Source organism: Thamnophis elegans, chromosome 15 (assembly GCF_009769535.1).
Source record: "Thamnophis elegans isolate rThaEle1 chromosome 15, rThaEle1.pri, whole genome shotgun sequence".
NCBI classification, from domain to species: Eukaryota; Metazoa; Chordata; class Lepidosauria; order Squamata; family Colubridae; genus Thamnophis; species Thamnophis elegans.
This window is the reverse complement of record NC_045555.1, coordinates 42,890,955-42,951,902: the sequence shown is the minus strand read 5'-3', so window position 1 is coordinate 42,951,902 and position 60,948 is coordinate 42,890,955. Positions and strand designations below refer to the sequence as shown.

Sequence of the window (60,948 nt, the reverse complement as noted above, 5' to 3'; positions counted from 1 at the left end):
ACAGTATACAAGTGCAATCCGCGTTACTATAAAATCTAACACATACTATATATCCCCCCTCCCCCCTAACACCCCACCTCCCTTCCCCCCCCCCCCGACTTCCAGAGCCCGTTACGGTATAGAATAAAACATCTGAAATACCATATTTTGGCTTGGGCAGACACCATTGAAAACCAGCTATGCTAGGTATGGAACACTCTGCACATTCATAGTATGTTTAAATCGAGTATTTTAAGTCAATTTGTAAAGCTGAGTCTTACTTGTTTTGATGACTATCAAGGGAGTTGCTAATAACAAGTAAAGGCCTGTATGATGCTTCCTCTGAATATTATATTAATGTGTTCCATTTTAAAAAATGCTTTCCCTTTTTGATTTGGTAATTGACAAATATTGGGTGATAACTAATTATCCCTTTCTTTATCTCTACAGGGAGCGGAATCATACCCATCTTGTGTACAAAATCTCTTGTATGTGAAACTCTTCTTATATATGAAAAAGTTCTCAACCATCTTGTGTATGAATTAGCAGCAGGTTGGTAATATATTAAGTATAGTATGTATATCATGTACCCAAAATTAATACTTCAGAACTTCCTAATTTTCAAAGAATGCACATTGACTTTCTTCCTTCCATTATTTGGTATAGGGAAACACGCACAATGGTCCATGCTGAAACGTTTTCCTCGTCCTCTAACTCGAAACGAAGTTGTTGGTCTAATTTTCCGCTTAACAATCTTTGGCGCTGTGACCTATTTACAATTAAATGGATGGTAGATGCAATTGACCCAACAAGGAAGCAAAAAGTAGAAGCCCAAAAAACAGGTAATAAATATTTTAAAGATAAATGTTATATAATAAGGAACAGAAAGCGAACATTATTTTTTTGAGCTGCTGAGTTCAGAGTGGGAAACCAACTGATTTGAGTTTGCCTATTCGTTTATTTACTTGCTAGTTTGCTAAACTTGCTCAGCATCTTCATCTTCTGACTCTGGATGTTGTGCGACTGAATAAAAAACAAATTTCACAAGGTTTAAAAATAACCAAATATAAGTAATCCCCTGGTTACAAGCATTCCCTTAGCAAATGTTCAAAGTTACGCGATAAGCGCCTCCTAGCATTTGCAAACAAGGCTGGAAACTATGAATCGTGCAGCACCATGGCAATTGTTTCGCCCTTACAAACACTGCAGAGGCTCTGAAATATTTGTCCTGCATGTTGCTGGCTGAAGTGGAGCTGCTGAGGGGCGGATCCGGCCCTCCGAGGCTCCGTTTGGCCCTCCACAGGCCTCCCCCAGCCAGCCGGAGGCCAAAATGGAGCTTCTGGGAGTTAGGGTTAGGATTCGCTCTGAGAAGCTCCATTTGGTTAGCGACCTGGTAGGCAAGGCCTGTGGAGGCCCGAACGGAACTCCAGAGGGGCACATGTAACTGAGGTGGAGAGGAGACTGCTTACCAGATCTTCCCAAGGTAAGTAACCCAGTGTAGTGGGTGGGTGGCAAGGGGAATGCAGTTGTGTGGAGCATGAGGTTTTCAATGGGTCGGGAGGCCTTGGGTGGTCTTAGGCAGGTGGCCTGTTCCATCAGCTTCCTCCCCGCATGGCCTTTCCCACCATGAAATACCTCATGGGCACTTAAACGAGCCTCGCATTATATTAATGAATGCGTGGGCGAAAGGAGGGAGTGATCCCGTTCAAGGTACAAGTTTCACTCCCACAAATCCCGCAAAGCCCTTAAAACCTGGCTATTCCGACAGGCCTGGGGCTAAAGAGCTTTTGCCTCCCTTCTCGAATGGTATGGTTGTTGTGTTTTTTAAATTGTGTATTGTTTTGTTTGTCTTTTTATCCCCTGTTTGTACCTCCTTTCCCTGACTGAGTTGTGAGCCGCCCTGAGTCCCCTTCGGGGAAAAGGGCGGCATATAAATGAAATAAATCCTAAATCCTAATCCTAAATCCCAGGTTTACGAATGGAATGGGTAGGCTCCATTCCATTCATAACTCGAGGACTACCTGTAATCATTATGCAGACAATATATATACATACAAAGCATAGAGGAAATTCAGTTTCACACGGTTTTTTAAAAATTGGGGCTATTATAGTCCCTGTGACATATCATCATATTCAGTAGACACTTGCCAATCAACATAGTTCAATTTCTAAGCCGCGATTTTGTGAGTAATGCATAGAAAATTTGGGCACCCAACGAGGCTTAAATCTCAACCTCTGAACCCAGAAAATAGACACAAATCACATGCTTTTTTTCAGAGAGGTCAGTTAAATGACTGGTTGCCACTCTTGCCTACATTAGTCCATCAAGTAACTGCGGTGGAGGAGAATTAATTATTTTGCAGTTCATGAAATAGAGAAACGTTATTGAACTCGGTGGTACCGACTTGTGAGTAGCCTGTGTAAAATTATCCTTTAAAGCTGACACCATCTTTGTTCGTAATTATGGTAATAGTTCTAAAATAATGGAGTCAAGCTATTGTTTTCAGCTGTATGTGTGCTCTCCATTAATAAGAAAATAAGAAAGAGTTCCCTTAGCCCGTGCAGAGAAATACCGTATTTCACCCATATAACCCGCGGGTTATATGCGGTTTTTTACATGCACAGCGCCCCCCCTTGCGGGTTATATGCGTGGGCGGTGGTATGCGGAAAATATTTTACACGATCGGAGGCTTGCACAGGCTTCTTTCCTTCCGTTTCTTCTTCCCCCACCCCCGATCTCAGCTGTTTCCTTCTCCTCCGTTCCTTTCCTCTTCCCCAGCTTGCGCAGGCTTCTTTCTCCGTTTCTTTCCCCCACCCCGATCTCAGCTGTTTCCTGCTCCTCCGTTTCCTTTCCTCTTCCCCAGCTTGCACAGGCTTCTTTCTCCGTTTCTTCTTCCCCACCCCGATCTCAGCTGTTTCCTTCTCCTCCGTTCCTTTCCTCTCCCCAGCTTGCGCAGGCTTCTTTCTTCCGTTCTCCGTTTCTTCCCCCCCCCATCTCAGCTGTTTCCTTCGCCTCTCCGTTCCTTTCCTCTTCCCCAGCTTGCGCAGGCTTCTTTCTCCGTTTCTTTCCCCCCCATCTCAGCTGTTTCCCTTCTCTCTTACTCGCGCGGGTTATATGCGTGGGCGGGGTATACGAAAATATTTTACACGATCCCGAAAACCCGCGGGTTATTTGCGTGGGCGGGTTATATGGGTGAAAATACGGTAATCTGTTATATTGAGACAGGACTCTTGAAAGACTCTTTCCCTGCATTAGCTTTTTTCTGGATATATGAAATTAAGGGAGACTCACTATAGCTATTGTGTTACAAAGCCCTCTATAGAATGTTGCTTGTGTGAAATGTTCTTTGTTTTTCATCCCAGATCTTTATAGCTAGAGAATTATTTTCTCTTCCCCCGGTGGATTGAATATATCATTCTGAAAGTTGTCTACATATTTTGAAAGAGTTTCTAAAATGCTGTTTAAAGGCATACAAGCAATAGCAGCTAGACTTATATACCGCTCATAGGGCTTTCAGTCCTCTCTAAGCGGTTTACAGAGTCAGCATATTGCCCCCCACAGTCTGTCCTCATTTCACCCACCTCTGAAGGATGGAAGGCTGAGTCAACCTTAGCCGTGAGATTTGAACCGCTGAACTGCAGATAACGGTCAGCTGAAGTGGCCTGCAGTACTGCACCCTAACCACTGCGCCACCTTGGCTCCTAATACAAGATGTCACATGGCTGTGTCGCTTAGCAATGACAGTCCCCATTAACATCGTAACGTGAAGAATTTACATTACAATGCTTGGTTTTCCCTATTGGCTTTGGCTGTAGAAAGACATGCAGGGAACATATAAAATCACAGTTATGTGACTGCATCTTGCTTCAATGTGCAGAACTTAAGAGGACCAGTTGTAAGTGCCCTGCATTCAGCACCGTCATACATTGAACAGTCTGAAACGAATGGATGGGTGCAATCTAATGACTACCTGTAATGTGTATGACCACCCGTATGTTATGACTGCAAGAGCCGTGGTGGCGCAGGGGCTAGAATGCAGTATTGCAGGATATTCTGCTAACTGCCCCAACGGTTTGATTCTCACCGACACAGGGTTGACCTCCTTCTGAGGTCAGTAAAATGAGGACCCAGATTGTTGGGGTGCAATATGCTGTTCTGTAAACCGCTTAGAGAGGGCTGTAAAGCACTGTGAAGCGGTATATAAGTTAAGTGCTATTGCTATGCTCAAATGGAACATTTCTCTAGTCAAAAGGTATTATTAAGACAAGATTAAAATACATTTGAATAACCTTTGATTATCCTGGACAGACACGTCAAAATATTATTATTAAACAGCAAGCTGGCTTTGTTTTCAGCAAAGAGATGGTACAGTCACACAAATGAAACGGGGGCATTATTTTTTCAAATTCCTAATTCACGATGAACAGAACCTTCGCATTCCTTAATAGCAACCTTGCTGACATATCTGAAAAGATCTAATGAGGTCATACTGCTGAACGCTGCCTTTTTTATAACAGGCAGAAAAGTTGATGAAGCAAATAGGTGTGAAAATGTGAAGGCTTCTGAATATGAGATGAGCATTGCTGCACATCTGGTGGATCCTCTTAGTATGCACGTAAGTGTTCTTCGTCTTTTTCATATGTAAAAATGTTACGTCTTGGGGCAAAATGTTCACATGGATGCACATGTGCTCATAGTGGAACTGTATTTTAATTGAATTTTTCTTAATTTTGGGAGTAAATGGACATTGTGGGACAGACACGTGTGTCAACTTTTATTACAAGTATTTATACTTATCATATAGGTGCAAAATCCTAGGACCCATTTCTTTTTTCTCATTCTCCCAATATAGACTGTTTTTAATAAGTATGTAATAAGGTTCCACCACAAATGCGCGTACGACAAAAGCGCGTGTGACTAAACCGCGGTGACAAAACCGCGCCGTCAAAACCACGGAGACGAATGAGCGCTGAAGCGCGCCGACAACAGCGCGCCGACAGAAGCGCGCTGTAACATAACCCTAAACCTAACCCTAAACCTTACCTTAACTTAAATCGCGCTTCTGTCGGCACGCTGTTGTCGGCGCGCTTTTGACATCGCGGTTTTAGCGCCGCGGTTTTGTCGGCGCGCTTTTGACGTTCGCGGTTATGTCATGCCACAAGTAATAATACTAGCAATCACACACACTTCAGAAACTAAATATTATTTGATAGAATGAATACATAATGGCTATTTTCAGATATTGGAGCATAAAATGGTATGCATGTGCAGCTAAATCGAAACAGCATTGATTTTTGGGGATAGTGTGGAAGAAGGGAACAAAATTCTGTAATGACAATTTTTACGTTCTTTAAAATCAGAACTGATCATTGGCTAATACACATGTTCTTGGACTTTTTTGTCTATAGGTTATTTTAACATTGTATCAAGAGTTTTACTTTCCTTCAGTGAATGTATGCAGTTTTACATGAAACCCCGTGCTTCAAAATTGTATTTAGTGTTCTCTTTGTACTCTTAAAGACTGAATTACGGTAATTTCATCTTGTTCGTAGGTTAATTCATTGTATGTTGTATCTATATCATGCTCAAATATGAGTATTTCAAGCATTGGGTGTAAGCACCAAGCGTGACCCAACAAATGTGCGAACGTCAAAAGCGCACCGACAAAACCGCGGCGCTAAAACCGCGATGTCAAAAGTGCACCGACAACAGCGCGCCGACAAAAGCGCGCCGACAAAAGCGCACCGACAGAAGCGCGATTTAAGTTAAGGTAAGGTTTAGGGTTAGGTTTAGGGTTAGGGTTAGGGTTACAGCGCGCTTCTGTCGGCGCGCTGTTGTCTGCGCGCTTCAGCGCTCATTCGTCGGCGCAGTTTTGTCACCGCGGTTTAGTCAGGCGCGCTTTTGTCGTTCGCGCATTTGTGGTGGAACCAGCACCAAGTACTCAGGTACCTAAAAATTAGCACACTGACAATATCGGTATGATGTTTTTCTTGGAAAAAATACTTACGTTGTTGCAATTAGTTATCTCAAAGATTGAAATCCTCTAGGCTACATTGGAAAACAGCAGTTTACTTATTAACATCTACTCAGTTTAACCCCAAGAATTCCTGGAGAGAGGAATGGTCCAAGGTGCCTTTTAATGGCCTGTGATTCATTAGTGATTCATCTACCAAACCATCTGATTTCGACCTGCCTCGCTTTGTCTGGTCAAAATTGCGTAGAATTAGTTTGATCCTGGAAGAAGTGCCCTCTGCCCCGTGTCAGTGGAAGTGGAAAGATTCCCCTTGTTGCAGTTGTGGTGCTGATGTGCAGATTATAAAACGTATTGTGCAATTCTGCCCACGATGTGCGTTGTCTGCTTCCCTAAAAGATCTCCACGATGCAAAGCCAGAGACGATCATTGCCTGGATAGCTGAATTGGACATCCAATTATGAAGCCACTGCCATACCCCCCCCCCCAATAGTAGTTTTACTTATAATTACATGGGTTGTATGTGTGTGTTTGTATGTATGTTTTCTTCTGTCATGTTCTCATACGCTAAATAATGTTACATATAAAGAATTTCACATTCTTGGATGTATTGTAGCTATAGTTTAAAATATCTTAAGAGTTTTAACTTCTATGACTATAATACTTGTCAATAGTAAAAGAGCAGGTTGGATATTAAAACTAGGTTGGCGCAGTGGTTAGGGTGCAGTACCGAGGTGGCGCAGTGGGTAGAGTGCAGTACTGCAGGCCACTTCAGCTGACTGTTCTGCAGTTCAACGGTTCTAATCTCACCGGCTCAAGGTTGACTCAGCCTTCCATCCTTCCAAGGTGGGTGAAATGGGGCGATATGCTGACTCTGTAAACCGCTTAGAGAGGGCTGAAAGCCCTATGAAGCGGTATATAACTGTTATATAACTGCTATTGCTAACTGCTATTAGGTTGTTTATTATTAATAATACATTTATACTAGTAAGAAGACTTATTTATTAGTGCTCTCCTGACATACTGCTTAAGGCCAACATCATATTTTTTCAGAATCAGTAAAAAAAGAGCAAAAACAATCACATGATATATTATATAAATGCATTCAAATCCTCGCAACACTAATCTACCTTAGCCAGCATCAAGAGAGTAAAGTCACAACTTCTGCAATATATTTTGTTTTATTTTTCTTGTTTGATGAGATGCATGATTAATATACAAATGGCTTTAAGAGTCAATATAACTTTTATCTTTATCCCTAATTTGAGAATATAGCTGTTTCACTGATGCCAGCTCAGTAAAAAATTTTATCTTATATTTTTGCTTTAGGTAACATGGAACGATATTGCAGGCTTAGATGAGGTTATTACAGATCTGAAGGACACAGTCATTTTGCCAATCAGAAAAAACATCTGTTTCAAAACTCAAGACTTCTACAGCCACCCAAAGGTAAATGTGAAGAAGTCCAAGTTAATGTTTTTAGAAAACCATAATAGAATTTCTCAAGGACAAAAGATCAAGTTGTATTAAAAAAAACAACCCAGTTTTACAAACAAACTTAGAAAGATCACTTGAACTTCTCCCCATTTATAATAAACTATTTTCACGGAAGATTAATTCAGAAGCGGGAAAAGTAGAGATTTTCTTCCAAATCATGTCATTCCGGTTAAATATATAACATTTATGTCATTTTATAATATTGCTTAGTATCTCACTCTTCAATTTAGAACGAAATTGATAGCATGGCTTAAAGGGCAGCAATGTAAAATAAGTAGTAACTGACAGTGCAGAACCTTAAAATAATGTCAGCGTGAATAAAATATTTAATTTGGGTAAATAAGCTCTTTGTGCCGTGACCCGTCAAAAGCGCGGAGGACAAAATCGCGCTCGACGAAAGCGCGCATGTGACGTCATCACAGCGTGACGAAAAAAATTAAAAATTGAAATAAAATTAAAATTAAAGCAAGCCGATTCACATAAAGGTAAGGGTTAGGGTTAGGTTAAGGGTTAGGTTAGGTTTAGAGCGTTAGCGTTAGGTTTAGCGTTAGGTTAAGGGTTAGCGTTAGGTTTAGCGTTACATTAACGGTTAGGTTTAGGGTTAGATTTAGGGTTAGGTTAAGGGTTAGGTTTAGAGTTAGGTTTAGGGTTAGGTTTGGGGGGGTTAGGGGAAGGTTTAGCTTTATTTTTACATTTATCGATCACAGCGCGATGTTTTCGTCGCGCTGTGATGACGTCAAATGCGCGCTTTCGTCGAGCGCGATTTTGTCCTCCGCGATTTTGTGGTGGAACCCCTTTGTGCATCCTGTATGTCTTTTAATAGATAGGAAGAAAGTCTATTAAGGCTCTGCCTAGCTTAAAATTCAGAATCATTATATTTTCACCACCTGAGTATTTTTGTGCCTATACAGCTTGTTTCTGTCCCTCCGAGTTTTGTACCGTTGTAATAATTAATGGGCAGATAATTGTCAGGATTTTATGGCATATGAGAGAAGCTTATACACAATAGTGCTGATGGAGAGACTTTTGCAAGGAGTTTTATTAACCGCGGCGTGCAGATAAGTTTTCCCGTGTAGAATGGCAATACATTTATTAACAGTATGTTTTTGGATTTCAGGAGTGCTGCTGTACGGCCCTCCGGCGGCTGTGGTAAACCTTGATTGCCAAAGCTACAGCAAAGGAAGCCGGTTGTCGGTTTATTAATCTTCAGCCCTCAACGTTGACAGACAATGTTATGGTGAATCCCAGAAGCTGGCAGCGGCGGTGTTCTCCTCTGCTGTAAAGCTCCAACCCTCCATCATCTTTATTGATGAAATAGGTAAAGTGGAATTTTCTACACTTTTGAACATATTACGTTCACATTTTTTAAAAAGCTTCATGGTCTTCCTCCATTAGTTTGGGTTGCATGAGATTAGTAATATTTAGTATTATCAGTAGCAAAACAACAGTTTTTCGTCACTTATAACAGTGTTTCCCAACCTTGGCAACTTGAAGATGTCCGGACTTCAACTCCCAGAATTCCCCAGCCAGCGAATGCTGGCTGGGGAATTCTGGGAGTTGAAGTCCAGACATCTTCAAGTTGCCAAGGTTGAGAAACACTGACTTATAAAGCCCTTCATGGTATTGGACCCTGGTACTTGAGAGACCGCCTGCTGCCAATTACCTCCCAAGGACCCGTTAGATCACACAGGGCTGGCCTCCTCCGGGTTCCGTCTACTAGCCAATGTCATCTGGCTACTACCCGGGGGAGGGCCTTCTCTGTGGCGCTCCGGCCCTTTGGAACGAGCTCCCCGCAGAGGTTTGGACCCTCACCTCTCTCCAGGCCTTCTGAAAAGCCGTTAAAACCTGGCTGTGTCGGCAGGCCTGGGGTCGATGAGTTTCCTTTCCCCTCTCGAATCGTGTGGCTGTTGGTTGTTTTAATTCCCTGTACTTTTTGTTGTAGTTCTTGTGTTTCCCTTCCCCTCCTTTGGGTTTGTGCGCCGCCCTGGAGTCCCGCTTTGAATAGGGCGGCATATAAATAAAATGAACCTTGAATCTTGAACCTTATAGAATCTTTTTGTTTTCTTTTTTAAAGGAAGCTGCTGTTTAATTTGAAACAGCAGTGTTCTACTGCTATAATGTTATAGGTGCATTTAATATTTAAAGAAAAATAAAGGCCTTTCCTTTGTCTATTTGGATTCATGTAATGGATAGAGCAGCATCATTTTTTTCATCCCATCAGCAGAGCATATATCCAGTATGAAATTCAAAATCTTGTCTTAGATACTATATGGATTTTAAAATAAGATAACATTGATTTTTATCCCGTCTTTTATTATTTTATAATACCTCAGGGCAGTGAAACCTACATATATCCCTCCTATTTCCTATCGCAAAAAGCTGTGTGCGGTGGGTTGGGCTGAAAGAATCTGGCCCAGCCACCCTGTCAGTTTTGGTTCCACCACAAAACCGCGTCCGACTAAACCACGTCCGACTAAACTGCGTCGCTGACATCAACAGGGCGACAACAGCGCGGAGACAGAAGCACGCTGTAAACCCTAAACCTAAAATTAACCCTAAACCTAACCCTTAAACCTAACCCTAAACCTAACCCTACTCCTTACCTAACCCTAAACCTAATCTAACCCTAAACCTAACCCTAAAGCAACCCTTACCTTAAGTTGAAATCGGCTTGCTTTCAAAGCGCTATTTAAAGCGCCCTTCTTTCTCCGCGCTGGCTGTTGTCGCCCTGTTGATGATGTCAGCAACACGGTTTAAATCGGGCGCGGCTTAGTCGAGCGCAGTTTTGATGGGTCATGGTCAGTTTTCACACCTACAGATGGGACTAAAATTCACAGTCTCCTGGTTCTAAGCCAGCACCTTAACCACTGCACAACACTGACTCTACATTTACCAAAGACACATTTAGTTCTTAACTCAGATATATGTAAAATTAGACATGACACTTATGCTTAAATCCCGGTAATGTAATACTTAGCTGGAAAGACATATCACTGGAACAAGCCAATCCTATGGCAAAAATAGTTTCTTTCTCACCTCATTACAGTTAGTATAAAACAGCGGCCCCCAACCGTTGCGGCTTGGCAGTCTGACCGGGGGGGGGGAGCAGCTGGGCTGCGTGAGTGGCGGGCTGGTTCACAAGCACGCATCTTGCATGAGCAGCGAGCCAGTACACACACACGGCCCACACACACGGCCCAGGCCACCGCTTGTACAAATTGACTTAAAAGACCGGCAAGGAGCTCAGGCAGGTGGGTGGGCCTTCCGGAGCAGCGTACCAGAACGGTATCCAGTGCTCCGGGCAGGCTCCAGTACTCCCGTACCGGGGCGTACCGCCTGCAACCCACCACTGATGGCCTCGATTAATTCATTACCCAAGACATATAGCTTCATACTCTAGAAATATACTCAAATCCTGGTTTTGTTTTTTTAAATTCAGATTCTTTTCTACGAAGCCGTTCAAGTTCTGATCATGAGGCCACAGCTATGATGAAAGCCCAATTCATGAGTCTCTGGGATGGTCTAGACACTGATTTTAATTGCCAAGTGAGTAGCAATTATTGTTTGTTTTGAAACAGTCATGCAATGCTTATAAAATGTACTTTCATTGCTTAGATGATCTGTTATAGGCATTTATGAGCAAGCACTGTGGCATATAAAACATGTCAGCTTGAGAAATGGAAGCGCAAAAAGATGGTTTGTTCATTTATTATTTTTCTTTCCTTCAGGAGATCAGTGTATTCTACATAGTACTTCTTCTTTAAACTTTTTCCACAAGAACCACCCTATGAGATTATGCTGAGAGACCATATTCTCCAAAATCACCCATGGCTAAGAGCTAGAAGCTGGTCTCCCAGGTGCCAGTCCAACATTATAAGCCTACACTATACTGTGTAACAGGAATTTGAAACTTTTTTCCAGGCTAAGAGTGCATCTGCTGCCTTACTTGATATTTTTAGTTTCATATTCTTGCTTGGATGAGTTGTGCTCAGAAGAAATCTTCTCTCATTCTGGTAAAACCTACCTGATTCAGTTGAGATCAATATCTCAGTAGCTTCTCCGGTTAAGCAACGTGGCATGGTTATTTTCTAACCACAAAACGGTGTGATTGGCTGAGAGTCAGAGTGAAATGAGGTAAAAGACATCCAGCCAGCTTTTCAAAGAGAAGGTGGTTGAATTGCAAACTACTTTTTAAAATTTTTTCCACCCAATCTAATCTAGTGATAGGAGCCTTAAATGTCAGTACCTACGTAAAAGTGAATCCATGCATTTGAGAACCCTGTTTCTTTATCTCTAATCATTTCATGAGAAATGGAGGTGCACTAAAGAATAATTTAGCTACTTCCCTTTTTCAGTTGGGGAGTTTCTCTTCTAAGTGATGCCACCATATGTACATACTCTGCTCACATATTGTTTGTTTTTGGTATTGCACCCCCTTCCTATGATGTAAGCCGCCCTGAGTCCCCTCAGGGAAAAGGGCGGCCTATAATTCCTAATAAAATGTCTATTAAAAAAAAATACTCTTAAATAGCACGTAGAACAATATTATTAAATAACCTTTCTGAACAACTTCAAACAAGATGCATTTTATTCTATAGTCCAAATATTTGTCCTGTTTATTTTGTACAATTGTCTTGCTACATACTGTACAGCATTAAAAAAAGGATGGTGAAAAAAAAACACTTGAAAAAATCTTTTAAAAAATAGAATAAGAATATTCTCTTTTTCATGAATGAAACGAGTTAACCTACATTTCTGTGTGTGGTTTTGAATTCCCTTGGTTTAAGAAATGGTAGGATAATTTAAAATAATAGTGACATTCTGAATATTAATATTAAGCAAAAGGAGGTATTATTTGGATTTGAAAACTGCTTTTGTATGTCTAAAACTCTTTTAATCTAATAATTGATTATAATCGTTTGTTTGACGATGCTCAAATAAGCTTTAGGCAAATTCAGGATGGATAAAGTTCCATTTCTGTCGCTACAAATTATTTGGGGGTAAAAATCTAGAGCTATGTACAATTGATCACAGTTTCTTAAATGTGTTTTGTTTCCATATGCAGACAGTAGCAAAATTACTAACTTTCAACATATTTTAGATGCAGTTTGTAATCATGTACTTTGGAATCAGCATTTATAAACACCATTTTGTAATGCTTCTCAATTAAACGTGGGATTGTCTAGATCGGTGTTTCTCAACCTTGGTGACTTTAAGCCCTGTGGACTTCAACTCCCAGAACTCCCCCAGCCAGCATAGCTTTAAGTCCACAGAACTTAAAGTCACCAAGGTTGAGAAACACTGGTCTAGATAAACATCAGATTTATTCAGATAAATTATGTCCTGATAATATTAATGGGAAAAAACATTCTTCAACAAAATAGGGCCAATTGTTTGTGAGACATGGCATGTCAATATTTATGTATTCATCAAGAATAACTCTTCCTTGTCCTACATTACATTTAGGTGATAGTGATGGGAGCTACCAATCGCCCCCAGGATCTTGACACGGCAATTATGAGAAGAATGCCTACAAGGTTTCATGTCAATCAGCCTGTAAGTTGACTAAAATGGCTCGACACAGCCTTCTTCCTAAGGCTCAGAACTTTTGGTGCCTAGGCAAGACTAAAACTCGTGGTCTCCTTGTCTCTAGCCTAGTATTTTAACACTACCTTATACTAGGATCCAAGGTAGTTTATCACAAAGAAAACAACAAGCAAAATAACACAAGCTACATATTATGAAATGCTAGTTAACGGAGAGAAGAACACAATTACTTGAAGATGACCTACCAAAATTTGGGCAATCTGCTTAGAATGTTTCCCTTCCTATTTCTGTGCCATCAAATATTTCCCTAAGGTGATATGAGATAGGTTGTTCCTTGTGGTTCCACCACAAAACCGCGGACGACAAAATCGCGCTCGACGAAAGTGCGTACGTGACGTCATCACAGCGCGACGAAAACATTGCGCTGTGATCGATAAATGTAAAAATAAAGCGAAAACCTTACCCTAACCCCCCCAACCTAACCCTAAACCTAACCCTAAACCTAACCCTAAACCTAACGCTAACCCTTAACCTAATGCTTAACGTAACCCTAACGCTCTAAACCTAACCTTAACCTAACCCTAAACCTTATGTGAATCGGCTTGCTTTAATTTTATCTTTATTTCAATTTTTAATTTTTTTCGTCGCGCTGTGATGACGTCAAATGCGCGCTTTCGTCGAGCGCGCTTTTGTGGACCGTGGTTTTGACAGGTCACGGTTCCTTATTAATTTCACAGGGAAGAGAGCAATAACCTGCTTCTGAGCTATGTAGGGCTTTAAAACCAGGACAACAAATTATATTTTCCTCGGAGACTTAATTATTATGTCGTGAAGATTGGACCTAATAACTTAAGTTTGAGATAGGAGTTACTGTCACACCTATGGAGTTTTTGCTTGGGTTGTAACTTCCATGCACTTTTCAAAAACCTTTTAGATCAGCAGTCCCCAAACTTTATGGCTCCGTGGACCGGCAGCGGCGGGAGAAGGGGGTAGCGATGGTTTCACATGTTCAACCTAGATTCCACATAGGTGCAAATGAAACTTTGCGTGCTTGCCTTCTGCTTTCGCGGCCCAGTTCCCAACAGGCTGCGGGCTGGAAGTGTCCCACAAACTGAGGGTTGGGGGAGCCCAATTTTAGAGGATGTGACCAAGAGAAATCAGAAATTGCCATACCTGTTTTCTCTAGGAAATTGGGGAGGGGGGGGGGGGGCATGGCACACACATAGAAAGGAATTTTTTTTATAAAGCTTCCATGTTAATTTAGCAGGGGAAACAACATTATTTAAGAGCAGCTATACTTACCTCTTGACTTAAATCAGTTTCTTGCTCATCTGAAATCCAACCGGCCTTGGGATAAGTTTCAGCTTTTTATTCAGTTTCCTGTTCTTTATAATCTGTTTTAAAATTGGTGGTATCGTGCTGTTTATTCTGCCTTTTTGATTTGTATTTAATTTGCCTTTTGTATCTGTGTTGAACGAAGTTCTGGAAAGACTGTGTGTGTGTGCTGAGGAATTAGCAGCAAGAAAAAAACATATCCAAACACAGCTGTGTTTGGATATGTTTTTTCTTGCTGCTCCAGACTTAATTTCTGACTGACCTCTCCCAAATGGGCCTATGACAATTCACCATGGCTGATTTGCCACACAGCCAACTTGCCACGGCCAACTCCTTTCAAGACAACTTGCCATGGTCATCTCACTGCAGGACAAGAGTTACACTAATATCAAAGAAATGGTGAAATAGACGTGGCACGACAAACCGCGCTCAACTAAGCTGCGCCCGATTAAACCGCGTCGCTGACGTCATCAACAGGGTGACAACAGCCAGTGCGGAGAAAGAAGGGCGCTTTAAATAGCGCTTTGAAAGCAAGCTGATTCAACTTAAGGCAAGGGTTAGGTTTAGGGTTAGGTTTAGGGTTAGGTTAAGGGTTAGGTTAAGGGTTAGGGTTAGGTTAAGGGTTAAGTTTAGGTTTAGGGGTTAATTTTAGGTTTAGCGTTTACAGTGTGCTTCTGTCTCCGCACTGTTGTCGCCCTGTTGACGTCAGCTACGCGATTTCGTCGAGCGCGGTTTAGTCGAACGCGGTTTTGTGGTGGAACCGAAATAGAAGCATTAAAGGAAGGATGCAAAAGGAGGGACAGAATGAAATGTGAATGGCAAAAATTAAAATAATTTTTATTTATTTTAAGTATTTAAATAGAATTGTTAAATTGTCCACAGCAAGTTGTCCCACAATGAGTTAGCCATGGCGAGTTGTCCTGTAGCAAGTTGACTATGGCAAGTTGTCCCATTCCCTCTTAAATAACTTTCAACTATCTTCCATTAATCCCTCTTATCAAAGGATTTATTCTCTCACGAGTGCTTCTTCCAGAAGCAAAGAGGAGAGAATAAAGAACCTGGGTGCTATTGAGGCAGGAGAATGAGGACATTTGCTTGAGAAGCACTTGGCATTTGATGATGGAAACTACCTTCCCTCATCCGTGCCTTCTCTGGGAGATCCAATGGTACAACAAGGAATCTATAGCAGAATAGCTTTTTTTTAAAGGCATCATAATGTTGTAAGATTATCACTTTAAAATGGTTGGGTCATTATTCCTGTTTTGTATTATAACACATTTTCTTTCTTTTAATTTAAAGTCACTAAAACAGAGGGAAGCAATCCTGAAACTTATTTTGAAAATGAAAATGTAAGTTGGTCTTTTTTTGCACTATAAAGTAAATTATTTTGTATTCCTAAAACGGTGTCTCATGATTGTAGACAAATAGTTTTTGCAAGCTCTTCTATCATGGAGGTTTTAATCCACTGTAAATGACTCACTTAAAAGATAAAATTTTTGGCTCGTAGACTTTCCCCAAACATGGATTGTAACAAAATTTTGCTCAATAGTCATATATCTTTAGAAATCGTATTCCTACTGGTAAAATGTTAATTTATTCCAATTTATTGTGTGTCCATAATATTCACCATATGGTTGGTCCCCATATCAGTTGACCTTTCATATTATCTGCATATTGTAGCAAGAGCCGAGGTGGCGCAGTGGTTTAGGGTGCAGTACTGCAGGCCACTTCAGCTGACTGCTATCTGCAGTTCGGCGGGTTCTAATCTCACCGGCTCAAGGTTGACTCAGCCTTCCTCCTTCCGAGGTGGGTGAAATGAGGACCCAGACTGTGGGGGGCGATATGCTGACTCTGTAAACCGCTTAGAGAGGGCTGAAAGCCCTATGAAGCGATATATAAGTCTAACTGCTATTGCTATTGCTAACTTTGCTTCAGTTTCTGCTACCTGCTACCATGAATTTATGTATGTATTTACATGCATTGTATATAGTTGTCTACTCAAACTAGTGGCTAACCACATGAAAACAACACAGATATTTCCCAACTTACAACTGTTCATTTAATTACGGCTCGAAGTTACAACTTTGGAAAAAGAAACTTGAGACTTGCATTCACTATGATGGCCATTGTACCAACCCCAGTTGGTAGCCCTTGCAACCAGTTGCAGTGTCCTGCAGTCCAGCCGAGGTGGCGCAGTGGTTAAATGCAGCACTGCAGGCTACTTCAGCTGACTGCAGTTCGGCGGTTCAAATCTCACCGGCTCAGGGTTGACTCAACCTTCCATCCTTCCGAGGTGGGTAAAATGAGGAGCCGGATTGTTGTTGTGGGCAATATGCTGACTCTGTAAACCGCTTAGAGAGGGCTGAAAGCCCTATGAAGCAGTATATATAAGTCTAACTGCTATTGCTATTGCTACAAGATCACAAGTGCTAATGTGCTCAACAATTGTAAAGGTGAGCTGGTTGCCAAGTGTCCGAAATATGGCCATGTGCATGGAATGGTCGTAGAGCCATTGGAACTCTGTAACTGGGTTCTAAATAGCTTTTGGACGGGACTCCATCATATCTTCAAACAATTGCTAAGCAACCAAATCATTAAGCAAGGACTGCATGTAGAATCTCTTGTAAATGAAAATGGCTTCCAGAACAATTATGCAAAACATCCAAGTTAGGACATAACAATTTATCAGAGCCATTTCACTAAATCGCTATTAATAATTTCCAAAATCACAAGGTGCCCATCAATAACCAAAATGTCATGTTCAGGTATAATATATGGAGATTTCCTAATTAATATAGCCATTCTGGTTCTTGTTGAGTTGAGTTGAGTTTATTGGTCTTGTATGCCGCCCACTCCCGAAGGACTCCAGGCGGCTTACAATAAACAAAGGAAGGGGATAAATAAACAAAACAACACTTTAAAATACACAACATTCACAGTTACCCTGGGGCTGGATATTTCACAAGCCCCCCCCCCCCCCCCCGGCCTGCTGGAGCAACCAGGACTTAGTGGCTTTGCGGAAGGCCGGGAAGGTAGTAAGGGTCCGGATCTCCACGGGGAGGGTCATTCCAGAGGGCTGGAGCTGCAACAGAGAAGGCTCTCCCCCGGGAGTCGCCAGCCGACATTGGCTGGCAGATGGAATCCGGAGGAGACCTAGCCTGTGAGATCTGATCGGTCTATGGGAGGTAATTGGCAGGAGGCGGTCTCTGATTTTCCATAAATAAGAGTCTGATAAACCAATGTCCTTATAAGTAATTTGTTTCGTGACCCGTCAAAACCTCGGGGGACAAAATTGCGCTCGACGAAAGCGCGCATGTGACGTCATCACAGCGCGACGAAAAAAATTAAAAATTGAAATAAAATTAAAATTAAAGCAAGCCGATTCACATAAAGGTAAGGGTTAGGTTAAGGGTTAGGGTTAGGTTTAGAGCGTTAGCGTTACGTTTAGCGTTAGGTTAAGGGTTAGCGTTAGGTTTAGCATTACGTTAACGGTTAGGTTTAGGGTTAGGTTAAGGGTTAGGTTTAGGGTTAGGTTTAGGGTTAGGTTTGGGGAGTTTAGGGTAAGGTTTTCGCTTTATTTTTACATTTTTCGATCACAGCGCGATGTTTTCGTCGCGCTGTGATGACGTCAAATGCGCGCTTTTGTCGAGCGCGATTTTGTACTCCGCGGTTTTGTGGTGGAACCATTTGTTTTTAAAACAAAATTGAATATGACAAATTATTTGATTCTATTTCAGTCTGAGCTATTCCTTGTTGTTGTTTATGAGTTCATTCCGTGGCCCTTGGGGGGTGCTGTTTTTTTCTTCTCTGACAGGTGGACAGGCGTGTGGATCTCCTTGAAGTGGCCAAAGAAACTGATGGGTTTTCAGGAAGTGACTTGAAAGAAATGTGTCGCGATGCTGCGCTCCTGTGCGTCAGGGAATATGTAAATACTGCATATGAAGACAGGTACTTCTGTTTAATGCCCCAGAAAGGCTTGATACCTAGAAGCCAATTTGCTTGTGGAGGGGGGGGGGGTTGTTTACGGAAATGGATTCTCCTAGCCTAAAGAGTGGGTAAACTGTTTGCAAGAATCAGGAAGGGATTGAAGAGCCGAGGTGGCGCAGTGGTTAGGGTGCAGTACTGCAGGACACTTCAGCTGACTGTTATCTGACACTTACAACTGGTCCTCTTAAGTTCTGCACATTGAAGCAAGATGCAGTCACATAACTGTGATTTTATATGTTCCCTGCATGTCTTTCTACAGCCAAAGCCAATAGGGAAACCAAGCATTGTAATGTAAATTCTTCACGTTACGATGTTAATGGGGACTGTCATTGCTAAGCGACACAGCCATGTGACATCTTGTATTAGGAGCCGAGGTGGCGCAGTGGTTAGGGTGCAGTACCGCAGGCCACTTCAGCTGACTGTTATCTGCAGTGGTTCTGCGGTTCTAATCTCACCGGCTCAAGGTTGACTCAGCCTTCCATCCTTCCGAGGTGGGTGAAATGAGGACCCAGACTGTGGGGGGCGATATGCTGACTCTGTAAACCGCTTAGAGAGGGCTGAAAGCCCTATGAAGCGGTATATAAGTCTAACTGCTATTGCTAACTGCTATTCCTTCATGTTTTCTTACTTTATGTAGCAAGATGGATGTGCTCTTAATTCATGACTAATTTGTATGGATCTGAAGAAGTGAGAATTACATGAACGTCACATTGCAGAGAATTTCAAATGTGCATGTCAGCCCTGAAGCCATTTTCATAGCTGCCGCAGCAAGGCCTCTTGGAGCTGTAGAAACATGAGCGGGGGGGGGGGGAGATAAGATAGCTGGGGCGGATGTGTAGCCAAAATAACATTCTTTTCCATGGGAGCCAAGGATACTCTACCAGGTGTTGGAGGGGCATGGACTAGAGCCAGCAGGAGTTGTGACCTAATTGGGCCATGTGATGGACGTGTGACCTGGGGGCAAGAATTTGGGGTTTTGATTTGAGTGGGGAAAACCTCTGGCCCTCCAGAGTCGAGTTTTCACCAGCTGTGCCAATATGACATTCCTAATAAATTCATACTTGGAGGCAATTCTAGGCCTCGGGGTTTTGATTGCTTTGGGTCTGTTACTTGGGGCCCCGAGAGTGCGAGTATCTGGTTTAAATTACTGCGAAACACCTCGAAACAATTCTGAAGCGGTCAAAATGCTTCCAACTTTCATTGTTTGAACGTGAGAACAACTTGTTTCGGACTCAACATTTGGGATGGGCTGGTTGGAATTGAAGCAGGTTTCATACTTCTAGATCAGGGGTGTCAAACTTGATTCCATTGAGAGCCACATCAGAGTTGGGTTTGACCTTGGGGGGGGGGGCAAGGTGGGCATGGCCAGCTCGAACACACTCATGTCTGTGGTGGCCCGAGCGCTCTGCTAGTGAAAACGGGGTCCTGAGCTCCATTTTCGTCTGCAACAGCCTCCTGTAAACCTCTTTGGGTCTGTTACTTGGAGCCCCGAGAGTGCGAGTATCTGGTTTAAATTACTGCGAAACACCTCGAAACAATTCTGAAGTGGTCCAAATGCTTCCAACTTTCATTATTTGAACGCGAGAACAACTTGTTTCGGACTCAACATTTGGGATGGGCTGGTTGGAATTTGAAGCAGGTTTCATACTTCTAGATCAGGGGTGTCAAACTTGATTCCGTTGAGAGACACATCAGAGTTGTGTTTGACCTTGGGGGGGGGCCAAGGTGGGCATGGCCAGCTCGAACTCACTCATGTCTGTGGTGGCCCGAGCGCTCTGCTAGTGAAAACGGGGTCCCGAGCTCCATTTTCCGCCTGCAACAGCCTCCTGTAAACCTCTGCCAGCAAAAATGGAGCTTGGGGGGGCCACACATGGCTGTCCCAAGCTCCATTTTCACTGGTAGAGGCACCACAGACCAGTCCTTCGCTGTTTCCAAGACTCCCCCACAGGCCGAATCCAGTTCACAGGCTCCTTGCTCTAGATTACTCCCAAATAGTGGCGTGATACATAGCATACTCTGTCTCTTTTATTTTATGAATTGTGCTTTTTACACTTTTTCCCGTTGTTATTGTTTTTTTTCTCCTACTTCCAGCAATGACGACGATGAAATCCGTCCTGTGCAACAAAGGGACTTGCATCGAGCCAGCGAGAAGATGAGGAAATCGAAGGACGCGACGAATCAAAATGTTCTGATGCATGTTAGTTTAGATTAAGGTTACCCGTAGCTTCTTTTGCGACTAGTAATTTAAATAGTAGAAGTCAATTGAAAAGAAAAGAAAACGCCCCCCATCCTTTTAACAATTGTTTCTGGGATTGTTTTATATTCTGATACCTAAGTTATTGAAACCTAGTAATTTTGCAGAATTGGGATTGGGTCCGTGTGACAAATCATGACAAGGAGGGATATAGTCTTGCTTCAACCAATGTCCTTGTTGCAGCCTTAAAAATGTCTTGGTAGGTTTTCGCATGGCACATGGTTGCTCTGAGAGGGAGAGCAGAGCCTATGTATATATGTATGAGACAGTGTATGTGTGTGTGTGTGTATGAATGATGTGTATGTGTAGCCACCGGTTTTTATATAGAGACATAATACGTAGAAAACTTGAATATGAAATCCATTCATTGTTTTTCTTTTTACTTACTATCTGGATCGAGTTAGATCACGGGGTTAAAATAATAACTGCACAATTCCCTAATGCACAGTCAGAAATTCTGCTTTTTTTGAGGGAGTCAGGGAGGTGATGGTGTGTGTATCTGTAATGTAGGCAAATTCTCATTTCTTTGCATCATAACTAACAGTATCCACATGTGCCAATGATCTAAATATAATGTGTGCAAGTCTCATGAATGTTTTCATCTTGTACGATCCTACAAATTGTATTCCTTTTAATACCTCTATATAATTGAAGCTTACTATTGTAGGCAGAACATTAAAAACTATAGGTTGTTAAATGTTTTCTTTTATTTCTGAATTGTAACTAATGTCCTTTATTGAATTACTGGGCATAAATGTTGCCATTGGTAAATTTCCTTCTTTGCTGTTCTAAACATTCAAACAGCTCTAAGTAGAAATCACAAAAAGTATAGCATCAAGGACAGTGGCTTTCAATTTTAGTTCAATTTCTTTCTATAAGACAGGGATCTTGCAGAGAGTAGGAAATCATCCTATTTCATGTTCATTATGAAATAATAATAGGGAAGATTGGAATAATGAGATTTGTTTTCTGAAATTCATTCACTGTTGTGTCTCCTCCACCCCAAATTCATATCTCTGCACTAATTCTAGGTATACGTGTAAGCTTCTTTTCTTTGGGTATAGAACCAAAATGTCTTTTACAGAACATGCCCTAACTAGAATGATTTACTTTTGTGTGTGTGTGTGTGTGTGTCCTTTTCAAAATGGAAAATCTTTGGCCAAGGAAAAAACAATTCATTTACTGTTAAATAAGGCAGATTTTGTCAAATGAAATATTTTTTTTAAAAAATCCATCCAAGTCAGAATATTTGAGATTAAGAACTGAGAGGGTAAATGTATATGTGATGATCAAACGCTTTTGCATAATGGATGACATTAAATCAAAATGGCGGGGTGTCATTCCTCCATTTAATTTTCCTTTTATCACTAAATCAATCACATCCAATCCCCTTGTACATATCTGAGGTATGTATCTGAAAAGAAAAATACTTGAAAAATATCTATGCTTCTGGACACGCAGCTCTGATTTTCAGCCATACATGTAAATACAGATTGAGATATCAGTAAGTCGACCCTTTTAAAGTCATTTACCCAAATCTCCTTTGCAATATTAAAGCTTAGGACAAATTCCTTAGGTAAATTGTGGCAAAGTACTTGATTTAATTCTTCAATTAAGCCTTTCATTTTAATGAGCTTTATTGTATTCTGATAGTAATTCCTTGTTCATGTCTCAAATTTTATTCTACTTAATTTCAGCCATACCTCAAAGTTTAAAAAAAAAAAAACTTTATCTAACCGTTTCATTAAACTGCTGTCTCTTTCCAGTATTTTCTATGGCTTGTAAATCAATGTCACACGGTGAGTCTGTTGTATCTCATGTTCTAAACATTTATGTCTATGAATACTTTTTTGCCACAACAGCAAAGCTAGAGATCAGTTCTTGTGACCAAACATATTCATTTTAAGATGTATCATTTCACCTCCTAATTTTCATAAGCTCAGAATAGTCCCATTTTAAGTTTATAGTAGTATAAATCATACTTGGTTTCTCTCTCACTGAGTGAAACAACTTTATCTTTTTCTCTTTAAGTGGTTTATTTGCAAGAGGGAAAATGATTCCAGGTGTGTTTTAAGGACGCTGGTTAGGATCCAAAGATTGTAGCAGTTCAGGAAATTTCAGCAGATGTTCTTTGCGCATGAGGTCTCTCGAGATTTTTTCAAACCTTGGTCAATACTTCTGATGTCCTTTGTCACTGTATTTAAAACATGACTTAAAATCTCATGCTTCTTTGCCTTCCGGCCCACATCATTCCAGCAGCAAATATTAATTTAGCATAATTTAAACTTGGGAAGTAAGGAGCACCTGAAAATGTTGAATGAATTTCTCCTCAACTTGTCTGAGAGGTAATAAATGTGAACAATCTCTTTAATTCCTAGGACTAAGATATTTATTTCACCAGACGTATTGCTATATAGTAGTGAGATATAGATTTTTATCACCCTCCTTGGTCACTAAGCTCCATTAGCTATTCCTGGGACATAGCTGTATAGTTTTATAATGAAATATTTATCTGCATTTATAGACTAAAGAGCAGTCTTTTCTTATACTCATTCTTAACTAATGATCAAGAATGGAAATTATATTTCCATTCTTGATAGTTGGGGTCCAGTTGTGGTGATAGAAACTTCCCATTGAAAGTTCATAGCAACTTCCTTCAACGGAACAATTTTATTTGTGATTTCCCAGCAAATAACTTGGTTAGTCTGTAGCACCAAAAATAGCCGTCTCTTTGTATCTTTATAGTTCCATGGCATAAATTTGGATATTCAACAGCCCAATATAAAATTATTTGATTTCCAGATGAAAATATTAGTATATTATTTTGGAGAAGAGGGATATGGGCTTGTTTATAAGATCAGCTGATTTAAGAAAATTCATGGAAAGTTTCTTGTCTGCTCCTGGTCTGCCCCTACAAAAGTTTTTCAAGGACTAAGGGATGTTTCCTGAGTAAGATAGAATGGATTCAGAAGGTTCTTCAAAGAATTCTACCAAACAAAACAGAAGCGTTGAGTCAACAGTGTTGACTTCTTCTTACTTCCTTGTTTTAAGAGCCATGATTTCAGCAGAGCGCCTTACTATATAATGGAGCCATGTTGATGCCATTATGTTACTTTTAGCTCTTCCCACGTTCAGATAAGCGCTTACTGAATGTTGACTCTGCGCAATCAAGACGGCTCTTGAATAGTTACAAACAACTCATAATGTATTTTTACAGTTGAGGTTGTTCTTCTTTGTGCACTGTTCTAAAATTATATTCCAGTCCCATCATTGGCTTGACTTAGCACTCGCTTTCACCTTGTGAAAACGAATGTTTCCTCCTTCCATGTTGCAGTTGACGTGGTACGTTAAAGCTCCGTGTGGAACCCCAATGCCTGCAACTAGTTTGAAAGGTGGAGATAATATATTTACTAATATTAAGCATACGTGTTCTCTCTCTGGGGGTTCCCGTTTCTTGTTTAACGTTGTGTGATTTTGGATTGGGAGTGGGGCCGTTCCGCTGTTCCGTCACGGACACCATGTCTATAGTTGTGTCAGGTTTATGTGTCATCCTATTTTACTCATGAGAGTAAAGTTAGTCCACCAAGAGTTTTGAGACTCCAAAATCCAAGCCACAAGCTTTGTAATTTGGTACGTTTGTGCTTTTATTATTGTCATTATCAGCATGTGGGGCCTCCACTGACACAAAAGAGCATAAATACCCTGTAAAATAATAATGGGTGTAGGAATATTTAAGGGTTCTTTTCTTAAACCCGAAAACCCATTGACAAAGCTGAGCTTGATAATGAAGCAATAAATGTGACATGATCATGGCAAACCATTTAAAATGTTTTTTTTTTTAAAAAAAATGTATGTTTTTTCACATGGTTTTAAGGATCAAGTACATACATGTATTCTCACTGCAGTGGCTAAATTTAATGAATAAAAAAAAGATGAGTCAGCCTATTTATTATTTAGGTTCGATGTTCATTTATTTTCTGAGGAGATACTTTGCTGGAGGAAGTACGAGGAGTCCTCTACTTACAACCACAATCGAGCCCCAACATTTCTGTTGCTAAGTTAAGACATTTGTTCAGTGAGTTTTGTCTGTCTTTACATCCCTTCTTGTCACAGCTGTGACATTTGTTAAGTGAAGTTTTCCCCATTTTATGATATTTTCCCCACAGTTAAGTGATTCAGTGCAGTTTGCAAGTTGGTAACCCAGTTGTTAAGTGAATCTGGCTTCTCCCCCTGACTTTGCTTGTCAGAAGGTCGTAAAAGCCGATCACATGATGACCCCTGGATGCTGCAACAGTCGTAAGTATGGATCCGTTGACAAGCATCTGAATTTTGATCAAGTGATCGTGGGATGCCCCAACGTAAGTGCGAAAAATGGTCATAAGTCCCATTTTTCAGTGCCGTTGTAACTTTGAACAGTCAGTAAATGAACTGCTGTAAGTCGAGGACTACCTGTATGAAGTTTTTTCCCCCCCCCCTTTATATCTAGCAGAGAAACAGGGTCACTGCAGCAGGCTTTCGGGTGCCGTATGCAACTCCAGTCATTTCTCACTTTAGCCATGCTTGCTAAGACTAGAATTGGTTTAATTCAAGATTATGAGAGCTAAATTGTTCCAAGACATCTTTCCCTAACTCGGTATCTTCTAGAACAGGGGTCTCCAACCTTGGCAACTTTTAAGCCTGGCAGACTTCAACTCCCAGAATTCCAAACCTGGCTGTGGAATTCTGGGAGTTGAAGTCCGCCAGGCTTAAAGTTACCAAGGTTGGAGACCCATTCCAGACTTCAACAACCACAATAACTGGTATTATCCCAGACACACTCCGTCCCTTTCCTAATCACTACATTGGACATCCCACTGGAAGTGATTTTGTGAGAATGGCTGGTCCAAGGTCCCCCCTCCTCCTACCCTCAAGCTGGTTTTGTCCCTGAGGTAGATCAAGAGTTTATGATCATCTGGTTTCTAGCCCAATGCCTTTAACCACTAAATCAAACTGGCTGTCAAGGACAGATACTCCTTGACGTACGACCATAATTGAGCCCAAAATTTATGTTGCTAAGCGAGACACTTGTGAGTTTTGCAAGTGTTTTACAAACTTTCTTGTCACAGCTCTTAAGCAAATCATTTCAGTGGTTAAATTAGCAACATGCTTGTTAAAGTGAAGCTGGCTTCCCCATTGACTACTTGTCAGAATGGTCACAAAAGCAGGTCCCATGACCCTGGGACACTGCAACCGTCATAAATATGAACCAGTGGCCAAGCCTCCGAATTTTGATCACATGGCCATTGGAGATGCAACGGTTGTGTGAAAAACAGTAATAAGTCATTTTTTTCAGAGCTGTTATAACATCACTAAATGAACTGTTGTAAGTCTATCTACATATTTACTCAAATTTGTAAAGAATCACTGAATTCCTCCTTTCTAGCAAGAGCATCCAAGTCTTGTGTTTTTTAGACAAAGTAACTGTTCAATTTTCCTGATATACGATACTGACAATATATTTTTTGGGAGAAAACTTTGCTAAATGTATGTAGAACTACATACACTTGTAGAACGACTGCAGACTTTCTGTAGCATCCTGGCTCTTGACACAATTTGAGGACATTAAGATGAACGAGCAGATGCCAGTTTTGGACGTTTTACCACATGCAGAAAAGTGAAAGGCAGAAACATTCAAACAGTAAAATATTTATTGTCACCAAAATGAAATAGACCAGAAGATATTTTTGTCAAGAGATGCAACAGTTAAGGCATACATGTCGGTTTTGAGTCTGTAATAAATATGCTATAAAATATTATAGGTTGCATTTTTGTAGAAAGAGGAAAAGGCACATTACAAGGTATTTATTTGGACTCTATAGTACTATAAGGTTAAAAACCTGCAAAAATATTGGCACTATAAACATTTAGATTACAATGGCAAGATGACATCTTCAAGCTCCCTTCCAAAGCTCTCGGTTATAAAAGGCCTTCTGGCTAATATAGATAATGCTGGAACCTTCTACCAATTGTACTGGCTATCTTGTCTTCTGGTCATTGCAATTTGCAAGATGGCTACTGCTTATCTATTGCATTCAATTAACACACAAAAAAAAGAAAAGAACAGGAAATTTGTTTTATTCTCTTGGTCACAAAGATTCAAAAAGCATTAAATGCTATCCCAATGTTTTAAAAAGCATTTTCAAATATTTGCATTTAAACCACAAAAATGACTTTGTTGCATAATTGCTACAGGAAAATGAGTAAAGCAACTTGCCTATTTTTGGACAGGAATAGTGAAAAATCGAAATCATTAAAGAAAAAAAATAACAGCATACCTATAGCTAATATAAATGCCCAAATTATGATTACAATCCATTTTAGGCTCTATAATCCATGATCTGAATCAGTTTTTCATCTTGTGGGAATCACAATAGGAATAAATTGTAACAATTATGAATAGTTATACCCAAAAGATGGATGGATGGATAGGCAAATGAAAGTTTCAGAGCATTTGTGGATTTCCAATTAACATATTTTAAATTCCATCCTTTTTATTCTTTCCAGTTCTGCAGTTAATATGTTTGGCCTGATGTACTGATTCCAAATTTTATAGTGCCTTGAATTGCTTTTTCAAATAAAGTTGTACTTTATAAAACTTACAAAAATAAATAATACACTGAAGACATTTAATGCAACAATTCCCCAGTTGCGAAAATACAGGTAGCAGCTGGACTTGCCTTGTATATCATACAGAGCAAAGGGCAGCTGTTTTATTCCAAGTTTTCAATAACCCTTGATTTTGGACACGGATTTCAGAGCCCAGATTCTGTTTAATCATAGCAGCAGCTAACTATGTGTCCCATGGTACAACAGCACCAAGTGTTATGCTCAAAAGGAGGGCTATCTCAGACTAGGGTGATGGAAAGAAATAATAATGTAGATAAAGTTGAGACTGATCGTACCTTCTCAGTGATTTTTCATGACGTGGCTATTCTGATTTGTACAGTGTTTCACTCCTTGCCACAGTCCGAAACACTAAGTACAGTAGCACAATAGTAAAAAGAGCTGGTTTTTTTTTTTTTAAAAGCAATAAAATATCAGAAGGTATACTGTGTTAAACTGCCTTCATGTCGGATGTATTAAGATGCAAAAGGAATGTGTCAATTAATTCTGACCGAACCAATTGTATACAGAAAAAAATTACAACTAAAACATGTTTTCTACCCCTATGAGCAGATTCTGGAATACAGCCCCGTAATTTGGGATTCATCAACCATGATAATATGTTTGTGCTTATTTGCTCCTTACCAAGAGGAAAAGAATTAAAAATACAGGAATCGTCATGATTCAATATATATAAAATGCAAGAAGTTTTTCCTATGGAAAAAGGGGTTGTGTCCTGCGCAGGCATTCACCTTTCTCTTAAGTATCTACTCCAAATTCAAGTTGCCGTAGGGCAGAGGTCTTTAAACTTGGCAACTTTAAGACTTGGGGACTTCAACTCCCAGAAGCTATTCCCCATAGCTGGCTGGAGAATTCTGAGAGTTGAAGTCCACAAGTCTTAAAATTGCCAAGTTTAGCGACCCCTATCTGAGGGTGTCTCTGGATTCCCCCCCCTCCCACTAGTTATAAACACCTCTTTTAGATGATGATAAGACTGGTTGTTACAAAAAAATACTAAGCTATCAGCCATTGTACATGAATCAGTTGTTTAAACCAGTTATTAACAATTTCTTTCTCTTCAAGACACCTTCATTGGATCTGGTCATCTAAGAGAATTCAGAGTTTATCAGTGGATAAATCGAGTCAGATAAAATAAGGGCAGGACAGCATTGTAGCTGTCATTACTTTCTACATCACCCTAGAACAGGTGTCAAGCTCGATTGCGTCACGTGACGTATCATGACTTTTGCCTTTACGGAGACGGAGTGGGCGTAGCCTGTGTGTGATGCATCCAGCACATAGGCTGCCAGTTTGACACCCTGCCTTAGAAGATGGTTAGGAATGAATCCATGTCTCTCCAGTCAAAGTCAGCCCTTGCATTGCATAAGCTAAGGCAGGGGTGTCAAACCCGCGTCATCACATTGTCATCACGTGATGTAACACAACTTTCCCTTACTTTTGCTAAATTTGGGTGTGCATGGCCAGCGCGTGACACATCCTGCCCACAGGCCGCGAGTTTGATACCCCTGAGCTAAGGCAATCATGATGAATGCTGACTTGGGCAACTGTAGTGGGAAAAGGAAATGGCCTTGGGGGAGAGATGGAAAAGCAACTACCAAGATAATAGCCAAAAAAAAAGAAGGGAGCAGAAATGTATCTTGAATAAAGTTTCAGGAAAGACCCTCTCTAGATCTCCCAAGGATAAAGAGAGAGAGGGAGAAAATGTATTCAGACTCGTAAGATTCTACTACTATATATTTACAATAAAAGTAGTATTGGACTACATAGCTTTGGTTTCCGAGATGAGGGCAGCTGTAAAAGGACAGTCATTTAGACTCTAATGACGTTATTAGCACCCAGTTGAGGAGGAAATGCTTTTGGATGTCCTTCATGAAAGAATTTGGCCAAGGCTATAAAGAAACTCAATGTCAAGGGTGATAAAGGTGCATTTCTTGGTCCAAGTTGACCAAAATGCTATTTGTAAAGAATTTTTCAGAACAAGCACAGCTTTGTGACTGTTTCCAAAAAAAACCTGCCACGGAATTCTCTTGTTGAGAAATGCTGATTATACTAACTCTTATTTCATCTTCATTATCATCATCATCTAAAAAAATGACATACCATGAAATCCTCTCTCTTCACCCCCAACAGTACATGAAAGTTTTTGGTGGAGGCCAAAAAGCAAACAAATCACAATGGGAAAATATTACGGTAGTTTATCCCTCCTTGTTTCTAGGAGTTCAATTTAGAGCATTAATGTGATAGTTTGCTGTGTTTCATAGTTTCAATAATATTTTTTTTTTGGCAAAGGCTGCGGGAGCTGGATCTTTATGGCTTTGAATTCATTATTTTGATCTTATTTTTTTTTATGTGTACAGTAAAAAACTTCTTTTATGGCATTCCTTTGAAATTAAGAAGAAATCGCCCATTTAAGCTCTAGAAATGGAAAAAGCTGGTCCGGAACCATTGTATGGCGCAGAGAGAAAATGCCCATCAACCAAAAGATTCCAAACTAGATGAAACATCATAGCGTATTCATCAATATAGCAGAGCATATTTAAAATAAAGGCACTTTGACAAGAGACGGCATAATTAATTATTTTTTCCCATCGATGTGTAGTATTCTGTCAACACCTTCCATGCTTTGGGCGCCATGAACCCATCGGGGGGATTGTCACCTTCACGAGCCAATTTTCTCATGCGTGTGCCAGAAATGAAATCAAATTCATTGTGCCTGGTGGAAGAACAAATGGGAAACATGAAGAGAGGGTAAGCGTATTGCAATAACGAAAACAGTGCTCAAAAGGTTGCATTTTCCCAATCTTTGTTCACTTTCTGAACATTCAAATTGATCTGACATGGAAGCTATTTTTTACATATTACTGAAGAGTAATCATTCACACATACAAATTGTCAGCCTCTGCTTTGCTGTTGCTTCGACTGCCATGAAACGGGGAGGGAGGGCATGGTATTTGGGAGGGGTTACTCATTGTGCTGGAGGAAGGTTCTGGAGTTCAGCTGCCTGTCGGACTACGCATGCGTAGGAGATTCCCGCCAGGACTAATGGCACTGACATTCCATCTTCCTTTTGAAGTTATCTCACACCTGACACTTGGGAGAATTATGATTGGACTGTAGCTGTGATGCCAAGGGGTGGGGAATGGGCTATTCTATATATCAATCGCTTTCGCGCCTAAATAATCAGACTTCGCTTCGCTATGCCTTTAATCATTTATAATTAGTAAAAGTACACTTGATTTCTACTCATGGAGTCTCGTGGTCTTCTTTCCTAATCATCTAATGGAGAGGATCTGACACAAATAGTAATTCAGGTTGCTGCATCATCTGAACAACTCATAACATTTCATTGCTCGGTGATGATCATCCAAGAATTCAAATTTTTAAAGACTATTCAGAAGCAAATGTCTATGGAGGTTCTCAACCATCCAGGTTATGGCTGTGTCAAATGTGTTTTTTTTCTTCCAAAAAGCAACTGGACTTTCTTGGTGTTTTCTTGGAAAATGTTTTGCTTCTCATCCAAGAAAGCTCTTTAGTTCTTTGGCTTCTTGTACAAGAAGCAAAATGTTTTCAAAGAAAACACCAAAAAAGTCCAGTTGCTTTTTGGAAAAAGAACACATTTGGGATATTCAGAAGCAAAAAAACCTCCCATAACACCAACCTAAAACCGCATCCCAAGTTAGCGTATTGTATTTACCACACTTTTCTCTATAACAGACAGTGACGTGCGGTGAGGTTTATGGCTCGTGAGGCACTGACATCACAATCTTTTTATTAAAATGCCTTCGTAATACAGGGCATTTTAATAAAAGGATCTGCCGTTTTGTCCCGTCCTTGCGCGTTTCAAAGGGATGGCGGGCAAGAGCGTATCACCGAGGACCATATGCAGTGACCACCAGTGGCCAACAACAACAAAAAAAGAGATTTTTGAGGGGGGAGCAAGGAGCTGAGGAGTTCCTTGTTGTGTTTTCCACAACGGATGACAGTCCCTCCGAGGAGGGGAGAGGGAGGAGAGAGAGAGAGATGATGATGATGACAATTAAGTATCAAAAGCCTTGTCAGTTTGACAATATAATACGTTATCCAAAATTATAAATAATATTACTTTCAGCTGCATTTTTTTGCCATCTCTATTATTTTCTTTTTTTAAAAATCAGACTTGCTCCCAATTTGTGCCTTCTGGCAAACTGCAGTTTTCTTGGCAAGAGATCTAGCTTGCCATTGCTTTCATCATAGGTCTGAGAAAGTTTTTTTCTTTCTTTCTTTCTTTCTTTCTTTCTTTCTTTCTTTCTTTCTTTTCTTTTCTTTTCTTTTCCTTTCTTTCCCCCTGATTTGTTTCCCTCTCTTTTCTCTCTCTCTCATTCTCTCCCTTCAGCTCTTTCATTTCTCTCTCTCTAGCGCTGAGGAGTCTCCTGCACAGCATGGCTCTGTGAACTAAGAGATAAGCACAAGAAAAGGACTGGAGCTCTTCTCCTTTGACACCCGTTGACGCTTTCGCCCAGCGCTAAAAGCCGCCCCGATCCTCCCTCCCTTCCTCTCCACAACCTTCCCCCTGAAAGTTTTTTCCTAAATAATACTAGCAGCCATTTCATCTTCACCAAAGTAGACACACATACACACACACACACACACACGCACACATACACACATGCACAGACACCAAACAAAAAAATAAAATTAAATTAAAAATGGCAGAAATGGAGAAAGAAGTGAGCCCTCCAGAAAATAAAAGAAGGAAGAAGCTGGCTCATCCTGTAAAAATGGAAATCAATGAAGAGATAAAGGTACATCTCTGCGCTCCCCCTTTATTGTCACTATTGCAAGCAAGAAGGGAAGAAAAAGGGAAGAGGGGTAGCTTTTGAACCGTTGAATCACAGGAAGAACGAGCGCCCTCTACTATGAGGTTGGAGAATTGCGTGCCTCGAGCGATCATAAAACGCTTAAAAAGTCAGACTAGATGAGGCACGCAGTTCTCTTGCCTCATAGTAGAGGGCGCTTTTTAGAGGTTTTTTTTAATCAGTTAAACAGAGTCATCCACGGTGAGGCAGCAGCTAGCTAGCGTCACCTCAGCTCTCGCTTTTTCCCTTTTACAGTTTTTTTTCTTTTCATGATGAGAGCGGTGAGAAATGGGATACTTATACTTCAGATATTGCAAAAGCCAGTCTCTGGTTCCCGTGCTTATCCAGTAACATTTAACACATATCACATGTCTCTTTTTTTTAAAAAAACAACACATTTTCTAATTTTCCAAACTCAATCCTGAACAAGGTGTTGAATATGTATTCTGTGAACTGTAGTTCAAATTAGGATTAGATCAAGATAGGGAAGCAATTTTCACCATTTTTGTCATGTGTTAAGATGAGAGTTAAAATTCTCAAAATTCCCTTTCTATTTTCTCCCATTTGATCAAAAGAAAAAAATCTGGAAGGTTTTAGTTAAACCTGGTTTAATACCTCATGTATTAGGAAGACAAACCAATTAATGTAAGCTTTGATCAGCTTTGAGGATCTTATCAGTTCAGCCAAGACCAACTCTTGAGAAGCTAAATAAAATAATGTAAATATATAAAATAATGTAAATATATAAAATATATAAAATAATATATAAAATATAAAATAAATATAAAATAAATATAAAATAAAAAATAAATATAAAATATAAAATAAATATTAAATAAATAAATATAAAATATAAAATAAATATTAAATAAATAAATATAAAATATAAAATAAATATAAAATATAAAATAAATATTAAATAAATAAATATAAAATATAAAATAAATATAAAATATAAAATAAATATAAAATATAAAATAAATATAAAATATAAAATAAATATAAAATAAATATAAAATATAAAATAAATATAAAATATAAATAAATATAAAATATAAAATAAATATAAAATATAAAATATAAAATAAATATAAAATATAAAATAAATATAAAATATAAAATAAATATAAAATATAAAATAAATATAAAATATAAAATAAATATAAAATATAAAATAAATATAAAATATAAAATAAATATAAAATATAAAATAAATATAAAATAATAAAATAAATTAATAAAGGATGTAATGGTAGCTTGGTTCCACTGGTTAGACACCAATGAGGACACAGCTAATGTGAGAAAGGGCTAATTATGGAGTTGTAATTGACTATTATTACTTACCTGTCCGGATCATAGAAAAGCATTGCTTTTTGCACTTTGTTGTATGCAGCTACTCGGAAGGGAATTATTTCCACCGAGGTTAGTCCTGGAGCCATGCTAAGCACCTTTCCACCTTGTGTGGGTTCATACAGATCTTTCTTGGTCTCTGGATGAGGCATACCCGCCGGATCTCGACCCACAATGTAGAAATTGGCACCAGCAATCATTCGAGACCTACAATGCCACTGGACCTGCCATAAGAATGTCAGAATGCTATAAAAAGAGTGGGTGGGAGGGTACTTCAAGGCCTCGTAGGCTACAATCCTACACCCACTAACTCGAAGGCTTCAATAAATGAAGTGAGATTTACTCTCAAGCAGACTCATTCACATTCATACTATGTCAGGTATTTAAAATATTTCAATACAGTAATAAGAGAGAGAGAGAGAGGGAGGGAGAGAGAGAGAGATCTAATATCAGAAATCCCCCTTTTTATCTCTTTGAAAACTTCATGTCATCAAACCCAAATATTAGAAAGGATTGTACAAAGATGGGGATGGCACTGTCCTGGCTCTCTGTTATTTTCCCAACCATACCTGTTCTAAACTTGTCCTAGATTAATTGCTCCTGATGGACAGTCTTAAATTAAAGAAAATTTCTATAATTATGTTTTAAAACATTAAGTGGGAAAGAAAAGAAAACATAGCTATGGTTTCTCCCTTATTTCCTTCCCTTCTTTTCCTACTGTTGCAAAAAAAAATCGAATGAAAATAATGTTCAGGGAGCTAAACTCCATACCTCCGTCGGGCCAGCGTACAACATAGGAGAAGGGAAAATTGCCACGACGGTGGATTTGGGATCCAAGACATGCTCTTCTAGCACTGCAGCATGCTGCTTCATGCGCCAGTCCAAGGGCACATCATCATCCTTGGTCCATCCGCCGAGAGGATGCAGGAGCAGCACTGGGTGCTTATAGCCCTTCTCCAGCAGCCGGCGTTTAGTATCCTGCATTAGTAGAGCATGTCCGTTGTGCACGGGATTACGAAGTTGGAAAGCAAAAACTGCATCTGAAATATAAGGAGCGTGGCATTGGGAGAATCAGGAACACATTAACTGGAAAGGGCGACATCAAGCGGAACTTGACTTATACAAAGAGCTACCTGCGTTCATCTCTCTAAACTTCTCCCTCAGCTCCAACGGAGTCAAGCGGTATTGGTCTAGTCCATCGTTCCATTTTATTCTCTCTAGTACAAGGAGTTCACCCCCAGCAAGCCAGTCTCCACTCTCCATCACCATCTATCAAAAGATATTACCAGGTATTAGAAAGAACCGATATTCAACTATAATAATTCAGTCTCCATGTAAAACTTACATTATTCCAGATAATTACAGTAAGTTCAATTCTCATAATTGTATCCCGGGCTATGTTAATTGGAACTAGAAGTTAGGGTCAAACAATATCTGGATCAGGGGTGGGTTCCGGATTCTTTTACTGCCGCTTTGCTCAGGGACGCGCTTCGGGGCCGCGGCCACCAATAGAACCGGTTCAGGGGCGTGGATGGCCGAGTTACTACCTACTCGGCCAAACCAGTCTGAACCGGTAGGAACCCACCTCTGATGCCCGTAGGTTCCTATACCTCAGATCTAAAGTAAGGAGAAATTACAAATTTGGGGATATTGCTACTTAAAGCATGGCTGTCAAAATGGATTGCTTGGAGGACCGGAGTAGCATTGTAGTTGTTCTCCACAGGCTGGCCGGGGACGGTGGGAAGGAGACGAGATGAATGGCCTCTTGCAGCACCCTGCCAGCCAAAACGGTCCCTCCCTTACAACGGGGCTCTGGGCAGTATACAATAAAGCCGAGGTGGCGTAGTGGGTAGAGTGCAGTACTGCAGGCCACTTCAGCTGACTGCTATCTGCAGTTCAGCGGTTCAAATCTCACCGGCTCAAGGTTGACTCAGCCTTCCATCCTTCCGAGGTGGGTGAAATGAGGACTCAGACTGTGGGGGCGATATGCTGACTCTGTAAACCGGGCTGAAATCCCTATGAAGTGGTATATAAGTCTAACTGCTATTGCTATTGCTAATAAAATATTAAAACATAAAAGCAGTATATAAAGTTTAAAATTTTTAAAAAGGCAGGAATGATAAAAACACTGTTAATAATTAATTGAAAGCTGAAGGCAGGGCTTTCAGAGTGCTAACCAGCCCCATAGCTGCATGCTCTTCTGTGCTCCCCAAGCAAGCTTGCAAAGCCAATTCTTTTACTCCTTTCCAGAAGGCCAGGAGAGTGCGAGAACAGCAGAGGAGGCGCTCTTCCTGGACCCCACCAGTTGGAATCCCGAGCCGAGGTGGCGCAGTGTGTAGAGTGCAGTACTGCAGGCCACTTCAGCTGACTGCTAGTTCAGCAGTTCAGCGGTTCAAATCTCACCCGCTCAGGGTTGACTCACCCTTCCATCCTTCCGAGGTGGGTAAAATGAGGACCCAGACTGTGGGGGCGATATGCTAAACCGCTTAGAGAGGGCTGAAAGCCCTATGAAGCGGTATATAAGTCTAACTGCTATTGCTATTGCTAATTCTTTTTAATTCTTTATTCCTTAAGCAGATGAAGCTCTGAGCAAGCTAGTCAGGTTAGATAGTGACATTCTGTCTAAAAGCAGAAAAATAATGAAAATTATAATAAATAAAATAATAATGCCATGGTTTGGACTGCATTCCTATATCCAAGAATTCTTAGTATTCGAAACTTTTCCCAGTGAGGACTTAAATCAGTGTTTCTCAACCTTGGCAACTTGAAGATGTCCGGACTTCAATTCCCAGAATTCCCCAGCCAGCTGGGGAATTCTGGGAGTTGAAGTCCGGACATCTTCAAGTTGCCAAGGTTGAGAAACACTGACTTAAATCATCATTCATATTGACTACTGCCAGTAACAATGGAAAGCCGTGAAAAGTATCACAGTGCACTAAGGGTATCAACACCCTGAGATCCTGTCAAAAAGTTAAGATGGCTGCTATAACATGTCAGTGAAGACTCAATCATCCAGGCAAAAAGTATCTAAAAGGTTAAATCATGGCAAATGGACCAAAGTTTGTTCACTTGAGACGTTTCGTTGCTCATTCAAGCAACTTCAGCAGACAAAATTTAAAAAAATAAATAAATTAGATAGTCAGAAAATTGTCGGAATGTACCAGCTCTTGCTACGTCAACTTCAAGGGTTTCTCTCTGCCTATCTAATTTTTTTTTAAGTTTTTAAAATTAAAATTAAATGTAATGGCAAAGTCAAAGCCGGTGGTGAAATTCAATTTTTTTTACTACCAGGGTGTGGCTTGGTGGGTGTGGTGTGGTTTGGTGGGCGTGGCTTGGTGGGCATTACAGGGGAAGGATACTGCAAAATCTCCATTCCCACCCCACTCTGGGGCCAGCCAGAGGTGGCATCTGCCAGTTCTCCGAAGTACTCAAAATTTCCGCTACTGGTTCTCCAGAACCTGTCAGAACCTGATGGATTTCACCCCTGGTCAAAGCCCTCCCTTGTGTCAGCCTGCAAAATGACTTCAGCTGAAGCCATGCTTACTTCTGTTTTGTTTCTTGGTTGCCATTCAAGGGGGAGAGCATGGAGGGGATCTCAGGAACGTGGGGCTTCAGTCGGGTAGCCCGTGACCCATCAAAACCGCGCCCGATTAAACTGCGTCGCTGACGTCATCAACAGGGCGACAACAGCCAGTGCTGAGAAAGAAGGGCGCTTTAAATAGCGCTTTGAAAGCAAGCCGATTCAACTTAAGATAAGGGTTAGGTTTAGGGTTAGGGTTAGGTTTAGGTTAAGGGTTAGGTTTAGGGTTAGGTTAAGGGTTAGGTTTAGGGGGGTTAGGTTTAGGGGTTAATTTTAGGTTTAGGGTTTACAGCGTGCTTCTGTCTCCGCGCTGTTGTCGCCCTGTTGATGACGTCAGCGACGCGGTTTAGTCGGGCGCGGTTTTGTGGGTGAACCGGGTAGCCATAACATCCACCGGCTGGCATGTGAACCAAGGTCATTTCAATGGACAGTTGTCCAAGTTGAGCGGGAACCTACACCTGGACTGATTGGCCCATGTGATGAGATACAAACGGGGTGGGGAGGTCTTATTCTTTGAACTATCCCTAAACACAGCAATCATTTAGAGCTAGCTTCACCTTTCTAAGTGCCAATATAATGTACTCAATAAAAAATCTCTTGAATCTGAACGAAGTGTCAGAGTCCTGACTTCCCTGAGTTCATTCCTCGGAATGATGACACCATGCATCTGAAAAGAGGCGGGCCTTCAATCGGGTGGTTGTGGCTGGCCTCTTGATGCAGTCCATCAGATGCCACTGAATGAGATAATTTATTTAAATTTCTGGAGGCAAAAATAGAACCAATTTGTGCTTACTTTTACATGTGGGTGCTTTGCGCAGGTGGTTCCCCAAACGCGAGCACAACGCTCTTCCTTCCTGTGTTCAAAAAACTCTGGATTTTTAAGGATTGCCACCCTCCGCCCATTGTACTCCAGGGTGAATGCACTGCACCCTTCCAAGCGTTTTTTGTCTTCTGCAGAGACGGGAAGTACAATCGGTATGCTCAAGTTGATAACACCATCTGTGCAAAAGAAACATGGATGTCAATCAATTAATTTCAAATTAATTTTAAAAATTAAGGAGGAAACTTGGCTGTGTTTGATTTGTAAATGTGTTTTTATTTTCCATTTTCATTTTCGTACAGTCACATATATACTGTGCAGAACCGGGGCCATATAACATTAAACAATAAACACAGCCATTCCTCTTGTCAATAATACCCCCCAAAATAGAAACCCAATGTACCTCTTCGACCCTCCATACACCCTTTCTTTCGCCCCCCTCCAACTTTCCATCTTCCCTCCATCATTCCCCTCTACCCTACTTCCCCTCCCCCTCTACCACTCCTCTCTCCCGATTTGAAATCCCTAGAAAAGGAGATTCTCAACAGAAGGCTCTCTGAAAAGTTAAACACTTGATTTTTGTGCTTATTTCCTTATTTCCAAGCTACCTATAGTATTCTTACAGTTTAGTAGCATAGAGTTTTCCCTTTTCTATGAGAAATTAACGATCTCAAGATATATGTAGGACACCTAGAGCAGAACCTCAAACTAGAAAATGTTTCTTCCTCTTTCACAAAGTATCCTTTGTATAAATACTTTGAAGGAAAACCATTCAAGTTTAATGCAATAATTTCACTTGAAGGGCATTCTCCACGCTTTGTAAAGCTAAATATCTAGTAGCAGTTATGAATCTCAGACTGAAGATCAATCACATCATTTAGATTTGGTTTTAATAGTTGGCCCCTCTCATTTAATTTTATATGTTAGAATTGTGTTCTTTCTGTTTTTAATACTAGGAATTGCTCTTTCTTCTCCTTTTTGAACAGATGGCTGTTGAATCATTTCCTCAATTTTAGTTGGCGATAAAGGTCAATTCTCCATATAATGTTTGTGTGTGTGTGTGTGTGTGTGTGTGTGTGTAAATCGCTGTCTGAATCAAACAATTAACGTCCTATGGTCCAATTCATGAACTTCCCTAGGATAGCCTAAAACAGTGATGGCGAACCTTTTTCGCATCGGGTTCCAAAAGCTTCCCTGAAGTCTACGGAGGCGAAAAATAGGTCAACACGCAAACCAGAAATCCGTTCCCGAACTTCCGGTTTGCGCGTTGGGCAGTTTTGCACCCTCTAGAGGCTTCCCCGAAGCCTCTAAAACAGTGTTTCTCAACCTTGTCAGCGAATGCTGGCTGGGGAATTCTGGGAGTTGAAGTCCGGACATCTTCAAGTTGACAAGGTTGAGAAACACTGCTCTAGAAGGCGAAAAAACGGTTGGAAATCAGCTGGCCAGCGCGCGCATGTGCGCTGGAGCTGACAGGGCAACCCCTAGTGTGCCCTCAGAAATGGCTCTTTGTGCCACCTGTGGCACGCGTGCCATAGGTTCACCATCACGGGCCTACAACATAAAATCTAACAAAATGAAGAAAACCAAAAGTGTTCAGGAATGCTCATTCAGTTCTAAAGAGAAGGCAAAAAGCATCTCCACGTTTCCTACTTAGAGCTCTTAAGATGACCCTCATTTTGATATCAGAGTCCTAGTGCTCACTGCTACTTTCTTCACCGTTTCCATGCTTCTCATTTAATACTATATGGCACAAAATCATTTTAGGCTTAGGGGTTTCGCAAGCCCATTTCTTCCAAGAATACAACAGATCACTCATCAGGCATACATTCGTAACACAGCTGAGCAATAGGTTCTTGGCATCATATCTTGTCCTTTGTGGCTTATCCTGTCTGTTTGTTTCCATCCCAAAATCGGCAATGGCTTTTTCTGTCTTTTGTTTAGTTCTTCAAATGTTCTTCTTTAGTTTAAATCATTCACTTCAGCCCCTTGCGTGGTGTAGGAATCCAGATAAAAGCATTCCAGCCGGAGCCTCTGCCTGGATGCATGCAATGAAGGGAATCTCGCTGTTTCATTGATTCTACTATCAAATGCGCTTAACAATTAGAAACTTCCTAACTTTTAGTTAAGAGACTGCCTGCCCATAACTTAAATCCCGTTTTCTGACTCCTGAGCTCCAGAAGAACAGAGAACGGGGCTGACTTTTTTCTTTCATTAGTATTTATAGAGAGCACTTACTTCTTAAGGTAAAACTTGCCCATGTGCTTCAATCTATCTTTACCGAAATTGCTTTCCAGTTCCCAGATTAACAGAATAACAGAGTTGGAAGGGACCTTGGAGGTCTTCTAGCCCAGTGTTTTTCAACCTTTTCGTGCAAAGGCACACTTTTTTCATGAAAAAAATCACGAGGCACACCACCATTAGAAAATGTTAAAAAAATTTAACTCTGTGCCTATATTGACTATATACAAAAGTAATTTTCCCACGGCACACCTTACACTATGTCACGGCACACTAGTGTGCCACGGCACAGTGGTTTAAAAACACTGTTCTAGCCCAACCCCCTGCTCAAACAGGAAACCCTATAACATTTCATACAAATGGTTTGTCTGACCTCTTCTTAAAAACCTCCCATTGGATTACCCACAAGGTCTTTGTTGCCCTGCTCTGAACTTTTACAATTTGCATGAATCCTTTTTAATCCTTGTTCAGAGGAAAGGAAAGAATGACTACTGCCATTGGAATATTGCTGTTTTTCATTTAATAATAATAATAATTAATAATAATAATTATTAATAATAATTATCCTAGGCCCCTGGGTGGGGCCCGACTAGTAACCAATGCCAAATTCGGCGAAACAACTGGCCGCTGTGATACAATTGTATAATAATAATTCTGTTGTTGTGGTGGTGATGATGATGATGATGATACTACTACTACTACTACTACTACTACTACTACTAATAATAATAATAATAATAATAATAATACGTCCTAGGCCCCTGGGTGGGGTCCGACTAGTAATCAATGCTAAATCCGGCGAAACAACTGGCCGCTGTGATACAATTCTGTTGTTGCGAATAATAATAATAATATAATTTATTAATGATAAATTGTGATTTTTGTAAACCGCTCAGAGTCTATAGGTAAGAGCAGCATAGGAGGCTGAGAAAAAATAAGATGAACAATCTTATTAGACACATTACTTAATGGCCAATAAATAATAAACGAACTCACACCGATGCTATAAGCTGCCCAGAGTTGTTGGATATGAGATGAGCAGCAACTAAATTTCTCAAATAAATTAAATAAACTTCAGCTTAAAACCACATATACCTTTTTTTGAAGCCTCAATAGACTATTGGCCAATATTACTTTTTAATCAACCATGTCATCCAATTCTTTTTCATACTGTTTTTATCAAGCTGGATATTCCTCCTTTTATATGGGGTCACTTCGTTTCAGTTTCCTAAATGAGACACTTTGCATTTGCGCTTATAAAAATTGTCTGGTGTTTTCTGCCCATTGCTCTAACTTATGAAGATAATTTTGAATATCATTTCCACCTTCTAGTTATCCCCACCTAACTTTATGCCATCTGCAAATATGATAATATTCCCCTCATCAACAATTCCTTAATAAAAAAAATTGATTAGCGCAAATTGTGAGACTGAACCTTGTGCATCACACCTTCTGTTTGACAACAAGTCATCGATGAGGGCTTTTGAATCCATGTAATTGTTATGTCAACCAGCAAGCGCTTAACTCAGTGTTTCTCAACCTTAGCAACTTGAAGATGTCTGGACTTCAACTCCCAGAATTCCCCAGCCAGCGAATGCTGGCTGGGGAATTCTGGGAGTTGAAGTCCGGACATCTTCAAGTTGCCAAGGTTGAGAAACACTGGCTTAACTAGCTGGTTAATTATATACTTTTCAAATACTTTGTTGAAATGATATTTAGGGCATCCCCACATCTGGTTCTGTTGAAATGCCCTTTTTGGAAGTCCAAATTACATGTTCAGCTTCAGTTTTGCTTATAATCAAGAACTTTGCCATTACATGAATGGTATTTAAAGGAGGGAGAAGGGGGAAAAGGCCCTCTGGATTACAAATATAATACATTACATTGCATTTCAAGTTCTCAGTTCATGAAATAGAATCAATTAACGAATTAGAAGTGAAGCTTGTTTAGCCATTTGAGTTTGATTTCAAAGTTATTGGATGCTGTGACCATTCTCAATATTCTAACTTCCTGCAAAATAATTCTGATTTTCCTGAGTATGGGTTGGATCCAAAGATATTCAAGTGAGATGCTTTTACCTCATCATGTTGCCCTCCCAATCTTGGGGTTACATGTGACAAAGCAAGCGTTGAAAATTAAAGCTGTGGCATTGCGGGCAAAATAAATTTTCATTTATGTCGTGCCACTGGAGGCATGTACATTTCCATATGGAAAAATCATGCCCCAAAATAACTGGAATGGGGGCAAAAAATACAGACAATCCTCAACTACCTGTATTTAGGCAGTTCACTTAGTGACTTTTCAAAGTTATGACAACACTGAAAAAAGGGACATGACTGTTTTTCACACTTATGATCTCTGCACCCATCTTTTGCAACCTTCTGACAAGCAAAGTCAAGCCGGATTGATTTAACAAATGTGTTGCTAATTTAACAAGCACAGTGATTCACATAACAATTGTGGCAAGAAGGGTAATAAAATAGGGCAGAATTCACTTAACAAATGTCTCACTTGGCCACGTAAATGGTGGGCTCAATTGGGGTCCTACGTTGAGGATTGGGGTCCTACGTTGACCTGTGTGGTTGTGTGATTCTTGGCTATTTTAACTATTTGTATTGTGTTCTATGTTCTCCTTTTCCCCCTTTGAGTAGTTCGCCACCCTGAGTCCCTCCCGGAGAAGGGTGGCGTACAAATAAAATAAATCTAAATCTAAATGTTCAAACCTTCCTTGCAGCAATTCAGTCTCAGCTTCAGACAGGAGATGCCAATGTGAAACTGGAGCTCTCCGATGCCACTAGATGGCATCCGTAGAGCACTATCCACCAGTTCAATTTTTTTTTTAAAGTCCACTTCCATAGGATCATGTGAGAATTTCTCTAAGGATGTCTTGAAGAATCAGGATCTTTCTACATGTGGGAAACTTTCTAAAATAGGGAAGACTTCCGCACTATTACAATGGATCATTCAATGGTGCATAGGGACTGAAAACATCGCTCTTATACAGGCCAGTGCAAAAGAAAAGAAAAATATTGTTGTGAGCTTTGAAATGTTAATTGGGAAGTAAACTAACTGAAGGTCGTTAGCGGCAAGCATTTGCTGCCCGGATTCTTTACATTGTAATAGAATGCAAATGTTACCGTATTTTTCAGATTATAAGATGCACCAGAGCATAAAACGCACCAAGATTTTAAAGAGGTAAATTAAAAAATATATATTTTGCACTCTGCAGGCCTCCCAAACCCGCTTTTCACCCTTTTTTGTGAAAAACGGGGCATGCAGAGAGATTGAGAGGCCTGCAAAGTGCTCCCGGGGGCTGGGTGGGAGGCAAAAATCAGCAAAAAGGCCAATTTTTTGCAAAAACAGGCTTGTTTTTTGCAAAAAACAGGGCATGCATAGGCTTTGGGAGGCTTGTAGAGTGCTCCTGGGGGCTGGGGACACAAAAAAACAGGCGGTTGTGACTCATTTATGCCCTTCCCAACCCCCAGGAGCACTTTGCAGGACTCCCAAAGCCTATGCGCATCCATTTTTGCGAAGGGGGAAGGGTTTCGGGAGTCCAAAATGCTATATTCAGTGTATAAGATGCACCCAGATTTTCACCCTCTTCTGGGGGTGGGGGGTGGGGGGAAAGGTGCGTCTTATACTCTGAAAAATATGGTAATTTAGATACAGCTTGAATTTCCTTTCTAAAAAGGGCTTGCTCTGCACATGTGCAAGGGATGTTAAAATAATTTCACCCAGAACAAAAAGCCATACATGGAAAAATGATGGCTTACTTTTTGTTTGTTTTGTTTCTAAAGTCTAACGGAAAAATTCCATCAACAGAAGCGACTTTCTGGCTTCATGATGGACACCTTTGAATCCAAGCCGCAACAGAGGTTCCGTGGTCCTTGGGTTAAATTTCATATCTACCAAATCTACAGATCATCCTGTATCCATGCACAATCAGAAACTTTTCAGAAGTGGTTACAGTTATACTATGATTCAACCAGATGTACTTTTCTTTGTTTAACTCTTCCAACGGCATACTCTTATCAATGTTTTTTTTTTTAAAAAAACAAAATTTTGGAGAGAAATTCACAGAGACTGTGTTGTCGTCTGTTCATTTCCATAAAATCGTGTTTTAAAAGATGGTTAATATATCTGTAATCGATAATTCACTAAGTCATCTTACTGATGTCAGATGTGATATACAGAAAGTCTTCCAAATGTGTAACCCTTAAGCCTGTTACATCTATCCGAGTCAGCTATGGACACTTCTTGAGAATTCCCATTCTTGCAATCTCTCTAGGAATCCTCTCCTAATAACTAAACATCTGCTCCACTAGACCACAGGGATTTCATTAAGGGCCACATCAGTGTTATGTTTGATCTCAGGGGGCCAGAGTGGGTGACGCTGGGATGGGTGTGGCCAGCTCAATGTCACTCGTGTCAGGGACACCTGTGGTCGGAGCGCTCTGCCAGAGATAACAACGCCCTCCTACAACCCTCTGCCAGCGAAAATGGAGCTCAGGAGGGCCATGTGCGGTCCTCCCAAGCTCCATTTTCACTGGCAGAGGTACCATGGGCCAGTTCTTCGCTGTTTCCAGGGCAGCCCCGCAGGCCAGATCTAAGCACCCCGCAGGCCAGAACTAGCCCCGGGCCTTGAGTTTGACACCCCTGTCCTAGACTATCACAATGGGGAACACTGTGTTAGGATGTAAAATTCTAGAAAGAAGATGGTAAGGATCACAAGATAATAGACTTCAGGCTATGACTGGTAAACTGCCTTGGGTCAGTGGTTGATAAGCTTTGTGTAACCAATCTATTGAAGAAGAAGGCAAGAAGCAGGAGAAAGAGAAAGAGAATGCAAATTAAGAGTTGCCCTTTCCAAGTCAATGAAAATGTTGGAAAACCACAGTGTAACTGGTTGGATCATGAATATGCTTATGATTCTGGACTACTATATCGAAATTTCATTTCAGAAAATCTTGTCAATTAATCTTTTTGAATTATTTCCATAGCATAGCAAAAACAACTGAATACATACCAAGCTTGAATATACCAATTTTACCCACTCCTGGCAAAATATAAAGATAATTAACTTTTAATTGCTTTCCTTCTCAATCAATTAATATTTTAATTGCTTTCCTTCTCAATCACAAAGAGCTTCCAAAATATCAAAGATGACGCTTAAAACTCTAAACATGGTTTTCATGATTGCATGATGAGGACCAATCTACAAAGAGGGATCCACGGGTAGATGGCTCCATTTGTAGATGCGCGTAGCCAATGTATCAATGTGGTATCATGCATGTGACTAATTGAAGCAGTCCTATAATGAAGATGATAATATGGACTGCAAGGGGCTACATTTGAGTGAAGACTCTGGGATTTTCCATTTGATTTCCATAAGGACCATTGTAAGGTAAGTAAAGTTGAAACATTACGCATCTTCCCAGCTTAGTAAAACTGGATCTTACCAACATCCTAGCAAAGTAGAATGTAGTCAAGATCTTACTTAAAGTAGATGCCAATACCACAAGAATTAAAGGTGGTATAAATAAGAAGTGCCTGCTCCTTATATGGTGTTTGTATATCATCCCTGGAGAAACATGATAGTGGAAAACAAAGCTCCAGCAATGTGCTTGTTCAGTAAAATATTTCACATATCTATTAAACTGTTTTCAGTGCTCTCTTTAAAACTATTTTTATTGCTTTATTAGTTTCCGACAGCTGTTGATTATGCAGACTAAGCCATCCAAGATCATTCAAGGGGATTCACAAAAAAAGGAGCAATTTGAATCTAGACAGCCCCGCAGCCAATAAAATTACTCTGTGGCCTTTAGGACCAGAGTGAATGCAAGATCTAGGATTTGACTTGATTTGATCTGGCAATTTACCTGTCTATGATCAGCATATTTTTCTAGTTTATCGTAACGAAGGTACTAATTTCATTACACATTAGTCAAAGAATATTCTTAATGAGAATTTGGTTCTTTCAAAAGAAAATTTCCAAAAAGAATGCCTAAGGATAATGAATTAGTATATCATACCATCGAGCAAAGTGCCAAAATGGATAACTTGCAAATATTCTTTCTCCCGCATAAACCCTTTGAGTGGAGTGGCCCAACCTTCACTTAGGACTTGAACCCACTGCAGATCCAACTGGAAAATAAAGACAGTAGAGCATATGACATATGCACATGAAAATAAGGAGTTAACAGAATAACAGAGTTGGGAGGAGCCTTGGAGGTCCTCTAGTCCAACCCCCTGCTCAGGCAGGGGACCCTATACCATTCTGGACAAATGGCTGTCCAATCTCTTTGTGGAAACTCCTCAGTGATGGAGCACCCACAATTTCTGAAGGCCAGCCATTCCGCTAGTTTATTGTTCTTACTTGTCAGGAGCGCCGTTTTCAGCATTTCAACGCAACACTTTGAAAATAATTTTCTCATTAGCTATCAGAGCGTTCCCAATTAGGATCACTTGGATAAAATGAAAAATATTTTTTTTCCAATGGATATAATATACCTACCACTTCTGAAAATTATTCCTTATTTATAAGAAAATATTTGAAGACTCAGCCCTGATGTATCGGGGCCCTATTAGTTCAGTTGCTGAAATCCTTATTAGGGGCTGGTCTAGAAACCAGGAAACTATGAGTTCTAATCCGGCCTTAGTCGTGAAAGCTACCTGAGTAACCGCGGATCAGTCACTCTCTCTCAGCTCCACCCGCCTCAAAGATTAAGATTAAGATTTAGTTTATTTGTATGCCGCCCTTCTCCGGGAGGGACTCAGGGCGGCGAACAACTCAAAAGGGGAAAGTGGATACAAACACAATACACGTAATTAAAATACACAAGAGTCGCACAACCATACAAGTCGAGAGGGGAGGGGAACTCATCAACCCCAGGCCTGCCGGCACAACCAGGTTTTGACGGCTTTCCGGAAGGCCTGGAGAGAGGTGAGGGTCCGAATCTCTGCGGGGAGTTCATTCCAAAGGGCCGGAGCTGCTACAGAGAAGGCCCTCCCCCGGGTGGTAGCCAGATGGCATTGGCTGGTAGACGGAACCCGGAGGAGGCCGACCCTGTGCGATCTAACGGGTCTATGGGAGGTAATTGGCAGCAGGCGGTCTCTCAAGTACCCAGGTTGCTATTGTGAGGAAAAGAAGTGGAAAAAGCCTTATATATGTTTGCCACCTCCAGTAATTTATAAACGTAATGAAGATGGGATATAAATGAATGAATATTCTTCTCCTTCTGATCTCAGCAACACAGTGAGCATCTTGTTTAGAAGGAGTTATTCTTTTTGTTGAAGGCAGCTTTCAAGAGCCGGACAAAGAATATAACTGTTGTGGCCCGTCAGCTGCCCGATGAGGAGATTGGGGAAGAACTTTGGCCAGTTCTGGAACTTGGGGAAGGCTCTGATGGATGCTAACTGTCTGACCTAGAGATAGAGCCAGGACTGTCCGGCATTTTCCAGCCACCACAGAGGGGGCTCCCTTTGCTATGAGTGAGGAAGAACAGCTGGGGGGGGGGGCTGTTCCTGATGCACGTATGAGCAAAGCAGCTAGGAGAGGTGAACAACGGAGGACAAGGAGTCGACTCGGGAAGCAAATCAAATGTGGACGCTGAATGGCCCCTCCCTGGCTGGGGAATAAATAGAAGGAAAGGGGAGTGTTGCTCGTAGGAGACAACAGTTCATAGTTCAAGAGATTTTACTCATTGTGTTTCGTGCAAAAAAGACTGCCTTGTCAGCACTTAATTTGCAGCCTTTCAGCTGGGAGCTCACAGCCTTGGCCTTGCACTTATCGTAACGAACCGATAAGGTCTGTTGCTGCAGTTCACTCCCTGCAAGAGTCTTGCCTGGACTTTTTGGTTGGTGAATGCAATTAATTCACAAGAGGTAAATAAAGAAGGGTTTTTTTCTTTGTGAGGACTCTGTTTCTTGCTTCTGCGAAGGCTGGGTCAGAACAATAAGAGAATTCTGCAAAACCTTGGCATTTTATTTCCAGGAGATCCATAGTGACTTGAAGGCCAGCAGAACCAAAGAATAACACTCTCTTAAATATACTGTCTATATGTATATGCATATTTCTCTTAAACACACACACACACACACACACACACCTTTCACTTTTAGGATGTGCAAAGGGAAAGAAACCTTGTATATTTATTTTCTTCTAAAAATGCCTGATTACCTTCATATTACATTGCTTTGGCCCCAAAGCCCTTCCTTCCATCATTCATCCCTTTTTAATCTGGATTTTTAAAATGAAAAAAAGGTTTTAAAAAATTGAAATTTGAAGCAGAAATCTATTTCCCACTCGAAAAGGCCAATTAAAAAAGTATATTTCTCTTACTCAGCTCATCCTTAGTACTTCGAAGATGGCAAATATGGGAAATTAGTTTGCTTAAATCTAAGAACAGGATAAGGTGTTTTTTTTAATTAAAGGGAGGGTTTTCCTATATCAGAATCACAGTGTTCTTATTTCTTACCTTGGTAATGTTTATAGATGGCAAAGTACCAGCTTTAGCCCAAGTTTGTTCCACTTTATTTTCAGGTACAAACAGTTCAAGCACTTCTTTAATTGCAGTGGAAGGAACCAGGTTCTAACAGAGAAAGAAACAGGTAAGCGATAAAGTCCCCTTGTGAAACATGGGTTGGTTAAACACAGACCTGGAAAAAGTGAAAATGCTTTTTTGTGTGTGTGTGGATTAGGGTTTGTTATTGCAAACCAGCACATGATACCTGTTCTTGCAGGAGCTCCACAATAGTCTGGATGCATTCAGTCACTGAAAAAATGTTGGTTTTCAGCACAAGTTCGGGCATTTCTGGTTTCTCATACTCCGAATCGATTCCAGTGAATCCTAGAAAAGAGTTGGATATTCATTAAAGGTAAAGGTTCCCCTCCCCTTGCACATATGTGCTAGTCGTTCCTCATTTTAGGGGACAGTGCTCATCTCCCTTTAAAAGCTGAAGACCACTGCTGAAGACATCTCTGTGGTCATGCGGCCGGCATGGCTAAACCCCAAAGGTGCATGGAATGCTGTTACCTTCCCACCAAAGGTGGTCCCTATTTTTCTACTTTATTCTTACATGCTTTCGAACTGCTAGATTGGCAGGAGCTGGGACAAGTAACGGGAGCTCACTCGGTTACGCGGTGCTAGGGATTCAAACCACCCAACTTCTGATTGACAAGCTCAGCGTCTTAGCCACTAAGCCACGTGTCCCTTGGATATTCATTGGTGTAAGACAATATGTTCGAACTTCAAATCAAAGATCAAACAGGACACCCATAAAAACAATGGCTCTTCTGTCTTCTGCATCAACAGCTTTCAAAATCTCATCAGGTACTTCCCAACAATTTTTTCCCTAGCTAATATGGATTTACAGCTACCTGTTGGAGCCTCCACCAACTTGCTCAGTTACATAACCATTACTCAATCCCATCATTCAAATCCAATGATGTGACCTATACAAGAGTTCACAGAGTTTTGGTGCATTAGACTAGGACATTTGCAGATAAAGCTTGTATTTAGGAGCAGGGGTGTAAAAGAAGGGCGATTATGTAGATAGTACATATTTGCAGCTGGGATGAGATAATCAAACCTTTGATTTCTCCAGCTCGTGCTTTTTTGTATAGGCCTTTCACATCCCTACTTTCACAGATATTGAGAGGTGCATCCACAAAAACTTCAAAGAAAGGAAGCCTGGCTGTCTCATGAATGTTCCGTGCATTCTCACGGTCCTGTAAAAGGAACAAAGTAATAATCAGTAACGTAGCTATCTTGCTATTCATCATCTTTTAATGACTCCCTTGCAGGGTGGAGTCTGGGAAACTGAAAGGAGCTGGCAGAGTGTTTTAATGGCCAGATGCCCTTCCTGTCGCCAATGCCGAGTTTTGTTCAGCAGATATGTTCTCAATGTGCCCAGAGAGAGAAATAGCTACTTCTACTTAGGATCAAACTCACAGCCCTCTGATTGTGAGCTGAGAGCTCCACTTCTAGGTCACTGCACCATTTAGGTACCTTAGTGTTCTTTCTTCTTCTTAAATCTATTGTGTAAATATGAAGATATCTACACAGATACAGAAATACCTCCAAATGTTTCCCTCCAAATAAGACAGGATCTTATTTTCTTTTGACCCCCGAAATAAGCGCTTGGCCTTATTTTTGGGAAGGTCTTATTATTTTTCAGCTGCAGGAGGTGTCGAGCATGGTCACCTCATGGCTGCTGCTATGTTGCAATATTTTCAGGGAGGACTTATTTTGGGAGGGAGGGCTTATTTTAGCGCATGCGCTCAAAAGCCCTATTGGGTTTATTATCCAGGGAGATCTTATTTTTGGGGAAACAAGGTATGTAACACGATGATCAAAGTGTTCTGTTTTTTTCTGTTTCTGTCTTTGTCTCTCTCGCACATATACCAAGTTTTACCCATATTTATTGGCCAAATAGATAAAGGTTGGGTTACAAGGCCTAGAGCAGTGTTTCTCAACCTTGGCCACTTGAAGAAGTCCAGACATCTTCAAGTAGCCAAGGTTGAGAAACACTGGCCTAGAGTCTTCATTCCAATTCTAGTGATACTTTTTTAAAAAAATATGGCTTGAGCCAGAGAGAAAGAAAGACTGAAATGGCATCCAATTCCCACAAGTAAAATTTTGATTGATTGATTAATGGCAAGCTAAATGAAACTGATGAAGTCCAGAGTTTTGGGAGAGTTTCCTACTGGTGAAAGCTGGATTTGAAGATGATTAGAAAGAAGCACACAAAAGGATGTTACATTCCCCAAAAGAAGAAAAGTTTTACAAGGAAATGGTTTTCTTAAATCTGCGTCCCATAACAATTTTTTTTTTAAAGGACAGAATAATTCTCCAGACAGATTTACCTTTGCAAAAGGAGAAATGAAACTAGTAATGCAGACTAAGCCAGCATCTGCAAATAGTTTGGCAACTTCAGCAACACGGCGGATATTTTCTTCTCGGTCATCAGCAGAGAAACCTAGATTCTTGTTGAGACCATGACGAATGTTGTCCCCATCAAGAGAATAACAAGGGATGCCATGAGACATGAGGTATTCCTCAAGGGCAAACCCAATGGTTGTTTTACCAGCCCCAGAAAGACCTGTTAATCATAGGTAAAAAATTTTTAAAAACTGTGATGGTTCACCCCAACTTTTCCTAAATCCACAAGCATACCATAAAATAAAATTTCAAAATATGAAAAAACTTATTAATCTTTTTTTTGGTACTTTACAGCCAGGTCGTCTAACTAATCAAAAAAAAAAAAGAAGCATATACATGCCTTTAGTCCTTCAGTTTTATTAAACACTTTTCTAAGATCTCTTTATAGCTTCACGTTTTGGTAAAATAAATAAATGACGCATGCATTAGACCCATTAAAGCTTTCAAAATATTTTATACCTCCTGGAAGGGCAAATGCAAATCATAGCATTTCATATTTTAAAAGATGTTAAACACGTACTTTGCAGAACTGAACAATTAATAAAATTTATCACATAAGTCGCACGTAATCCACCTTTTGTTAATTTGTCAATATATTCCACAGTTACCAGGTTATGCATTTATAAACTCTGTATCTTATTATAACTTCTAAATCTGGGCAGCCAACAGATCCAGAAAGTTCTTTCATTACCCTCTTAGCAGTAATCTGGATTTCTGCAGGTCAATTTGGCAGCCTTATTATTTTTTTTCTACTACAATAGAAATTATAAGAACCTTCCCCAGATATTAATTTCCTAAGTTAGGAGAGAACACAATACCTGTTAGCCATACTGTGCAGCCACGAAATCCACCTTTTGTGCCCAAAACTTGTCCTCTCTTGTTTCTGCTAACATGATGGGCTTGGTACACCACATTGGTAGACCTTTGGAGGTTCTGAATATATAAATAACATAAAAAAAGCATTGTTGGTTTAGTAGCAAAATAAAAGAGCAAGCTCCAGTATGAACCTGTTGCAAAGCAGCACCCCAGGAAAAATACATTATTCAAACCTCACAGAATCATACGCCTTTATGCTTATATGCATATGTGCACCTGCGTGTTCCTGGTCTTCAGAAGTGTTTGCCTATGGAAATTTTTCTTTAGGGAAAGAATTTCACTTGTCCTGAATTAGTAATAAAGGATCAGAGGGTGCCTTGGGGGAACAAATCATTACGCAGAACACTCAGTTTCTATCACAACTTGGCCCATTAGCTTAACATAGTGTATACTTCCCGCTGTCAGACCTGGAAGCCATCTTTTGCATTAGGCCTTCAGGCCTGCCAATGTGGGGAAAATGGGTGGGGGGATTATATGGACTATGGGAGATATACAGTCATAATAACATTCCTTCCTCAGAGAGTCAAGGACATCTTGCCCTACACCTGGAAGTGTATGACTGGGAGGCATCTCCAGTTGGGATGGGGCCTGATTGGACGATGTGATGGACATATGGGTGCTGGGCAGGGATTTGAACTTTCATTTGGGTGGGGAAAACCTGGAAGCTTTCAGATTCGAGTTTTCCCAGATGTGTCAATATGACATCTGTAATAAAATGGGAACTTTGAGGAAACTCCTTCTTTTGTTGGGGTGTTACTTGGAACCAGAGGTGGGTTCCTACCAGTTCGCACCAGTTCGGTAGAACCGGTTCGTCAAATCTACCGAACCGGTTAGAAGAGGTTCCAAAATTTTTTGAAACCCACCACTGACACACACACACACACACACACACACACACACACACCACACACACACACACACACAGACAGACTCACACAGAGAAAGAGAAAGAAAGAAAAAGAAAGGAAGAAAGAAAAAAAGAAAGAAAAAGTGAGAGAGAGATGAAAGAAAAAAAGGAAAAAGGGACAGAGAGACAAAAGGAAGGAAGGAAGGAGGGAGAGAGAGAGAGAGAGAGAGAGACAGAGAGAGAGAAAACACATGGCCGGCAAGCCACCCCCACCAGGTCACATGGCTGGCAAGCCACTCCCACAAAGGAGGCCATACCCACAGAGTAAGTTCGAAATTTTTTTGAAACCCACCACTGCTTGGAACCCTGACAAGCCCCCCCCCCCTCATGCCTGCAATGTCACCAATCAGAGGGAGCATTTTAGGTAGAAATAAGAACATTGAACAGGTTGTTAAGAATTGGATGAATTTTTAATCTTCTGAAAAAAGGAATGGAGAAGGTGGGATGGAAAAGGTAGAAAAAGTTATGGAACCAAAGTCAGCCCTGGCCATCGCCATCAGGTTTCTCCTGATCGGAGAAATTGGTCAAAATATGTAGCGATGGAAGGAAATATCTTTTTTTTTTTTTAAGCCAAAAGTAGCTGATGGAGACAGGAAAGTTTCTCATCCTTATTGCAATGCTCCCCGACCTTTCTAGCTCCGTGGACCAGTGGTAGTGGTGGCAATGGGAGGGGGGGTAACGCTGATTTCACACATGCAGTCTAGATCCCACGCATGCGCAAATAAGCTTTGCATACTCGCTCTCTACTTGTGCGGCCCGGTTCCCAACAGTGCATGAACTGGTATCATTCCATAGATCGGGAATTGGGGACCCCCATCCTTATTGTACTCCCACTTTGAGTTCAAGCTTTTAAAATACTTGGATAGAATATTTAGATTGTTGTTTTTCTTTCAGGATAGTAAACCGCACTAGATATAGTTGAACTGATATCGATATAATTTTGCACAGGATTATACTTATAAAGCCCTTCATGGTATTGGACCTGGGTACTTGAGAGACCGCCTGCTGCCAATCACCTCCAATAGACCGATTAGATCCCACAGATTAGGCCTCCTCCGAATTCCATCCACCGGCCAGTGTCGACTGGCGACTACCCGGAGGAGAGCCTTCTCTGTGGCTGCTCCGACCCTCTGGAACGAGTTCCCCGTGGAGATTCGAACCCTCACCACCCTCCAGGCCTTCCGCACAGCCCTGAAAACCTGGCTCTTCCGACAGGCCTGGGGCTAAAGAGCTGTTGCCCCTGTCTCGAATGGTATGACTGTTGTGTGTTTTAAATTATGCATTGTTATGTGTCGTTTTTTAATTTTTTGTCTGTATCCCCCTTCCCTGGTTTGAGTTGTGAGCCGCCCTGAGTCCCCTTCGGGGGAAAAGGGCGGCATATAAATATAATAAACAAACAAACAAACAAACTGTCAAGGGCATTATCCTTACTAAATAATAACATCCAAGACTTAACAACTCTCGATAACAAAGACAAAAAAATCTGGATAGAGGATGTTGCAGAACATGGAGGCATCAGCATAGAACAGGGGGGTAAAAAAAATCACAAAATACAAAGAGCTGCAAATAGAAATAATTTAATTTAATTTAATTTAATTAACCACATTTATATGCCACCCAATCCCGAAGGACTCCGGGCGGCTTACAAAAATAAAGAGAAAAAAAAAGACACATAATGAACACATAACGAAAGAAAACGGTTTAAAATAGCAACACCTCATACATTCATTCTAATCGGGGCTGGACCTCAACAGTGAGGTCAACACCCCCAGGCCTGTAGAATGACTGTAGCAAAAGAAAGCAAAGGTGGTAGGAATAATCATATGCACACTTTGCGTGCAATCCCCAAACATCTGGAGCACCACTTGAACACCATCAGCATTGACAAAATCGCCACCAGTCAATTGCAAAAGGCAGCTTTAGCTGGAGCAGCTAAAATCTTGCAACAGTATCTTTAAAAACCATCAAACAACATCTGCCTATCCCAGGCCTTGAGAATGACCCAAGAGTGGGTAAAAATGTCAAATCCAGTCTAAACATCTCCCCGACTGTGCAACAAACTTAAATAAATATTATTATAAGTACAGTCCTCATTAATCTTTACAGCTATGCTGGATGGTAGGCGGATATTTTTATGCCAATATTGAAAGGTGCAAAACATTCAAAAAATGTTAACTACCGGTTCTGTGGGCGTGGCTTGGTGAGCATGGTTTGGTGGGCATGGCAGGGGAAGGATACTGTAAAATCTCCATTCCCACCCCCCCAACTCCAGGGGAAGGTTACTGCAAAATCCCCATTTCCTCCCAATCAGCTGGGACTCAGGAGGCAGAGAATAGATGGGGGCGGGGCCAGCCAGAGGTGGTATTTACCAGTTCTACGGACTACTCAAAATTTCCGCTACTGGTTCTCCAGAACTGGTCAGAACCTGCTGAATACCACCTCTGGTGCAAAGAGAAAATATGGCTCTTCTAGATGACCTAAGGAGCTTTATCAATGAAGAGAAAACTGAATAGAGGTTTTCCAACTCTCATTTTCTGCTCCTCTAGCACCCTAAATCTTATTGGTTTGGAACCCAAATCCAGTTCTTATCCTCTGCCAATTGCTCAAACAGTCTGCCTAGGGAGATTGTAGTATTGCTCAAGATAGGAGTGGACTCTGTATGTTTTTGAAACCCCTTGGCTTGCAGAAATTCCATCTGAGTCCAGAATCCCTTTTTGACCTGTTCTTTTTCTCTCCCGTTTAGCTGAATCATTCTTAAAGAGACAGAACTCCTTAATGATTGTATTTTAAGCATTGTAACCCCATATCCTTAATTTATTCCTCTGCTCCCCCCCCCCTTAATGTCTTGGAATCAATTAGCATCGATAATGCCAAAAATCACAACGCTGTTTAGGTTTTTCTGTGTTTGCTTTTGTTTTTCACAGATAGGTTAACATTTTTATGTGGCTTTTCATTTCCTAAAAATGCCTGGGAAGTCAGATTTGAAACAACAATCAGAGCCCAGCTAACTTTATTTCTGAGTAAGAATTCTACAATAGAATTTTAAGTAGGAATCTTATTATGGTGATACTATAACAGTGATGGCTAACCTTTTTTGTCCTTGTGTGCTGAAAGCGCACGTGCCTGTGTGATAGTGTGCGTGTGTGTGCAAATACCCATAATGCAATGCATGTGTGACCCTCACGTTTCAGGCCTGGCTACAGCACGGAAACCGCTTTGGTCGCACTGACCGATGATCTCTGGAGAGCCAGGGATGGAGGTCATTCCTCCATCCTAGTGCTCCTTGACCTCTCAGCGGCCTTCGATACCATTGACCATGGTATCCTTCTGCGACGACTGCGAGAGGTGGGGGTGGGAGGCACCGTTTTTCGGTGGTTCTCCTCCTACCTCTCGGACAGGTCGCAGTCGGTGTTAGTTGGGGAGGAGAGGTTGACCCCTAGGCCCCTGAAATACGGGGTTCCTCAGGGTTCGGTCCTGTCCCCCCTGCTATTTAATATCTACATGAAGCCACTGGGTGAGATCATTCGACGGCACGGGATAAAACACCATCAATATGCGGACGATACACAGTTGTATCTGTCCGCCCCGTGCCAACTCAGTGAAGCGGTTGACATGATGTGCCAGTGCCTGGAGGCTGTTAGGGTCTGGATGGGGGTTAACAAGCTTGTACTCAATCCAGACAAGACCGAGTGGCTGTTGTGTTTTCCTCCCAAAAACTTGGTCAATATTCCATCACTCAGGCTGGGGGGTGAAAACCTACGCCCCTCAGACAGGGCTCGCAACTTGGGGGTCCTCCTGGATCCACAGCTGACTTTAGAACACCATTTGTCGGCTGTGACCAGGGGGGCATTTGCCCAGGTTCGCCTGGTGCACCATTGCGTCCCTACCTGGACCGGGAGGCACTGGCAACAGTCACTCACGCCCTCGTGACCTCAAGACTGGACTACTGCAATGTGCTCTACATGGGGCAGCCCTTGAAGAGTATTCGGAGACTTCAACTCGTCCAGAACGCAGCCGCGCGAGCGATCATGGGTGCACCTCGGTACACCCACGTTACACCTATCCTCCGCGAGCTGCACTGGTTACCGATCAGTCTCCGGATACGCTTCAAGGTGCTAGTCGTAACTTATAAAGCCCTTCATGGTATTGGATCTGGGTACTTGAGAGACCGCCTGCTGCCAATTACCTCCCACAGACCCATTAGATCTCACAGGGTTGGCCTCCTCCGGGTGCCATCTACAAGCCAATGCCACCTGGCTATTACCAGGGGGAGGGCCTTCTCTGTGGCAGCTCCGGCCCTCTGGAATGAACTCCCCGCAGGGATTCGGACCCTCACCTCTCTCCAGGCCTTCCGAAAAGCCGTCAAAACCTGGCTTTGCCGGCAGGCCTGGGGGTGATGAGTTCCCTCCTCTCTAGACATGTATGGTTTTGCGATTGTTGTCGACTTTTATTATTTGTATTTTGTCTTTTATGTTCCCCCCTTTCTTCCCCTTTGAATTGTTCGCCGCCCTGAGTCCTCCCGGAGAAGGGCAGCATACAAATAATAAAATACCAATACCAATACCAATACGTGTGCCTTGACCCCCCCCAGCACATGGACGTGCAACCACCATCCCCGCTCCCCTACCCCTCACACATGTGTGCATGACCCCTCCCCCATGGCCTGTTTTGGGCCTGGCAGGCCTCCCTGAAGCCTCCTGGGACCCAAAAATGGGCCACGGGGACCCCCACGTTCTCCTCTTCCCCCCCATGAATGTGCACATAATCCCCCTGTGCATGTGCACACGTCTCCCACATGCGCGACAGTGGGAGGCAAGCATGCATGTGCGATGGCGCTGAGCTGGGGCAATGGCTCGTGTGCCCACAAAGAGGGGCCCACATGCCACCTGTGGCACGCGTGCCATAGGTTCACCATTACGGTACTATAACTTTAAAACAATAACGATAAAAATGAAGTCTGCTCTACCAGTGGAGAAATGCTTCTCAAAAATTGACAGAAGAGAAAATCATTTAGCAATTTGTAATCAAAACCTAGCTTTATATTTTTTTAAAATAATTTTAACAAGCTTTTCAAAATATAAAGTACATATGAAAATGAAAGCAGTGGGGAAATAGGGGAGGGAAAGAAAGAATGGTAGGACAAAGAGGAAAAAAGAAAGAAAAGCATTGACTTTCGAATCTTTTTTAGCACAACAAATAAACAATAATGAAATTACAGCCTTAACTTTTTACTTTTACATACTTAATGCCATTTCTACAACAACAAACTTATCAGCAAAACCAAAAGTCAAAGTTCCATATGTATTTTTCCATCTCAAGCACAAAAACCAGAAGCGGTTTCCAAGTAGGAACAAAGTTGGATATGTTCTTTTTTATTACAGCAGTTAATTTAGTCATATCTGTTAAGTCTGCTAATTCATTGTGGGAATTAAAGTATCATTCTATTTTTGTTCGTGAAGCATTCTTGCTGCTGTCAATATATAACAAAAAGTTTCCAGGTTTTATCTTTCAAGTTCTTTGTCTATTAAATCTAAAACTCTCTGATTTAATTTTTATCTTCACTTTAAGAGCCTTCTGTATTAAAATATGAGCGTTACCACAATGTTTCTTGGCTAAAGCCTAGTTTTATATTATTCCTCGAATATAAAGTAAAAGTTGTTATGCAAGCATTAGATTGTGAAATAGCTGGATGCGTATTGTGGCCTTGAGGCTTTTAAATGGAACATCTGTATCCCAGATCAAAATGTTTGGACGCAACATGTATGGGGGCTACAAATCTCAAATTTCTCAATTAATATAACCAAAAGTTAGCTAGGAGTTTGGGGAATTACAGTCCCAAAATATCTGGAGACAATGAGATCGGGGAAACCGGACAGGATGTTCTGTGTCAGAGCAGAACATGGAACAAGATGTTCTGTTTGCTCTTCCAGGTTCTGGCGCGCACGTGCACGCCTCCCAGCTGGTCTTTCCTCATGTGGGAGCACTGGAAACCAGAAGAACAGCTCCCTGGCACGCATGCATGCACTGGTTTCCAGTGTGCGCATGCACACCAGTCAGCTTGTCTTCACGTGTGCCTGCGCGGCAGAAATCAGAAGGCTGGGAGAACTGCTCTTCCGGTTTCCGGTGCTCCCCTGCGCGCACGTGCTCCCATTTTGGCACTTGGCGCCGAAAAGATTTGCCAACACTGGTGTGAAATAACTAGGTTATTCTATCCTCTCTTCTGTTCCACAGGGCCTCCTTGTCATCTACAGAACGTGTACACCTTCTACATAAACCTCATGGTTTCAGCTAAGATTACAGATCACTGTCAAATCAGACAGGATTTCATTCAGTATGGTCTGAGCAAACAAGTAAGGAAACTATTTTACCCACTGGTATGAATCTTAGCACTTTCCTCTTATTAATTTTGGCATCGTTTTACCAGACTTTCCTTCTACAAACATGGAAAATAGAATGTCTCATAAGAAACTCAACCCAACCGTTATCCTCAAATAAGCAGTGATTCAGCATAGACCAGACTGATACTTCATTTTGCATCTGTAAGCTAAACAAAATTGTAATTTTTAGTGAACATATTTTTCAACCAATCGGCGTGTGAAATCTAGCAAAGCTCACTTTAGTGTTTTTAGATCTTTTCATCTGTGAAAATAGAAAACTTGATTAAGAATTGCAACCAAACATTTAAATGTTTATCAAAACTACATTCCGAATAATTATATATTTTATTTTTATAACTATATTAGGATCATTTCTGCTCTTATAACAGCTTTATAATACCAGGACACAGTTAAAATGACCTTCCTGCATTATTATTACCGGTTCCACCACAAATCCGCGAAGCCCTTATCTGCGGAGACATAAGCGCGAAGACTAATTCGCGCCATTCGAAGCTCTAAGGAAAAACATGACCCTACCGCGATGACATAATCGCGGAGGGCAAATCCGCGCATTCCCAAGCACTCAGCATCCTAAACCTAACCCTAAACCTAACCCTAACCCTAAACCTAACCCTAAACCTAACCCTAAACCTAACCGTAACCCTAAAACAAACCCCTAAACCTAATCCTAACCCTTACCTTAATTTAAATCCGCTTTCTGCCGCCGCGCTGTTTTAAAGCGCCCTTCTGTCGCGGCGGTGATGACACGCGGTGATGACGTCACGGCTTTAGCGACGTGATTTTATCACCGCTATTTTGACGAGCGCGGTTTTGTCGTGCCACGATTATTACCTTGGTATCATGGTAGTTGGAAGACTCTAGAACAGGGGTGTCAAATTGGCGGCCAGTTGTATCACACGCTGGCCATGCCCACACCCAGTTTAACGAAGGGGGGGAAATTCGTGATACGCCAGATGTCGCCACCGTGACAATGCAAGTTTGACACCCCTGCTCTAGAAGACATGACAAAGGGCTAGTGCAAGACAACTGTAATGAAAAATGTCATCACAAGGAAGCAGATTTATGACAAAGCAGATATTAATTTATTAATGGAATTAGCAGTTTGACAATAGAACCAGCTACCAAAAAAAAGATAGACAATCTCTTCTTTCCTAGATGCATTAAATGCCATTTCTGAACTCAGTAAACTCAGTTGGCAGGGGAATTCTGGAAACTGAAGTCCACCCCTCTAAAAGTTGCTAAGGTTAAGAAACTGAGAGCAATCTGCTCTGGTTTCCAATTAATTAACCAATTTCGTTGTATTTAAGTACAATGACAATAAATATTATACTTAATTTGTGAGTAAAATGCAAGCTGGGAGTTCTCAGAGTTATAGTGCCAATTCACAGAATTCCATGTTGGAAAGGACTGAATTAGGGGAAAAAATAAGATAAAGAAATCATGATCTCACTAGTGTTACATGGTGTGCTATGTTTTATGGATTACCCCCACCCATTTTTACAGTTAGCCTGCAATTACGAATCAGCATTTTATGACAGCAATAATTTATTTTTGCCAATAATGCAAAACATTGTGCTTTTGCAAGACATTTTATGGCATAATAATGACTTTGGGTTTCCATCAAGAGATGATAAATGATTTATATCAATTAGATTTTACTGGCTTTCAGGAAAATAAAAATGTCATTGCCTTTAACTTTTTTAAACATTTAACCATAGACTCAGTTAAACGTTATTTTCCCTTATTGTAGATAAATTGAATTTTTAA

The 60,948-nt window shown here is 41.0% G+C and overlaps 2 protein-coding genes across 3 annotated transcripts; one reads left to right on the top strand and one right to left on the bottom strand.

Annotated features, from left to right (window-relative positions):
• The first annotated feature begins 658 nt into the window (after positions 1-658).
• Positions 659-24,516, top strand: ATAD1 (ATPase family AAA domain containing 1). Its single transcript, XM_032231915.1, is given in 15 exon segments — positions 659-682; positions 684-750; positions 753-815; positions 4,493-4,525; positions 4,528-4,595; positions 7,281-7,350; positions 7,353-7,400; positions 8,566-8,600; positions 8,602-8,677; positions 8,680-8,766; positions 10,888-10,994; positions 12,915-13,004; positions 15,630-15,683; positions 18,145-18,278; positions 20,409-24,516. Coding segments are annotated over 15 exon segments (1,077 nt in total). The 3' UTR covers positions 20,530-24,516.
• A 1,724-nt stretch (positions 24,517-26,240) lies between these two features.
• PAPSS2 (3'-phosphoadenosine 5'-phosphosulfate synthase 2) lies at positions 26,241-51,978 on the bottom strand. Of its 2 annotated transcripts, XM_032231931.1 has the most exons (12): positions 51,819-51,978; positions 50,925-51,160; positions 49,649-49,787; positions 48,788-48,906; positions 48,535-48,648; positions 46,090-46,201; positions 45,084-45,113; positions 37,793-37,998; positions 34,553-34,688; positions 34,191-34,459; positions 33,414-33,643; positions 26,241-29,947 (listed from the first exon to the last, which is right to left on the bottom strand). In XM_032231931.1, the coding sequence occupies exons 1-12, from the start codon at positions 51,961-51,963 to the stop codon at positions 29,806-29,808; spliced, it is 1,878 nt and encodes a 625-aa protein (XP_032087822.1). In that variant the 5' UTR covers positions 51,964-51,978; the 3' UTR covers positions 26,241-29,805. The 2 variants fall into 2 exon arrangements, with proteins under 2 accessions (XP_032087822.1, XP_032087824.1); XM_032231933.1 differs by lacking the exon at positions 45,084-45,113.
• Between the last annotated feature and the right edge of the window lie 8,970 nt (positions 51,979-60,948).

What these genes read in the sequence shown, in the direction of transcription:
- PAPSS2 (XM_032231931.1), bottom strand. Translation starts at nt 51,963, where the DNA reads ATGCTTTTTTTATGTTATTTATATATTCAGAACCTCCAAAGGTCTACC. An exon ending in TCATTTCTCCTTTTGCAAAG is followed by an intron (nt 49,788 to 50,924) that starts GTAAATCTGTCT and finishes TTCCTTTTACAG; the next exon opens with GACCGTGAGAATGCACGGAA. An exon ending in TGTACGCTGGCCCGACGGAG is followed by an intron (nt 33,644 to 34,190) that starts GTATGGAGTTTA and finishes TTCTTATGGCAG; the next exon opens with GTCCAGTGGCATTGTAGGTC.